This window comes from Hibiscus syriacus, unplaced genomic scaffold, assembly GCF_006381635.1.
Source record: "Hibiscus syriacus cultivar Baekdansim isolate YM2019G1 unplaced genomic scaffold, ASM638163v2 tig00111917_pilon, whole genome shotgun sequence".
NCBI classification, from domain to species: domain Eukaryota; kingdom Viridiplantae; phylum Streptophyta; class Magnoliopsida; order Malvales; family Malvaceae; genus Hibiscus; species Hibiscus syriacus.
In genome coordinates, this window is record NW_024063213.1 from 93,294 (window position 1) to 165,382 (window position 72,089).

At 33.3% G+C, this 72,089-nt stretch overlaps 2 protein-coding genes and 1 pseudogene across 2 annotated transcripts; 2 read left to right on the forward strand and 1 right to left on the reverse strand.

Moving 5' to 3' along the window:
• Positions 1-2,125: 2,125 nt before the first annotated feature.
• LOC120172929 (homeobox-DDT domain protein RLT1-like) lies at positions 2,126-3,572 on the reverse strand. The gene is made up of 5 exons (XM_039180253.1): positions 3,444-3,572; positions 2,834-2,980; positions 2,587-2,673; positions 2,350-2,502; positions 2,126-2,275 (listed from the first exon to the last, which is right to left on the reverse strand). Exons 1-5 carry the CDS (start codon positions 3,570-3,572, stop codon positions 2,240-2,242), a joined length of 552 nt encoding a protein of 183 aa, XP_039036184.1. The 3' UTR covers positions 2,126-2,239.
• Positions 3,573-19,491: 15,919 nt separating this feature from the next.
• Positions 19,492-20,727, forward strand: LOC120172905 (annotated as a pseudogene).
• Positions 20,728-26,992: 6,265 nt separating this feature from the next.
• Positions 26,993-28,054, forward strand: LOC120172930 (probable WRKY transcription factor 65). The gene is made up of 2 exons (XM_039180254.1): positions 26,993-27,072; positions 27,367-28,054. The coding sequence occupies exons 1-2, from the start codon at positions 26,993-26,995 to the stop codon at positions 27,968-27,970; spliced, it is 684 nt and encodes a 227-aa protein (XP_039036185.1). The 3' UTR covers positions 27,971-28,054.
• Positions 28,055-72,089: the final 44,035 nt, after the last annotated feature.

The window sequence follows — 72,089 nt, forward strand, 5'->3', positions numbered from 1 at the left end:
TCACCTAAATTTAATTAAAGGTTTTAAAGTTACAGATTGTTCCGTATGAATTCTATGATATGACTTTTGATGTTATAAAAATTGATGTTTGACAAGCATGGTTTAATTTGTACTATGATGTTATTGAATAAACTACGTCTTGATTTGGTACTATTGAAGTAGAGTGTCGGCGTATATTTGTTTCTATGTGCAGATTTAGATAATAGATAAATTATTTGATCTTAAATCATATCATACACCAAATATTTCACACATAATTCATAGAATGTAAATGTTGCTATTCTCAATTTAACAGTGACATGTTCATAGATTTCTACACATGTTGGTTGTGTTTTGAAATCTTGCAATGTGTTCGATAAGTTTCCGGAAAATTGTTTCATTGAAAACAATTTTCGAAAAATGAAATCTGAAAATGAATTACATTTCTTGAAAATATTTTTCAGAAAATGTTTTTCAATGTTTAAAATGTACATTGTAAAATGTTTTACATTATGTTTTTATTCTTTACCTTTTAATTTTATTAAATGTTCATTTTTTTTATGTAATTATATTTTATAAAAATTTGTATTTTTACAAGTACGTCAAATTAAATTTTTAGATAATATCAATAATTTATGTTGATTGCATTATAAATACACTATTTTAAGATTAAAATCTTTATGATGCTTATTTATTAATATTTTTATAAATGGATTTCAACGTATAATTAATATTATGTAGTTTATTTGATATAATATTAATAATTTATTAAAAATATATTATAAAAGTTTATAAATATTATGTAGATTTAATTAATAGTACACCACATTAAAACAACAATAATACATAACATTATAATAATAATAATAGTGTCAAAATATATAATTAAAGGGTTTATCACATTAAAACAACAATAACTTCTAACTGTAATAATACAAAATCTAATTCATAATTAGTGCTACAACACATAAAACCAACAATATTGTTGAAGTCTATAATTAGTACTACAACACGTTAGAGCTAAAATATTGTCTAATAAGTCATAAATAATATTACACCACATTAAAAGTTCACATCATAACCTTGGGTAAAGGTTTGAAGTCAAATTTTCCTTTGCTTTGTTTTTTTAGCCAAAAAAGCTTTGGCCTCTAGCTCATTATTCGCTAGAAAATCGAACATGTAATTAGGAAACATCCCTTTTTCCTATATACAGATCTTAGACAATAAATTGAAGGCGCTGCTCTTTCAAAAAGCTTAGCATCCCTCGTCAAAGCAACCGAAATACAAGCTTCAGGCCTTTTGCTAGTTGTCAGGTCCCGAAGTCCAGATTTCTTGTAGGAAACATGTAATTAGGAACAAGTGTGTAAACCATAAAAACCAATTTGACACCTTAAGGAACACAATCCAAACTCTCCTGAATCTTATCTGCAAGTTCAAACACTGTTAATCCTTTGCTTCCCTCAAGCGAAAGAACATGAAAAGCTGCAAATTTGACAGTTCCAGGTGTCAAACGATGTCTTGATTTTCTTGGAAGTAACAGACTTTTTTTTTTCGCATCAATGCAAAAGCATTCTCAGCTGCTGCACCATTGCGTAGAGTAGAAACTACATCTCAACAACCTTTTCTCTGAAGGTCCTGACGCAATAATAAACTCAGACAATAAGCCAATATCCATAAGCTGTTTAAAATCTGATGGTACAAATCACTGAAGCAAATAACTATTAAAGATGATACAAAATAAGCATGGAACTCTAACCTACTATGATTAAGAAATATCCCAACAGCAAGCTAATACAAAATACATTATTAAAAAAGCAATTCAAATTCATGTAAAAGAATTATTGCCACAAATACAATGACACAGGCCATCTAAGTTGCTTTCCTATTACATTACCTATTAAATATTTATCTCCATCTTAAACATCAGAAGTGATATCTGTAGGAATCGAGGATACAGGTATTCTTATGAGGAGAGTTCCAAGCAATATATCCAGCCTTTAAGCATTTCCATTGTGAAACACCACACAGACAGAGATGTGTGTGTGTGTGTGTATATACACATATATACAAGCACAGATAATACACACATACACGCAAACATGAACGCTGAATACGTTACAGTAGAAAGAGATGATTAAACCTCGTGGTTATCACCCGTGTACGTCCATGTAGCACTTTGTTTCTTCAACTGTGGTGCAAAGCCTGCAGATATTACTAATTGCCGGAAAATTTCAGGCCATGTCACTGAATTCAAGTGATGCTACCAACTGCGGATGTCAAAACCCCAGGAATATGCCTAGAATTTACCAAATGCGAAATGGCTCAGCAACAACAAAACTAAACACCATGACAAATCTTTACACCACTTACCCCTTCAACAATCTGAAGGTGTCCACCTTCAAGATGGGAAGCACTGTACTGATTCATCCATAATCCAGTCACAGTTGTTCTTGCAACATCCTCAATATCTTTTATTATTGATTTCAAAAGGGCAACATGAATCTCACCCAACAACCTTGACTCCTGATATCAAAATGGTAAGAATATCAAAATAGTGAGCGAAATAAAAATTAAGCTAGAGATCAAAATATTGCATTTGAAACTTACATAGTCGTGTAATGCTTGCACAAACTCATCAAGGGTAAATGGCCATAGTCTAAGAACATCAGCAAAAGTAATAAGAAATCTCCATGCCTGATGACAGAAACCGTAGCATCAGAAGTAGTACCTTAGAAACTTAGAATATGTATAATTTTAGTTTAAAACATTTATGAATCAAACTGCAATGAAGTGCATAAGAAAGAGCGTTAGGGTTGTAACTTAAAGCAGATGAAAACTGATAAGTATGTCCTACCATGAGAAGATTCCCAACATTCTCCTCTGAATCGATCCACGGATGAATTGCAAATGGTCTTTTCATTTGCACAGACTTGGGGGTGCCAGTGTCAGAAACATATGCATATCTAGTACTAACCCAAGTCTTGAGCAACATAGTGATGAACTGCAATAAACACTCTTTTGCTCAACAGCTTGCAACTGAATGACAAATTGTAAATTATGCACTGTAATTGTGATAGAAAATATTACTTTGCGCTAAACAATTACCCAAAAACATTTTTTTTCATTTGCACTAAATAATTAAATTCAAATCATAAGTTAAAACAGAACATACCCAACATAAAATAAAGCTCAAAGAACAATGATAACAGAAAAGGAAAAAAATTATCCCTGGATAAAAATAGAATCTTTCTACACAATGAAAGACAAAGAAACATCAAAGAAAATGAAATTAGACGGTAACCAAAAACTCTTTTGCTTCTTCTCCTAAACCCACCACCACCTAACTTAATTGGGAATCAAAGGCAATAGCCATTTGCAAGGGAAAACATAAACAATAAATCGAGGTTACAGATATATCTCAAAGACGAAGAACCGAGAAGATGAAAATGAAAAGAGAGATTTACCTGAGAAGATGACCGTCCGACTGAGTCAGTTTCGCCGGTGAGAAGGAGGCCACTGGATTGCGACTGATTTTGGGTGTGGAGAGAGGGAAGAGAAAATGTGAAGGAGCGTCTGGAAAATGACTTCAACATTTTTCAAAGGGTAAGTTGTTTTACGGAGTTTGGGGCTGCTTTTTACGTTGACTGGAAAATAATTTACGTTAACTCCCCTCTTTTACTTGAACCAAACATAGAAAAAACGTGGAAAATATTTAGACTCCTCTCTTTTACTTGAACCAAACATAGGAAAACGTTCCCCAAATAAACGAAGCCTAAGTTTTTTGTTAAATTTATTCAATAGGTTAAAATTTGTTTTAGGGTCGGTCCCTTTGATGTGAAGGGATTGCTTGTATTTCAATTTGATTTCGTGAAACTTGTCTAAGAAATTTTAAATTTTGGTCCATTAGAGAAGCATTTAAGCTGTGAATTGAATCAATTGTATTTTGATTACTTAGTATGTCAAATCCCCTCCATGAAATATATTTTTAAAGTTACGTATTTTTTTTATTAAATTGTGATGATTATAAGAAAGAATTTATTCTAAAAATTTTAAATTTGACAGTTAACGCATTTAAACACCTATATTTCACATAAATTTTTATAACAAAAAAGTTAAAATAAAATACTATATATTACAATTAAAAAGTTAAACCGAATCAAAATATTTTCTAAATGCCAAAATATAATAAAATTGAGTTGAACATAATTTCAACTCGGTAGGTAGTTCAACCTCTGACCATTCCCACAATATCAACAAATATCTTCAAAAAGTTTAAAATAATTTGACAAAGAACCAAAGCTGATGAAAGCTCAAAATATCAACACAATAGTGTTTATGTGCATCTTGACCGTCAAATATTACATTGACGTGACAGGAAAGATGGAAATTGTATGATCTCTAATGTTTATTACTATGGGATATGGGAGTACACAGTGTGTTAAGAGTTTGGTGCGTTCCATAAATGGTGGTCCACAACGGTGACGGATGAATGTATAACTTAAGGTGGATACATATTTATTTTAGAATTTGAATTTATTTATTATAATTGTTTATTTTATTAAAAGTATTTATCTTAAAATTTTATTTATATATGTTTTATATTTTTTTTATTGTTATTTATTTTAGAATTTGAATTTATTTATTATAATTGTTTATTTTATTAAAAGTATTTATCTTAAAATTTTATTTATATATGTTTTATATTTTTTTTAAAAAATATTTTTAAATCCATCGGAATTATTTATATCAAACTCATTAGTTGATGCTGTCGGTACTTACACTTACTCATATGTACAAAACGAAAGACAAAAGCTAAATATGGTTCCATCGCAATGGCAAACCAATAGTTTTCAGTTAACCAATAAGGTTTTTGCCTGTCCTAGAAACCTAGATATTGTCTCAACATTTTAAGTTGAATTTTTTTTAAGTTGGTCCTTAGGTTAGGTATAATGTTATCGTACGATGGTTGCGAGAGGTATTGTGTTTAAATACATTTTATAATTTGTGTTTAAAGTTGGTTCAGATTTAACAAAATTTAATTTCATCTAATTTTATAAGATTAAATTTTTTATTTTAAAATTTAAATTCAGATCCAAACGAATTTCAAGTCGGTTGAAATTCTTAAACCCGACTCATGTTGAGTTTTGTGGATGATGAGTAATATAATTATCTTTTATATTTTTAAAAATATTGCTATAATACTTCTCTATATACATTTCAATTAGCTTCGTATTTTTTTCAAATAAAAATAGGAATTGAGTAGAGTAGGGTTAAGTTCGGTGTTGATTTTACGCTAAAATTCATATCAAATTTTAAATCAAACTAATTTTCTTTAAACTCGAGTCAAATTAAGTCAAATTCGAAATCATAATGATATGGTTCGATCTATTATCGTCCATGATTATATTTGTGAAGTTTTTAAACTCTAATAACAATACATGAAATAATTTTGTTTTTAGATATATATATTTTTGTTGTTCTCCCGGTTATAATGCTTCATCCTGACTAATTCGAATTGACATGCGTCACACATTTGATTTTAGTAGATGGGTCTCCGAGCAGGGATTTTCTGCATACACAATGACTTAAACCGGAAACCTTGCTTAAGCGATATCAAGTTGCTTACCATTTGAATCAGCCGTTGGTTTTTATTTTAGATTTATTAATTTATAATTTTAGTCATCATTTTAATTATTATTGATATATTTTATAATCATAAGGAGTTTATTTTAGTTTAGGAATGGGGAAGTGTGTGATTTGCAACTTAATAAAAGCAAACTTTATCCAACTTGATCCAAGCCAATTTGTTTCCCACTTTACATGGATCTGAAAAAAAAAATCATTATTATTGGCCAATAATTAAACTGTTAATCTTACAATAATCTTGTTTGTTCAAAAGAAAAACATTATAATATTAGCCATATGTCAAACGAGTTCTACTAATATCTATATATATATATATATATATATATATATATATATTCATGTCAATAGTCGTCCATGTCATGCCTAACAAGTATATGAATGCTGGGTTTATGTAAGTTTTTTTCGACTTTTATTTTTATTTCATTAAAAAAATATGAGTACTCTTCGTCTATTCATTTAATGATTTTTTATAAGTATTAGTATTCGATCTATTGATCGACTAATTCGAATTGGATACTGTAAAGATAAGGGTAATCTTCCCAACCAAGTTTGCTCAATTCATAATCATCAAGATTCAAACCCCTGACATTATTTAAGGAATCTAGTGTTTCGTCTAACTAAACCAAATAATTATTGATATATTCATTTAATGGTTTAAATAAATATTAATTTTATTAAGTATTTTATACTTATCTTATGTAATCTATAAGTGTCTTTCACCTATCTATTTCATAAAATGAATAAAGATTAATTACGTTGATTTAGATATAATCACAATAATTTCTTTATTATAGAAGTCACTTGGTTCGTGCTTGTAACACGAAGACTTTTCAAGAGAATATCAATCCTAGTATCATTCTCATCCAAATACACTTAACTGCAGAATTCAGACGGGATCCGATACATTAGTGTCCGTATGTATTTTGACTCGCTTTGTCCTTAGATTATTACATTTGTTATATCTAATGATTTTTCTTATGCTAATTCAAGGTCCTAAGGTACTCTTTTCCCTTTATAAATCTTAGAAGGAATTTTTTTTAATGAGGTAGTTTTATTTTATATATATTATAAAGCTCCTTCATTAAATATTTCATAATTTTATTTTTAATTATGTAAACTTAAATTTTTTAATTAAATTAGAATAATCAAATATCATTGATCCAAACTTTTTTTTTCTTTTTATTGAGAGCTAGAGATGAGGTGGGGCATGAGAGATGCCGTTGGTGTGGGAAGTCAGAGATGGGAACAGTTTAATATAAAAATGTGGCGGCTAATCAATCAATATATTTATTTATTTATTTACCTGTCCAATGCTTAAAATAAAAAAATTATTTAGTTGAAGAAAAAAATATAATAAAATATTCACATTTTTAATATAAAATTTTTCGATAATATTTCAAGGTTAGAGTGTGACATAAGCTTGGATTTACATTTTTTCCAAAAAAAAGAAATAGTCAGAGTTCATGCATCAACTAAAATTTATCTTTAAGTTTCCGAATTGTATATTTATATGAAAATTGGGGACGGAGATTCGAAATAAAATATCATTTTTTATTAAATTAAAGCGACTACAGAGTAATAAATATTCTAAATTTTCTCAATCATATAATAATAAATACTCAATCATTTGTTACAGTCATCAGTGCTCGAACCGTGACGTACATAAAAAATAATAACATAAAAATCCTTTATTTAATTATGATTCCTTAGTTATAAAAGTTGAGAGTTTAATGGAATAAATTTATAATATATTAATAATGAATATTATCTCAGTTTTTTTTTCTACCTTCAGGTTTTAAAAATTTTGTCTTGACTAATTTGGATCGACTCGAGTCGTACACTTGATTTTAGTGGATGAATCTCCTAACAAGGATTTTTTACGTTCACAAAAACTCAAATTCAAAACCTTACTTGTGTGATATCAAGATGTAGACACTAATTTTCGTCGACATATTTTTTTCCTTTATATGTACCTACATATTTATATATATACATATTTTGAAACTACGTATATAATATATAGTTTTTAATAGTTTTTAAAAATATATAATATATAGTTTTAAAAAAAATATTTTAAAAAATATATATAATATATGATTTTTAAAATCATTTTGAAAACTTATATATATATAGTTTTTGAAAACATTTTTGAAAACATATATATTATAGTTTTGAAAACATTTTTTTGAAAACATATATATTATATAGTTTTTGAAGATATTTTTGAAACCATATATATTATATAGTTTTTAAAACCATTTTGAAAACTTATATAATAAATAGTTTTAAAATCATTTTGAAATTTATATAATATATAGTTGAAATTTTTTTTGAAACATATAATATAGTTTTAAAACGTTTTTGAAAACTATAACATATAGTTTTAAAACATTTTTAAAATTATATAGTATATGGTTTTGAAAATATTTTTGAAATGTATATAGTTTTAAAACATTTTTTTAAATATATATTATATAGTATTTTATTTTTTATTTATTTCTTGTTTATTATTATTTACTCGTTTATTTATTTATTTATTTATTTTTTAGGTCTATCATTAAGGTTCAATCAGTCCAGGATTAGGGCATGAACCAACCCAGTAAAGGTTTAGGGTTCTATCATTAAGTCCAGCACCGCATGAATCATAACCGTCAGATCGAGATGGGATCAATGGTCAGGATTGCAAAATAACAAGGGTTTGTCTAACCCTTAAATGCGCAGCCAGATCCAGACCGTTGGATCTGACCCAATCCAACGGTCGAGATCAAATCCGGGAAGGTACCAGAAGCCTCAACGCCACCACACACCGATCACCGAGATTTTCGGCCGAGGAGATCGGGACTGACCCATCCCGAAATCCCCGGCCAACCAACCACGATGAGCACCATGACAATCGGCACCAACAGGCCACCGGTGGGGTATAAATACTCCCACCAAGCCACTGCCAAAGGGGGGATGAAGGACCAACATCATCATCGAGAACCAAGATCCAAAACCACAGTACCCAAAACACCATCAACACAACAACATCGACCAACAGTAAGACCGAGGACATCACCAACAAAGTAAACAGAACCCATAGTAAAACAAGGAGCCAACGTCACCGAAACACAACCATCAACCATATACAGTAAACAAAACCGAGAGACTACAAAAGCATCGAAACCACACACACAAAAACACCAACAACCAAACGCTACAATAAAACCAAGAGAACAAGCAAAACAACGAAACACAAAGACCAAACGGCGAGAACAAAAGCGGAAAGGTAAAAGGCCGAGACTTTTAGTTTAGATCTACACAGGTGGGGGCATTTTTTGGGTGTTTGAACTTCGGTTTTGGGTTGAGGACGTTGAGAGGGAGTTTTGGGGGTGTTTTTGTTTTTTCTACCACCGTCGACGGTGGCCGACAGTGACGGCTAACGGCGGTCGACCGTGGAACGACGTCTTCCTGGTGGGGACTCTCTAGAGAGAGTTCAGAGAGATCTCTCTCTTAGAGAGAGAGTGCGAGGAAACAAATGAGGGGAAAAGGGTGGAGGAAGGCCATATTTTGGCCTTAAATAGCGAAATCAAAACGACGCAGTTTTGCTCCATATACACCCGTGTTTTTGAGACTTTAGGGGAAATGACGTTCTAGTCCCCGACCGTTTGTAACCTTTTATTTTAATCACTTCATTAAGTTCCAGTTTATTTCATTTTGATCATGCATATTTCAATATTTATATTGTAGTCACTAACGTGAATTAATTTTTTTTATTTTATTAAATTTTATATTTTCTTTCAAAATTTAACTTTTTATTTATCATTATTTTTCTTCATTTTTTTCATGTTTTTATTTTTTTTTATTTTTATCATATTTTTTACTAGCTTCGCTTTTTTATCTATGTTTTTTCTTTTTCCTTTTTATTTAATATTTTCTCTTTTATTTCTATTTTTATTTATTCATCTTCATTTTTTTTGTTTACCTTTTTTAATATTTGTTTACTATTTATTATCTAACATTTTTTACTTGTTTAGAAGAACTCCAATCGATCAAAGGTAAGTAATTCGAATCGAATATTTTAAATTTTAATTTAAATTTTTAGCTTTACGCAACTAAGACAACCGACCAATTAATTGGTACCGAAAGGGCGGTTCAAGGGTTCTAATCCTTCCTTGACCGTAACCGACTCCCGAACTCGACACGTTTCTGGTAAAGCGCAGATCAGGTAAGATGGTGTCCGATCTACCTAAATGTTTTTAAAAGGATCGGTGGCGACTCCAACTCATTTAATCCAAGTCGAAGCCTAATTCCGGGCCCAATCGAAAGACGGTTTCGACAGCTTGGCGACTCCCCTGGGGACAGGTAAGTGAGTCAGGCCGAAATTAATTTCTGGTTGTCTTTTTAGCGAAAATTACAAGTTTAAATTTTAATTTATTTATTCGATTCTTATTATTTATCTTTGATTATTTTTTTCAAATAAATAGTTGTACTAACTTTTTTTAATGATTTCAGATTTTTCAAAATTGTCATCTCTAGCTCTATTCCCGAGCTCCGAACCCTTTTAAGTGGGGGTGAAAGTGACGCCTTCGTGTGAATTTATTCACCGTATGGGCCTAGCAAGTAACCTTCGGGATTCATATACCTTATGCCTTCGTGTGAATTTATTCTCGTATGGGCATAAGGGAATGTTTCCTCTCGAGTTTAACTTAGTCCACATAAGCTTGTAATAGGCTTAGGACTAAGGGTCTGGCAAGCCCAAGGGGGCACCGGCAAGGAGAACTCGAGTACCTTTTTAGAACCTAAACCGGGAGAGTGCAGGGAATTGGAGCCCACCCCGAAACCTCATTCCAAACCCTAGGCTGTTTTATTTTCTGCTTTATTTTCTGTTCAAAGCATGCGAACTAAACAAACATGTGGTTAGGTTTTGTTTGAAATTAGCATGCGGGATAGAGATCATGTCCGGGTAGGAATAATAAGCATGTGGGGTAGATATCATGTGGGGTAGCATTTTTCATTTTTATTATTGTTTTGATTTACCTCACTAACTCTTTTTATTTTATTTTATTTTCATTTTGTTCTCATCATTCGCATCATTTAAAACGAGGTGTTGATCCACCAAAAATGTGTTTGTTAAACGTAAATAATCTGCATTAACAGACAAAGGGGTTATAATACAAAGAGATAAAAAACTCAGAAGTCCAACCGTAGTCAAAGAATACTCAAAGGCAAAGTTGCAGGGGCAATACGAGGAAAAGGTCACTGACCCGGTCGCTCCTTTCGAAAACTACAAGAACAAGATGGTGAAACACTAGCTGAGCTGGATGCCATTACTGACGAATTCAAGAAGCAAGCTTCGGATAGTTTCTCTCGATGGAGGGCTCCAATGACACTTTCGTTAGAAACAAGCTCGGTAGAAAGTGAAAGTCGGAGATGCAGTCCTTCGAGATCTTTTTTGGGGCAAGCATCTCATTATTTGCACATTTTAGCCAAAGGGGCCGGAATGGTTCGACAGGATATTCAACTAGTGAAAAAGACGAATCAACTTGTCAGAAGCTGTACAGGATTTGTACCATCAAAAAGAGTTTTTTGTCTCTTCAGACGTAACACTTTTGTCACCGATAAGGGTTATTCAGAATAACAGGCACATTTTTTGGATCAATGCCTCGGACATTTCATGCATCATATATTTAGACATTTTGCATTTCTTATTTTCTTTGCATTTTGTTATTTTCTTTGCATTCACATTAACTAACATAAACATGTCTCATCAAGGGGAACAAATACTGGATACACCGCCTCAAGCATTGGACACACCCCATTCCACATAACACTCGTTTGAAGAAGAAGAGGATGGAAGCCAGAATTACACAAATCGAGGAGAATATGTTAAAACTACAGAAAGAGCTAGAAGACAAGATAAACCAGAACAGTCGAAATACTCTAGAAACAATCACAAAGAACCAAGAGTCCTTGGTTGATCAGATCGTTGCCAAGTTAGTTGGCCTACAACAGACCAGTGTGCCTGGGGCAGGTTCATCGGAAGGGGTAACTATACAACCTACCCCACAAGTGGTTATCTCACCTGAAATCTTACCAGAACTTCGAGGGGACTCATCTGCGGCAAAAGCAAAGCCCTCGTCCTCTGTATTTAACCCTAAGAACAATCCGGGTTATTACCATGTACCGGATTTGGATGAAGAGGACAAAGCAAAGAAGATGGAGAAAAAAATCAAACAATTGGAGGACCAAATGAATATAGTTAAAGGAGACCGTGACTACCATGAAATCGATGCAACGGAACTTAGTCTAGTCCCGGACTTGGTTCTTCCCCCGAAATTTAAGTCCCCGGAGTTCGAGAAGTTTGACGGGAACAGTTGCCCATCCGCTCACATCACCATGTTTTGCCGAAAGATGACAGGATATGGAGGAAACGACCAACTCCTGATCCACTGTTTTCAGGATAGTCTGTCGGGCTCAGCCATTCGGTGGTATAACCAGCTCAGCCGATCAAATATCAAGACCTGGAAGGACCTGGCCAAGTCATTTCTGGAACAATACAAGCATAACAATGATATAAGGCCAGATCGAGTTATGCTACAAAACATGGAAAAGAAGCATAACGAGAGTTTCAGGCAGTACGCACAAAAATGGAGGGACTTGGCTGTGCAAGTTCATCCACCGTTAGATGAAAAGGAAACCCGAAAACTTTTCGTGCAGACCCTGAAGGCTCCATACTTCGGGCACCTGGTGGCGATCACATCAGGAAGCTTTTCAGACTTGGTTATGGCCGGAGAAATGATTGAGTCGGCCATAAAGCAAGGCAAGATTAAGGATGGGGAAGCCAGTAAGAAGCCTCCTATGAGGGAGAGGGATGGAGAGGTTAACAACATCAAACACTTCAGCAAATGTGTTACAATCTCCAGCCCAAAATCAACTGCAGCTGTACCGTCAGGTACTTCTAAACAAGATTCCAGGAGGGAAAGGGAACATTTCGACCCTATTCCCATGACCTACAAATAGCTTTACCAGCAACTTCTTGACACCCATGTGGTGTCACCATATCCAGTAGAACCCATGAAGCCCCCATACCCCAAGTGGTATGATGAGAATGCATATTGTGAATATCACGGCGGAGTCCCAGGGCACACAATTGAGAACTGTTACGCATTCAAGAGGGTCGTACAAAAGATGCGTAACCAGAACTGGATCGACTTCAACAACTTGGGGGCATCCAAGTGAGGAATATCATTTCATCATTTGAGGCATTCTGTTTGACTTTGTTTTTCTTCCATTTTTTCTCAAGTTTTTGTAAGAACATTTTTATGTTACTTTAAAAGATGTTAAGCAATGGATCATATTTGCAAATTTGCAATTCTTTGCATATCATTTGAATTAAGAAACTCTGTAAACGGTTTAAAGTTACGAATCTTTGACGAAGTAACACGATTTAAAACAAGGACTTTGACCTTATCCAGAATATACCCTCAAACACCATACCCCGCTCTTGGAATTAACCAATATACCCTTTTCCTTTCGTAGGATGCGGACAACACGGGGCATCATTTGCATATGACAATTACTATGTTTTTATTTAAGATGTTCAATGACGATGATGATCTTTACAAATGAAAGAGTCGAGTAGGTGAATCCAGTTTAGGTCAGTTGCTTGAAAATTGAACTCTAAAGATGAAATTTTTGACTTTCAACAAATACCTAGGCTATAACAGGTTCTTCTTGACAATCTTAAGAAATTAAATCTGTAAAAACTGAGCTATTCCGCTAAGGCAATTGGTTATAGAGGAAACTTGAAAGCCCTGGCCTTATGAGTAGATTACGTTCAAACCATGATATTGCTCGGACACTTGGCAATTCGGTGTTTGCTCCACTGCTCTTGTCAGGCTGAAGACTCTGTGATGAGATGAAACCTTCAGTTAACTTGATAAGAGTGATTATAATATTAAGTTGTCCCTCTAAGGCAATTGGTTAAATGCCCCGACTTTATGGATTCAGCTAGCCAGATAGTGACAAGTTAAATCAAATTTATCTAAGCAAAAAATTTTCGGTAAAATGGACTAAGGGAGTTAAGGAACACCTGTTATAGTCAACTACACACGAGCACCCAAGAATTTCATTTTTAGACCGATGTTTCTCTACTACCTTTGTTAGAGGAGCCTACAAAACTTGAACAAATGAAAGATTTCAGAGAACCGAAATAGAAGGCCTAGTAGTTGATAATGCTAGTTGCGTCATTTTGTCCGCATCCAATCAAAATGCCAAAACATGTTCAATGACCAAGAAAAATGACATTTTTTTCTTTTTGCCAGAACCTTAGAAAATAGGAGGCCAACCTAAAGCCAACTCATCCCTTTGAACATTTGTCAAAGAGCTGTAACTCTGAAATCATAAAAGAGCTATTGCTTCCTTTGATATACTTTGAACTCATGTTTACAATTTGATTCAATTACGAACAATATTTTACAGAATTTTCATCCTTTTCCCTCCTAAAACAAGAAAAAAGGAGAAAAACATTTTCAAACAGGACAGTCTCAGGTATGAAAGGTCTGTAAAGCCAAAGAGAATGGGGCACGATCGATTCCAAGGACCAGATTGGCAGACAAAGCACGAGACTCCATCCAAGAAATAACACATTCATGTTGCATGCATCTTAGACATACTTAGGTGCATCACATCCATCATTTTAGCATGCATAATTTTGCAGCTTTCAGAGTCAAGCTTCGACTTCAGGATGAAGGCTACTCGACTTGCAAGCACCTTTAAAAAACGATGGTGTAACTCAGCAGCAAGAAGCTACACCTCAACCGACTTTACATATCTACAGATCTTAGAACCAATTTCAGATGGGTTCGAGAACCAATTCAGATCAAATTCAGTTCAGCTCAACTCAACAATGAGCAACATGTTTCCAGTTTATGTCTTCAAGCCAGATTTCAATTCCACAACGGAAGATATTTGGCTATCAGAATTCATCAACGGGCTTTCCCATAAAATGGGAGTCATCCAAAGATTGTCTTACTTGATTCTCGCTCAGAGGAACCACTGAAGAATCATGACCGGCTTCGACCCGTTAAGGGAAGCCATTTTTTTAAACAAACTATTTGCAGCATAACTTAAGTCGAGAAGGGTTATCTGCCGACCAAAGACCCCCGAGTTCGATTACACTCAGCTTCGAGGGCACATCATTTGCAGCATAACTTAAGTCGAGAAGGGTTATCTGTCAACCAAAGACCTTTGAGTTCGACTACGCTCAGCTCCAAGGCACATCATTTGCAGCATAGCTTAAGTCGAGAAGGGCTATCTGCCAAGGACCCCGAGTTCGATTACACTCAGCTTCGAGGGCACATCATTTACAGCATAACTCAAGGCTAAAAGGGTTATCTGTGACCAAAAGACCTTTGAGTTCGACTACGCTCAGCTCCAAGGCACATCATTTGCATCATAACTTAAGTCGAGAAGGGTTATCTGCCAACCAAAGACCTTCGAGTTCGACTACGCTCAGCTCCAAGGCATATCATTTGCAACACAACTTAAGTCTAGAAGGGTTTCTGCCAAAAAAAGACCTTTGAGTTCGACTATGCTCAGCTCAACGACACATCATTTGCAGCATAGCTTAAGTCGAGAAGGGCTATCTGCCAAAGACCCCCGAGTTCGATCACACTCAGCTTCGAGGGCACATCATTTGCAGTATAACTTAAATCAAGAAGGGTTATCTGCTAACAAAAGACCTTTGAGTTCGACTACGCTCAGCTCCAAGGCACATCATTTGCAGTATAGCTTAAGTCGAGAAGGGCTATCTGCCAAAGACCCCCGAGTTCGATTACACTCAACTTCGAGGGCACATCATTTACAGCATAACTCAAGGATAGAAGGGTTATCTGTGACCAAAAGTCCTTTGAGTTCGACTACGCTCAGCTCAACGGCACATCATTTCCAGCATAGCTTAAGTCGAGAAGGGCTATCTGCCAAAGACCCCCGAGTTCGATTACACTCAGCTTCGAGGGCACAACATTTGCAGCATACCTGAAGTCGAGAAGGGTTGTCTGCCAACCAAAGACCTTCGAGTTTGACTACGCTCAGCTCCAAGGCATATCATTTGTAGCACAACTTAAGTCGAGAAGGGCTATCTGCCAAAGACCCCCGAGTTCGATTACACTCAACTTCGAGGTCATATCATTTACAACATAGCTCAAGGCAAGAAGGGCTATTTGTCAATAAAATTGTCGAGTTCGGTTCCATTCAGCTCGATGACACCCCAACCACACTACTGTTCGGCTACAATCAAGGTTTTCAAGTCGAGAAGAAGACCTGGGTTAACCGTGCCTTAGTGACAATAAATCGTTTTTCTGGCAGTATAGCTTAAGACGAGAAAAGCTATTTGTCAACGAAGACCTTCGGAGTTCGATTTTATTCAGCTCGAGGGCCTATCAACCACAGGGTGGAGTCAAGAAGCTACTTTCAAGTCGAATTTTCCAACCCAGATCTTTAAACCGAGAAAAAGACTGAGGCAGACTACAACGAGAAGCCACATCCCGATTCAAATCCCGAACTGCGACTTCAATTCTATATCATTTCGAGATGGACTCGACTTCGCGACGGAGGAGCCATCCGCAACCCAATTCGACAGGGAGTTATTTTTCAACTCCACATAACGAAAATTTGTGTCTTTTTATCTTTGTCCTATTTTTCGTTCCACGAAAAAAGGACAAAGAGGGGCAGCTGTAGACACTAATTTTCGTCGACATATTTTTTTCCTTTATATGTACCTACATATTTATATATATACATATTTTGAAACTACGTATATAATATATATTTTTTAATAGTTTTTAAAAATATATAATATATAGTTTAAAAAAAACATTTTAGAAAATATATATAATATATGATTTTTAAAATCATTTTGAAAACTTATATATATATAGTTTTTGAAAACATTTTTGAAAACATATATATTATAGTTTTGAAAACATTTTTTTGAAAACATATATATTATATAGTTTTTGAAGATATTTTTGAAACCATATATATTATATAGTTTTTAAAACCATTTTGAAAACTTATATAATAAATAGTTTTAAAATCATTTTGAAATTTATATAATATATAGTTGAAATTTTTTTTGAAACATATAATATAGTTTTAAAACGTTTTTGAAAACTATAACATATAGTTTTAAAACATTTTTAAAATTATATAGTATATGGTTTTGAAAATATTTTTGAAATGTATATAGTTTTAAAACATTTTTTTAAATATATATTATATAGTATTTTATTTTTTATTTATTTCTTGTTTATTATTATTTACTCGTTTATTTATTTATTTATTTATTTATTTATTTTTTAGGTCTATCCTTAAGGTCCAATCAGTCCAGGATTAGGGCCTGAACCAACCAGTAAAGGTTTAGGGTTCTATCATTAAGTCCAGCGCCGCATGAATCATAACCGTCAGATCGAGATAGGATCAATGGTCAGGATTGCAAAATAACAAGGGTTTGTCTAACCCTTAAATGCGCAGCCAGATCCAGACCGTTGGATCTGACCCAATCCAACGGTCGAGATCAAATTCGGGAAGGTACCAGAAGCCTCAACGCCACCACACACCGGTCATCGAGATTTTCGGCCGAGGAGATCGGGACTGACCCATCCCGAAATCCCCGGCCAACCAACAACGATGAGCACCGTGACAATCGGCACCAACAGGCCACCGGTGGGGTATAAATACTCCCACCAAGCCACTGCCAAAGGGGGGATGAAGGACCAACATCATCATCGAGAACCAAGATCCAAAACCACACAGTACCCAAAACACCATCAACACAACAAAATCGACCAACAGTAAGACCGAGGACATCACCAACAAAGTAAACAGAACCCATAGTAAAACAAGGAGCCAGCGTCACCGAAACACAACCATCAACCATATACAGTAAACAAAACCGAGAGACTACAAAAGCATCGAAACCACACACACAAAAACACCAACAACCAAACGCTACAATAAAACCAAGAGAACAAGCAAAACAACGAAACACAAAGACCAAACGGCGAGAACAAAAGCGGAAAGGTAAAAGGCCGAGACTTTTGGTTTAGATCTACGCAGGTGGGGGCATTTTTTGGGTGTTTGAACTTCGGTTTTGGGTTGAGGACGTTGAGAGGGAGTTTCGGGGGTGTTTTTGTTTTTTCTACCACCGTCGACGGTGGCTGACAGTGACGGCTAACGGTGGTCGATCGTGGAACGACGTCTTCCTGGTGGGGACTCTCTAGAGAGAGTTCAGAGAGATCTCTCTCTTAGAGAGAGAGTGCGAGGAAACAAATGAGGGGAAACGGGTGGAGGAAGGCCATATTTTGGCCTTAAATAGCGAAATCAAAACGACGCAGTTTTGCTCCATATACACCCGTGTTTTTGAGACTTTAGGGGAAATGACATTCTAGTCCCCGACCGTTTGTAACCTTTTATTTTAATCACTTCATTAAGTTCCAGTTTATTTCATTTTGATCATGCATATTTCAATATTTATATTGTAGTCACTAACGTGAATTAATTTTTTTTTATTTTATTAAATTTTATATTTTCTTTCAAAATTTAACTTTTTATTTATCATTATTTTTCTTCATTTTTTCATGTTTTTATTTTTTTTATTTTTATCATATTTTTTACTAGCTTCGCTTTTTTATCTATGTTTTTTTCTTTTTCCTTTTTATTTAATATTTTCTCTTTTATTTCTATTTTTATTTATTCATCTTCATTTTTTTTGTTTACCTTTTTTAATATTTGTTTACTATTTGTTATCTAACATTTTTTACTTGTTTAGAAGAACTCCAATCGATCAAAGGTAAGTAATTCGAATCGAATATTTTAAATTTTAATTTAAATTTTTAGCTTTACGCAACTAAGACAACCGACCAATTAATTGGTACGAAAGGGCGGTTCAAGGGTGCTAATCCTTCCTTGACCGTAACCGACTCCCGAACTCGACACGTTTCTGGTAAAGCACAGATCAGGTAAGATGGTGTCCGATCTACCTAAATGTTTTTAAAAGGATCGGTGGCGACTCCAACTCATTTAATCCAAGTCAAAGCCCAATTCCGGGCCCAATCGAAAGACGGTTTCGACACAAGACAAACATTATCATTTTAATTTTAATTAAAATTAAGTGTCTTTTATAAAAATAAAAATAATATTAATCATATAAATTAGTCTTCTATAAAGATCTCTTAATTGAAAAAAAGAGAGACTATAATAGTGAGGAAGTAGGGTGGTTAAGAAACACACTAAGCCGTGGGAAAACTCTAATAAGTGTGCTTTCATTCATTAATAATTATTAATTTTTAACAAATAATAATTAAGAGAAACCACAAAGCGGTCCAATAATAACAAAAATATTATTTTCTGTGCGAACTGAATTCCAACTTTGTATAAATTTATTTAAATTTAAATTTGGAACATAAATATTATCTTCTAACTATATCAAAATTTTATGATATTTTAGAGGTATTTACAATGTTCTACATATATTTCATTTCATATTTAAAGCGATATTAATTTTTAAATTAATAATTATATTAAAAATCTAATTAATAGGATAAAATTACTTGATAATAAACCTTATATTCGTTAGTAATAGGAAAACATCTTAAGAATGATTGCAGAAGAAAGAAATCCAGAGTTAAAAACCGGGTCATTTTCAAATAAAGCTTTGAATAAAGATAAGTTTTAGGATTTTATATCACATTTGCTTGCACGACCCGTATAAACAAATACTACAAAAAAAAAAAAAAAAAAAACTCCAATCGATCTGTCAACAACATGCCGCCCCTAGCTCATTTTTAAAAGGACCACCCTTTTTTGTTTCTTCTTCTTCCTCCTCCTCGACCTAGCTCGCTCTCTCTCTCTCTCTCTCTCTATCCTTTGCTTAATCAGTCAGCATCACCATAAAAACTCTTCTGAATCATCGGAACCATGGTTAACTCTTCTGTCAGCAAAAATAAACGACGATTAGAAGTAAACGACAGCGTTTCATCTGAACCGGAATCTCCTCCTTCTCCCAGTTTCAACCATATGAAACTCACTTCCCCTCGGAAAGGGTATGTTTGTTCTATCCCTGTAAAAAAGCATCAAAATTATGTAAAGTTCGGGTTTTTTTTTTTGGTGTTGAATTGATGGAGTTTTGTTAACTGTTTGCAGTACTAAAAGATCCATGCAGAAAAGGGTGGTGTCGATACCAATCAAGGACGTTGAAAATCGCCGTCTTAAAGGTGAGTAGTGCTCCGCCGTGGATTCTTGGGCATGGCGGAAGTACGGCCAAAAGCCCATCAAAGGCTCACCTTATCCCAGGTAATTAATAGTACATCATTTTAAGATATACAAACCAGGCCGGTACGTTGTTTAGGGTTATGTATTATAATCATCAATCATTTTGATTGATGTTTTCTATCATTGTGGCACCGGGTGGCAGGGGTTATTACCGGTGTAGTAGCTCAAAGGGATGTCCGGCGAGGAAACAAGTCGAGAGGAGCCGCTTAGATCCTACAATGTTAGTGATCACTTACTCTTGCGAACATAATCACCCTTGGCCCGCTTCTAGAAACAATAAGTCCGCTGCTAAACAAGCTGCAGCGGCGGCGACGGCAGAGGCTGCGGAAGCAGCAGAAACGCTAGCTAAATGTACGGCAGTTGTAAAGCAGGAGTCGTCTACGTCGCATCCGGATACTGAGCCGGAATCCGGGATGGAAGATAGCTTCCCTGGTTTGACGGACAATTCGATTCTTACGACGGGGGATGAATTCGCTTGGATTGGGGAGATGGAAACGACGTCGTCAACGGTTTTGGAGAGCACCTTATTTGCGGAAAGGTATAACGGAGAGGCGGATGACGCGGCAGTGATTTTCCCGATGAGAGAAGAGGACGAGTCGTTGTTCGCCGATCTGGGCGAGTTACCGGAGTGCTCGTTTGTGTTTCGGCACCAACGGAATGTGGGACCACAAGTTGGGATCTGCTGACACGTGGATAATTAACAACTAGCAAGTGGCGGAGTAGTTGGTTCCATCGTCGTCCGGTACCCTTTGGACGGCGAGACAGAAATTAAAAATATCTATTTTTATTTTATTTTTAAAGAATCTCTTACATTTGGAATTTCTTATTTCTTTTCACAGTAATTAATTTGCCTTGATTTCGGTGTAGTAAAAACAACATCCGTATTTTCAAAAAAAAAATACAATATCTGAAATTACAAACTCTATCCTTATCTTTCATGTTCACCAACATTTGTCGTCTGTTTTAGGGGGTTAATTGAAAATTTATCAATTTTAGCTCGCCTCAATCCAACTTTTCTTGATTCTTTTCTTAAATATTAATATATTACAATTATTTTTATATAAATTTGTTTTTTCAGCCGAGTTGATATTTAATAAAAAAATTAAAATTTTATAAATAGATAAATAAATTAACCAAAATTGATATTAACAAAGGATTAAAAATTTTAGTTGTTGGTTAATAATTACTATTAAATAAAGTTTTCGAATAAAATAATTTAAAGTTTTGTCAGCACTTAGCAGTGGTTGTTAGTTTTGAGATAATTTTAAACTAAAACGTCTCACACGTTTTATCAATGAAATTGAAAATTTTTATTTATTTAATTAATTAAGTTTCTTATGGATTATTGCATAGGGATGCTTAATTAAGACAAATGCCAGCTTAGAGAATTAAGGCCACCATTAATGACGTGTTGATAAGGATGAAGCTTTAGGATTTTAAGGGGCGTAATTATGCGTTTAGTATCTAAATGATATGTTATGGTCATTTTTAGTATCTAAACATTCAATTTTTTAAAATCATACATAAAGTTTAGTTTGTATTTTATTTAGTATCCGTTCAAAATTTGACGTTAGATTTTAAAGAAAAAAAAATAAAAGTTTAAGTACTAAAACAAACCAAAAATAAATGATCTGTTAGGTATGCTTTTGAAAAAATTGAAAGTTTAGATATTAAAATTAACTAAAACGAGGTATTAAATGCGTAATTTATCATAAATTTTATCATAGGTAAATATTATATATCGGCTGTCAGTTAAATATATTTAAAATATATATAATTAAGTAAAGCAAAACACCATTGGCATTTGTATATGATCCAAGATAGTCAAGTAGTCGTTTCTGATAACCCTAAAGATTTGGCACTCTTTGTAGTTGTCCCAATTTGAGTTTGAGGTTGTAAAAATGGAGAACACTTTTGAAGATAGAACCCCTTTTAGCCTTCAAAAATAACATAATGGAACCAAAGTAAAACAAAATGGAGGTGAAAAAAACAGTGCATCTTCTCATTATCGATAGATTTGGGGTTTGTGGGAATTTGCAGAAGGTGAAGCTTTCCGCGAGATGATGTTCTTCTTTCTAGCTTATTAGCAGCCATATATAGTTCTTTTGCATGTAAAATGTTATTTAGATTTTGAATTCAGTGTGTTTTGGAATCCAATATACCAGACTCCGGCAGTATTCGATCCTTTGGAGAATATATATATCCCCTACTTCCCTCAACAATCCTTCTGTTGATAAATACAACTCGATCATATAATCAACATCCATCTTAATTAACAGCACAAATTAACCTGAATAGCTCTAAGTTTGGTTGGGAAGTAGAACAACGGCAGCGTCAGGCCCATATCTTCATTTGGTGCGGGCAGTACAATCGGTTGACGATATTGCAAATATAATGTTCGTCAGCTAACTCCTCGACAGCATAGGAGACCAATAGAAGGACATAACACGTCCACTGATGCCGGAAGAAATGATAGGGCCCCTCCAGAATGTCGAACGCCATTGGGTCCAATGATAGGAATAACGGGTCATGTCAACCTTTTTTTAAAAAAAAATTCGGAAATAAATTTGAACTCCATTGATTGAGTTTGAGTAAACGAAGCAAAACTAATTATGACTCCCCATTCTTTTTGACAATCCTGAACTAGTGCAAACATTTTGCTCGCAGAAGCTCAAGAGTGCGATCTTGAAGAGCTCTCACACCATGTTTGAAAGTCAATGTAACTTCTAGAAATATCTATAAATATCATTTAAGATTATTTATCTTGATAATATTCTAAAATAATATAAAAATAGTAGATGTCTAAGTACCTATAAAATAATCTAGATATTTATAATATTTAATATTTTATCTAAAATTATTTATAAACAAATTTGAATATCTATAAGGTTAAATGGTTATGACGTTGATTCATGTCAATAATTCTACAATCTATAAATAGGGGTGTGATGAGAGAAAAAGGAAAAAGTGTGAGGTGAGGTAAAGAAAGAGAGTTTAGAGTGAGAGAAAGAGAGATTAGAGAAGAGAAAAATAATGAGATAAATGTGTAATATTGTAATTGTATTTTATATTAATAAAAAATCTTAGTGTATTTGTGTTAGTTTAATACATGGTCTGCTCTGTAGTGTGAATGATATATGACCGACCTTGCTGCCTAAATATTATTAAGCACCAAAAATTTATAAAATAAAAGATAAACAGTAGTATTTTTATTTAAAGTATTTATACTAGAAACAGCAAGGGTCAATAGTCATGATCTTCGTTTCGTGGGGAAAACTCCATCTAGAGTCAGTTGATAGGATTGTAAATATAATGTGTATCTGGTAAGTGGTAACTCCTTAGCAGCACAAGAGATCAACTGAAGAACATAACACCTCAACTGATGTGAGAAAAATGACAGAGACGCATCCGAAATACTGAATGTTGTTGGGTCTAATAACATGAATGACAGGTCATGTTGACTTTTGTAGAAAAAAAATCCGAAACAGATTTAATCTCTATTAATTGAGTTCAAGCAAATGAAGCAGAACTAATTATGGCTCCTCAATCTTTGTAGATTTTGTCGGTAAAAGCTCAAGAGTGCGATTTGAAGAGCTCTCGTAGCATCATAGTGTTATTTGGTCCTCTTGTTCTACAAGAAACTAAAAAAATGCATATAAAAAAATTAAATTTTACGAGAGAAAATAATCCCACTTAAGAGGAGAGATTATCGAATCTTCTATCTTTGCAAGATTAGTTGAAAATAAAAAAGAAAGCAAATGAAAAGCTTTATAGATGTAAATGGAAATGATAAGTAAATGATGCATTTCTCAAGTATTTATACAAGAAGTAGCAGCAGTTAATACTCTTACGAAAGTTATCCCATATAGTTGATCATTGAATTAACATTTGGGGTATACATAATATTGTTTTACACCACCAAAGTTGTTTACTATAGTATTTTCGAGTCTCATATCCATCAAACAACATAAAAGTATCATTGTAAAAAATTTGAATACTTAATATTTATTAAGAAGTTACGATCTGTTAATAAGATTTTTAAAGAGTATCAAATATGAATTTTGATTTGTTTTAGATGGAATCCACTTAAATTCGAATCGAATCAAATTCAGGTAGATTAAAAGTGTAGGACAATGAATTTAATTCACAAATCAAATTTAAGAAGTTACGATCTGTTAACAAGTTGCTCTATCACTCGGAAAATCTCATATAAACTTGTTAAATTGCATTCAAATTCACATAAATTCATAAAAATTTAATTTTACATTGAGTCGAAGCCCTTGGCTCATTCACTATCCTTGCCTTTGTTTCTTGGTTTATTTTTCTGATTTATATAATAGTATCCTATAATCAGCTTCTTCAAAACCAATGCATTCTTCAAAAAGTATTTCACAATTTCCATCTCCAAAAACCCCAGGCAATTGTATTTCACAATTTCCAATAATATATAAATCTTTGCCTTGACATTGAAGTAATGTTAGTTCATGGTAGTGTTGTATATCAAATGGACAGAAATTTAGCTTGCACTTGCGACACACTTAGAGTTAGTCACCGACTCTTATTGTTCACAAATTTCTCGCATAATTTTATCTGTTTACATAAGGTACGTGTGCATTGTCAATAAACTAAATAAACAAATATCTTCTAATCATTCTAGACCATTCGAAATAATAAGCAAATATAACTTATCCTGCATACGATTGAAAATCAAAGATGGAGACTCTCTTATAGTAAATGCAGAGGATCTTAAAACCTACATTCATAAAATTCAATTTTACACTGAGCAGAAGCACTTGGTTCATTCACAATCCTTGCCTCTGTTTCTTCATTTATTTCCTTAGTTTTATGATGGTGCCCTATGATCAACTTCTTCAAAACCAATGCATTTTTCAAGAAGTATTTCACAATTCCCGTCACTCTCCTTCCATCAAGTCCTCTTATTCTGTCTCAAGTTTGTTGTATAAAACACTTGGTAACAAATTCGGCTGTAAGCTATCATCATAATTTCCAAATCCCTATTATAAATAATAAGAATATTAGTTAGATTAATATAAAGTTTTCCTAACGCAAACCGAGCAACTTCGATGGTAAATAAATTATTATGATTCCTTCGGGTCTCAAGTTCGAGTATAAAAAATATCAGGGTTGTGAGTGTTCAAGGTTCAATGTCAAATAATATATCAAATAATTGAGAGTTATCTTCATATCTTTTCGAGAATCCAAGAAATCAAATTAGGTGAATGTGTCGATTGTTGGGACCGTCGACTCACCCCATGGCACAGTGGAAACAAAAATTCGACGATCTCACCAACGATCCAAGTATGATAAACCGAAATCGGGAGGAAAGAATGTGAATACTTAAAGCGAGTTCCTTGAAAAACAGCAAGGACAGCATCGACTAATGGTGGTGTCGATCGATTCGAATTGTAAGCCTCCACAAAACCACGTCTCGACCTCTATTCAGTTTACCCGATTGAGAGCAATATTTGCTTTTCCCAAAACTGTTTTGAGAAAAACGGCTGAAGATAATGTGTAAAAATGGTTGTTAGACCTTACATCTCCTTTTATATCCAAGTTACCCTAACATATTAGGGATTTTATTATTTCAAATTAATTAAATCTTTATTTATTTAATTTAAATTAAATATTCGGGATTATTAAAACATATGTATATTAAACATACATTAACTCTAGATATATTTTTAGTAACGTACAAAAAATTGTACATCTTTGCTCATTTCAATCCTAGGGTGTGACCATGTAGGTTCTTGTAATATTAACAATAATTATTAGAACAATTCTAATATTACATACAATGAGTGACATCTAGCAATATATCATTGTCATCTAAGTTACAAGAAAATATGATTCGACATATCATCTTCGTGATTAACTCTTTTATGTATTACATCCTTTTGTCCTTTATATCTAGATAGGCACAAGTCTTGGAATAATCACACTTGTATAGCCCATCTATTGTTTCTTGATATCTAGAGTAGACTTTAATTAACGAATAATTTGTGATATCTCATATCAACTTATTCGAGCATGGCCATGTGTTTCTAGTCTCATTCAATCAAGTGGCATGTGATATATTTCCTATTATGTAGGAAGGACAAATCCTATCTTAATCATACACACCCACTACATATATCGAGATATATTCAATAATAGTCTTTATAGGGCAATCAGTTACGGAGCTTGTTTAACTGCATCAAAACATACCACAATATATGTTGGGATAATATTGATCTCAAGTCTGAGGATCATACATATAGTCATCAACATGAGCAATGTTATGACTGTCACATAATAATCCAAGATATATGCTCATGGTGGGTCAATCCAATATATTGTTCTCTAACAATATAATCATGTATCAATTCTGACATATCTATGTCAATTACAATTCGTTGTCATCAACCAATAACATGTTAGTCTTAAGCGTATTATTATTGTTCATGCCCATAATAATACTTGACTAGGGATCTTTTAATAATAACAATTATGTTATTATATGGACTTTATTATCTTTCAGTTTATGTTAAACACATATATATAACTGAAAATAATAGCAGCAATGTCTTTATTCAATAAAATCGATAAATAAAATGTATCATTACAATCATCATATGATGATCTTTGGATGTATTCTAACACTGATAAGAGAGACAAAGCTTGATGATCATTCGAAGATATTCCGGCTTTAACCTCAAGATGCGTCAAATTAGGCCAAAGTAAGGTCCATTCACAGTTATTTTTGCAAACTTCATACTAAACATCATACATAAAATTAAAATCTGCAAAATTAATGTAAATATTATATCAAATTTGTGAGACTTACCTTGAACGTGAATAACGTCATCTTCTGTCTTATACCAGAGATTGACATTAAAAGATCGAAGGAGATTCAAGAACGGGATAATACATGATTTGAATCACCATGTTCATGTATCCTACTAGGTTTGATGTGATACTCTATGTATAGTGCCTTGATGATAACTGTGGGTGTGGATATGTCAGATAGAAGATAGCAACCATCAATTTGAAAATGTTCAAACCCAGGGCAGCCGGAGAGAAGCCTGTTCATCAAGTTACCGCCCGACGATGGAAACCGATTGGAACTGGAGGGTCTTAAGACACCGGAAGAACACTCGAGTATTGATCGGAATTTTGTCGACAACGATTCGACCTATCAATAATTAAGTTTTCGACACGAGAAGATAGTAGGAGTTAAATAAAAAAGAGACCTCTCGGATAGATAAATATCCAACTCTTCAAGATTAGAACAACCTGCTGCTGCTGTATCGATCCACTTAGAAATTAGAGAATTACTGCATAGAAGATGGATAGTCCAAAGACGAAATCTGCGGATGATTGACAGTTTTGATGGTTTTGAAGGCATTTTCAATGAGTTCTTCGAAGCTGTATTTTGCATATTGATTGCGGCAAAAATAAAGTTTTGATCATTGTGGCACCGGGCGGCAGGGGTTATTACCTGTGTAGTAGCTCAAACGGATGTCCGGCGAGGAAACAAGTCGAGAGGAGCCGCGTAGATCCTACAATGTTAGTGATCACTTACTCTTGCGATCATAATCACCCTTGGCCCGCTTCTAGAAACAATAAGTCCGCTGCTAAACAAGGTGCTGCGGCGGCGGCAGAGGCTGCGGAAGAAGCAGAGACGCCAGCTAAATGTACGGAAGTTGTAAAGCGGGAGCCATCTACGACGCATCCGGATACTGAGCCGGAATCCGGGATGGAAGATAGCTTCCCTGGTTTGACGGACGATTCAATTCTTACGACGGGGGATGAATTCGCTTGGTTTGGGGAGATGGAAACGACGTCGTCGACGGTTTTGGAGAGAACCTTATTTGCGGAAAGGGGTAACGGAGAGGCGGATGACGCGGCGGTGATTTTCCCGATGAGAGAAGAGGACGAGTCGTTGTTCGCCGATCTGCGAGAGTTACCAGAGTGCTCGTTTGTGTTTCGGCACCAACGGAATGTGGGACCACAAGTTGGGATCTGCTGACACGCGGATAATTAACAACTAGCAAGTGGCGGAGTAGTTGTTTCCATCGTCGTCCGGTACCCTTTGGACGGCGAGACAGAAATTAAAAATATATCCCAAATTACAAACTCTATCCTTATCTTTCATGTTCACCAACATTTGTCGTCTGTTTTAGGGGGTTAATTGAAAATTTATCAATTTTAGCTCGCCTCAAACCAGAACTTGTTTTTTTTCTTCTTCTTAAACTCGTTAATATATTCATTTTCTTTTATAAATTTAGTTTTTTTTCGCATTCGAGTTAATATTTAATCAAAAAATGTATTATAATATAAATAACTAAATAAAATTAACCAAAATTAATATATTTTTGTTACTTTAAAATTCGTAATATTTTTATAATATATTACAGAAAATAATAAAAAATAAAAGGAGTAGTTGAGAGATTGAAGGACTGAAGTTAATATTAACAAAGGATTAAAATATTTTAGTTTTTTGTATAATACTAATTGGTTAATAATTACTATTAAATAAAATAATATAAAAGTTTTATCAGCACTTAGCAGTGGTTGTTAGTTTTGAGATAATTTTAAACTAAAACTTTTCAGGGATTCGGGGAGTCTAAGGAACGACAGCGAAACATACACCTAAAAATTGGCATAACCAAAAAGTTTAAAAGAAACTTAATAAAATAGGTTTAGCATTATCGAAAATGTTGAATTAAGTATAATATATTAGGTTGCAAGGAATTTAAAATAATTTAAAAATGGTTTAATCAGGTAACTTATTTTGTTGTTAAGTATCGATACTAGTTTTCGAGAATATCGATATTTTCTAAATTTATAACATTTCATATTGCAACCTAATATTCAAATAGCAACGAACTTATTATGTCGTCTTGTGAATGAATAAGGCCAAATCAACTTAAAATCTGGTAACATTTTTTCGGCGCAGTCGTAAATGTTAATTATATTAATAACATTGACAATTTTTAACTTATTCTGTGACCGATAGAAGAGAAACATTTTTAATTTCAACCAATATTATTATATTAACAGATAACATTTTCGGTTTCTAGATAGGACATATTGTATTGAAAACTGATATCGATATTTTCGAATGTTATAAAGGAAGAAATCAAGAAGGCTTGAAAAGTATTGAACATTTCACATATTTCGATACAAAGGGGAAAATATCGAGTATATAAAACATATTCGGTTTAGGGAAGGTAAAGTCTAAAATCAGATAAGAGAAATAAGGGTATTAGTCTTTAGAATCCATTTTCCATCTGAGCAATAGGCATTATAGTGAAGAACATAACTGAAATCCCAATTCGAAGAACATATAGTTATGTTTGTGAAACCTTAGATTGAAATTTTTTAAATTAACCAATTATGATTTAGGGATTAAGGTATAATTTATAAGGGAAATATGTAATATAATTGATCGATTAATGGTATAAATTGAAGAAATGGAAAAGTAGCGGGGTTAGTAAAAACAAGTAGAATGTAACATTATAGGTTGAATGGAATAAAATAGGGTTGTAGATGATGGTTATTATAATGATCAGTTATGGATATAATTAGTTATGAAATGAGATGCAGATACATTTTACATAACTGTTTATTACAACAAATATTACTGAAATCTATATTGTAAAGAATGAAAAGGAATGAGAAGAAGAATATGGAATCAAAGGTAGAAAAACTATTGGAGGCAAAAATGAATGATATGGGAGGTTATGACATATCGCCTGTTCTTCGAGAAGAAGATGACTTGGAGGATTGAGAGACCAATGAGACAGAAGGAAGGCTGAAGCAACCAATGGCCCCATATATGCACATTTACTAAGTAACCATGTATTTGTCTAACACTTATTTAACTGGTGGTTATTGATTAAAAGTATTTTAGATGTTTACATTGATGACAATTTTTGAAATGTTTACAGTGTTAGTGAATATCGATGGTTGAAGGGATTTTTTTGATAAAAAGGTTGGTTATGTATGTATGTAAAATGAATTGAAAACGTATAGAGATGGAGTATTATAGACATTATTGATAAAGAAAAGTTGATTGCAGGTGAGGAAAGAAGCAGCGGGGAAATGGAAGTTGATGAATGAAGAGGAGAAAGATCCATATGTAAAATTGTCGGATAAAAATAAAGAAGTATAAAAGTTATGGAGGAGTGCACATGAAAAGAAGGTATGCGTCATACTTTTAGGATTATATAAAGTTGTAACTTGTTTTATAAAGGTTGTCTAGAACATAACATAACAATTTGTTTGTTTTTAAATAAACGTAGGAAGTGCCGACAAGTTGTAGCCTGATAAGAATGCATGAATTGATGGAAGAGTTGAAAGGAAAGTAAAAACTGGATGTTGTTAAAGAATTAAGATTTGAGTCTTTGATTAAAATAAAGGCACGACCAACTTGTATGGAGTTGTGTCGAGACTTGATAGAAAATTTTGATGTAGAAAACCGTAGAATCGAGTTTAGTGGATATTCATTTCTATTGGGGGTTTAGGAGGTTATAGTGGTTTTGGGGTTGAAAAATGAAGTGGTTTGTGTTAAAGAAGTAATTGAGGGGAGGATTTGAAAAACTTAGTTTGACGTATAATATAAAGACGAAGGTTACATTTAGTTGATCTCGAGAGAAAAATAAAAAGTGGTAAATATGATGGCGATCAACTAAAGGCGAGATTGTTGTTGTACATGGTTGGAATATTTCTTTGTCCAACGGGTGATACAAGCCCGAGCAAGAATAATTTAAAGTTTTTGTGTGAGGAAGGGATGAAATGTGAACTAAATTGGGTGAAATTTGTTGCGGACAAAATGATAGATGCAATAGTTAGCTTTCATAATCTCGGAAAGCACATACATCTAAAAGGTTACATTGCAATATTAGAGGTAAATGAGTAGTAAATATGTCTTTTGTTATAATACTTATTTAAATAAATTGAATTGTAGGGATAAAATGATTTAGTTCATATTGAATGCAGGTTGTGTTATTTGATTTCTGGTCGAATTCTGCAAGTGTGCCCACTGCAAAAAAGATCGGGATGCCACATATCCTTGTATGGTGCTAGGAAGATGTGGTGCTGATTATAACAAAGTTGAAATTGGAAAGACCAAAAAGGAAAGAAAATGTATGAAAAGTCAAATTTTGTTATTATGCATTGGAAATTTCATTTACGACAAAGTTGAAAAGTTTGATTAATATTATAATTTAATTTTGAAGGTTCCTCCCATGGACGAAGAGAATATTGAAGATAAAGATTCTGGTAAGGGGAGTTGTACGAATGAAATTGTGCTATAAAAACTTGAATTAGTTATGTATGAGTTGCTGCACAATAAATGAAATGTTTATGAGGTTCATGATAGACAAGTGAGGATGAAGGAAGCATTTAAGACCCTAAGGTATGATGGATTGGAGTTTGTAGAAAAAAGTAATGCAAAATTTGCTGGAGTGGTGGAAGAAGTTGATAAAATGAGGGGTGAAATTGGGGGAGATGAAGTGTTGTGTTGGTGATCTTGAAAAAATTTGTTAATGGATGGAGGAACTAAGAAAGGGTTTGGCGGTTAATGAAGTAAGTGAATTGAGGGTAGAAGTGAAAGAGTTGTTCGGATCGATTGAAAAGAAAATTGTTGATATGGAAAAAACAAAAAAAAATGATTTTTTGAAGGAGCGAATCTGATAGAAGAGAAAGATGAACCAACAAAATATCATAAGATTGGGAGGTGTCAGCTTATGAATTTAGGACACTTGATGTATGCATTGATGATGAAAATTGTTCTAATTGTGATGCACCGATGAAAAAGTAAAAATGTATGATGAGTAATAGTACGTTCAGTTGAAAATGTTTCTTGTAGTGTTTTGACTATTATAAATTCAATGTAGTGTTTTGACTATTATAAATTCAATATTGTAGGTTGGAGGATGTACGAAAAAGGTTAATGGAAAGTAAAGTGGAAGATGAAAAATTGGTTAGAAATTAAAATGATCAGTCCGAAAGTTATGTAGAGACATGATTTGGGAACCAATTGTGGATTAATATTTGTTTGGAATATAAATGGGAAGAATATTTGTGTGCTTCATTGTATGTATTGTTTGAAACGTTTTGTACTTGTTCTTTTTTATTTTAATTGTCGTAGGTTAAAATACCAATAAGGATTAGGAAAACGAAATATGTGTATTGTGATTTTATCTGGAATAGTGAATTGTAAAAGTGGTAAGTATAACCAAACATACTTTTTACCTAGCGATGTTGTTGTCAAGTTTGGCAATCAAAACATAGTAGTAGAGGACACTAACACATTAAAACCGGAAGCATGGGTTGGCTCAGGGAGTTAGAACAATTAAATTGAGCAGTTTGTATTTTGTGTAAATTGATATTGTTATGGAAATTAGTAATTAATTATATTTTGATTAACTTTGTTAGGTCATTGATATGGTCGGCTAGACTGTGGTGTTCGAATCTCATAGTGGGTCACATGCATCAAAGATTGTGTACTTTCCTTGCAACGTAACGGTGAGTTGAATTAGTAAATGTTTATGTACATTAATATAAAGTTATGGATGGTAAAGTAGTAACAAATTAGAAGAGGGATTGCAGTTCATGCTTTTAGGTAAGAAATTAGATTATAAGCATATTGCAGAGGTTTATGGTGTTGTGTTCAGAGACTATGCAAAAGTTACCAACTGTGATACAACAAGAGAGAACACCTTTTTATTTGTTCAATTTCATGATTTATAAATAAATATTGTATTATGATTAACAACCTATGACATGTAATTGTGCATATCATTTCACCAATGAATGACAGTGCTAACCTTTGGTTTTTAGTTGTTTTGGATTTGAATTTGAAGCAAGCAAGGGTGTATGATACTCTTACTTCGTCGAGGAAAAAAAATTAGACTGAAGGTAATGGAGGAAATGGTGATTAACTTGTTGGAAAATGTTATTTATTATGCATGTTCTATAATTGATTAAAAAAGGTGATCTGAGATTTTTTTTTTCAAATGCATTTGAAAATCATTACATAAAGGTTTTACTCTTCCGATTTTTAAGGAGGCATTTGGGATGCCTAAGGTACCAATAAATTTTTTGAAAGTTGTGGAGGAGATATCGAACGTAAAAACGAATGAGTATTCATTTTGACTATTTGAATTTTTATTTGTATGCTACTTATGATAGTTGTATGAATCATATTTGACAACATATTATGTTGTACAGAAATGATTATGGCATTCATGTCATAAGGAGGATGCAAGAGAAATTGACCGGGGGGAGAGAAAAAGTGGTAAGTCGTTACATAATTTGTATATTTCTAAAATTTAAGTATGATTTGAATATGAATAATGTGTAATGGAATAAAAATCAAATATAGATTGTTGGCGAATCAGATCGCTTGAGAATATTAATCGATCAAAAATTGAAAAAATGGATGAACTCACCTCACTTGTCCTAACTTGCTGAATAAGCGAGAGAAAGATAATTGTGAGCATGTGGGATTACATCAGTGATCTGAATAGAGAACTAATTTTGTAAGTCTATATTGAATGTTTAATATATATGTGAATGCCTATTTGAGGTTAGTTTAGAAAATGTACAACAATTTTTTTTCACATGTAATTGTAACATAACAGGTGTTATTATCGTTACGGTATATGTAGATCAATAGTTGCAGTACTCGAATCTCCCTCGTTGTCCTGAGAAGTAATGGTTAGATCATTAGAAAAGGAATTGAAGGTTGTAATACGTGATGGTCAAACATATATACAGACAGACTCACATGATTTTGATCATATCCGTTACTCCATGAATTTTGCATGTGCTCATCCGTAAAAAGACAATATGATGGATTAGTGGTGGACTCGTTGGAAAATTGAGTTGCAATCATGGACAAGTAACTTTGTTATGTCCCTCATTTCTGCATAACCCATATCACCTAATTTTTTTGAGTTAATCGATCGAAGAAATAGCCAAGAGGGGGTGAATTGACAATTAAAAGTTTGGTGGAAGCTTTTGTAGAAAATAGAAAATATTTCCACAGCGATTTAGAGTGGATCGACTCTCACAACCAAAGTTTACGTCCACTACCTTAGCTATCCACACTACGGATTTTCTAACAAATTCACTAATTTATTATTTCTTTTGAGGACAAAGAGTAACCTTACAACTCCCTCAAGAATTATACCCCAAATTCTTGAGAACACTCTCTCCCAAAGAGAAATACACAAATTTGCAAACTTACAGAAAAACCTCACAAGGCAATATGTTTGCACAATTCTAGAACAAATAAAGAACACTAAAAAATGAATACAATTGAGCACAATAAGTGTTCTTGAAAGCAAAATGAATATTGAATGAAAATTTGGCTTAAAATGCTCAAACTTGAGGTTTGATGCATTCTCTTTGATTCTCTAGCTTCTCTTCTTAATTGTTGTTGATCAATGGCTCCTAAGCTTGTTTAAATACACCTTGGATCACTTCTGAACGTTGGGGGATCATTGGTGAAGTCAATAGAGCCGTTATTGTGTAATTATCATTTAAAAATCTGGTGGGAGCGTGGGGTGCATCGATGCATATCCAAGGTGCATCGATACACTATGTGTAAAATTAAAATATTTCGACCGTTATAAGACTTAGTGCATTGGTACAGTAGGGGTACATCGGTACACTAATTACATTAGATATTTCAAAGAGCCAGGAGTGCATCGATGCATGGTCTGTGCATCGGTACACAAAATGCATTCGATGTTTCAAAATATTCAAGAGTGCATCGATGCATGGCTTGTGCATCGGTACACAAAATGCATTCGAAATGAGTGTGCATCGATGCATCATGTAGTGCATCGGTACATCACTTTGTAAATTTGATTTTTGGCTCGATTTTGATTCGAAATACTTTGTAAAATTGTTTCAAAAAATATTTTAAGTTTAAAACACAATTTTACACTTTAGTAAGGATTGAAATTGATCTTTGAAAAACTTGGAGTAATATTTTGATATTCGAGTAATTGAATCGAATATACTTTAAAAATGATTTATAAAATCTTAAAATTCATTTATACTTAATTTGTTATATCGAAACATCAAAATGTTTTCAACAATCTTCCTCTTTTTGATATAATAAAACATTTGAGTAATTTTTAAGATTTTCTTTGAAGAAAACATTTTGAAATCAATTTTGTAAAATTACTCCCCCTTACTATAACATTTATTCTCCCCCTTTTTGTTAAATCAAAAAGACTTTATAAGATATTTGTTAAAAACAAGACTTTTGAAATTTAGCCAGTTGATTTTAAATAAATATAGCTTAAGCTGCTAAGATCACAATCAAGAGAAATGTTAGCTATTAGTTTCCTAATTCAATATTCATAAACAATGTGTAATGGTAAGTTGGTTATATTCTAAATGATGTGAATGATGCAAAAACTAATTAACATTAAGCTCATATTGAAAATTCAAACCAACCCAAATATATATAAGCATTTAAGTTCAAATATCCAAACATCCATAACAAATTTAAATAATCAAACACCCAAATCATCCAATTCAAACATTAAAACATTACAATCCAAAAACATCAAAATGTTTTAACAATAGATTCTAAATCCAAGAAAACTAAGGCAAGGTTTAATCCATATGAGGATCGGTAGGAGGAGGATAACGTGCTCGCATCTCGAGTGTGAGCACATCTAAACGTTCTTCATCTCCCGTTATTGAGTCCCCAAAGTAGTTAGATGGGACTCTATGGATGCGAACCTTAGATCAAATGACTCCAAAAACGATCGAAGATATGGAGGCATTTGATCCTCTTACTGTGTCGGCTCATCCTCGGGTGCTTCATCGTCAATATCATCGATATCTTGCATAAGTTGCTGAAGCTCTGGATTATCGTATGCTGCCGGAGGAGGTGGAGGTGGAGTCCGTGAAGAACTTGCTCCTGGTGTTTTCTCAGAGGTTCGAACCCATTGATCAATTTCTTTATCCTTTTTCCATCCCGATTTCTTTAAGGATGTAAGATTGATTTGGTTCTAAAGAGGGATGAGAATATCAATCGAAACCTTAAGCCCTATTTTGATAAACAGATTATAAAGAAGACAACTGTAAACTAAAGTTTCTACATTTTTGGATGAGATAACGTTTACGGTACGCACTAGCTCACCAAAAATAATATGTGGCAGATTTATTTTCTTGTTATGTTGGATACAATGTATCCACCATAAATCTATAACCCTAAGAGATAAATACCTTCCTCCGGATGGTCTAAACCACCAAGAGAACATTAAATGAAGAAATCACTCGTGATGAGTTCGTAGGGTACTTACACTACCCTTAGATTGATAGGGTGCAGCCACAATGTCTCTTTCATTATCTATACCGTCATTTTCTAAACCAAAGGCATTAACTATTGTGTCTGAATTGATATAAATAACTTCACCTAATAGATAGGATCGAATACCTACGGTTTCGGTTCTACGCTCGTTTTGGACCGCATTGGAGTAGAAAATGCTGACTAATTGGTGATAGACAATTGGCTTAATTTGACACAATTTATCAAACTTCCAGGAATGAAGGATAGGAAGATATTCGAAGTTCATATCCACCATTTCTTGAATGGAGGCATACATTCTTCCCGAATTTTGTATGATTGGAAAGAATTAACGAACCTATGATATAATTCATCTCGACGATGACCGGGTTGGTTGAAGCAAGAGTTAAGAATGGTTAATTTAGGTTCGTTTGGATTTGGGTTTTGTGGTGGAGGAGGAATGAAAGGTCGGTTTTGACTCGAATGACTCGATGACGACCTAGGGCATTTAGGATTAGACATGGTATAAGAAATCAGAATAGGATGGATACCTATAATTTTAAAACACATGTATGCAATATAATCAATCCCAAAACTCAATTGAGTCCGCAATATTCAAGATTTTCTAAATCGAATCCTAATGGGCAAAGTTTTGAAAACTATTTGGAAAGCAATGTTTAAAAATCATAATACATATAGTTTTTATGAAAACAACATAATTGAATCAAACATATCAATTAAAATAATAATTTTTGAAAATATTTTTTTATTTTAAAATTCAAAGAAAATTTTGAAATATTGTGTGTTTTTGACAAAATTGGTTGTAAAATTTAGTTTAGAATCATCATATAATCAATGCTCGATGTATATTTCAACCTAGAACTAATCAAAACTAGTCCTAAGTTCAAAAATCAATAAAACAGGGGTTTTAGAAAATATTACCTTGAAATTTCAGATTGAGTGGAATATAGTGATGTTTTGCACAATTTAATGATTGCTAGCAGGTTTGTGAGATGAAAGCTTGTTGAATTCCAAATTAAAATGTTTGATTTGAGAGTTTTTTAGAGATAGGGTGAGAGAGGAGGGCGACGACGTGAGTGTGTAGGTTCGGGTTTTGGAGAAAAATGAAGAAATAAGGCATTTAAACCCAAAACCCCGATGGGTGTATCGATGCGCAACAAAGTGCATTGATGCACATTCAAGGAGTGCATCGGTGTATCTTCATGGTGTATCGATGCACATTCAAGGCATGCATCGGTACACTTTCTCGTGTATCGATGCACAAAGCACAAAAATGTCAAAATCCGTATTAAACACTTAAAATGCTAAATTAATTAGCTATAGTGGTATTGGCAACTCATAGATCGAAAATTAACTATGGTCAATCAATCAAATCTATCCTTAAACATTATTTGAACATATAATTAATTTTCACTAAGAATCAGAAACTCCCCTAACTAATAGCAAATAATGCAATCAAAAATATTATTTTTATAAGCATTTTTCATTTCTAATTAAAAGTGTTAAACTTATTTTAAACACTAAGTGAAGATAGGTCAGTTAAACCTAATTCTCTCCTAAGTGTCCAAAATCTTTCTTTATCTAAAGGTTTTGTAAAAATATCCGCTAATTGATGCAAAATATCAACAAATTCTAGAACTACATCTTCTTTAGCGACATGATCTCTAATAAAATGATATCTAATTTCAATGTGGTTAGTTCTAGAGTGTTCGATGGGATTTTTAGATAGACAAATAACACTAGTATTGTCACACTTGATAGGTATGGTACCTACTTCAATTCCATAATCTAAAAGTTGTTGTTTCATCCATAAAACTTGTGTACAATAGCTACCGACTGAAATATATTCCGCTTCAGTGGTAGATAATGCAACACAATTTTGTTTCTTTGAAAACCATGAAATCAACATATTTCTAGGAATTGAAAAGTACCGGAGGTGCTTTTCCTATCTATTTTGCATCCTCCATAATCTGCATCAGAGAAGGCATGCAAGCTAAAGCTAGAGTCTCTAGGATACCAAAGTCCTAAACTAGGATTGTCCTTAAGGTATCTAAAGATTCTCTTAACAATTAGTAAATGTGATTCCTTAGGGCATGATTGAAATCTAGTACATAAGAAAACAATAAACATTATGTCCGGTCTACTTCCTGTTAGATAAAGCAAAGAGCCAATCATTGACCTATATAATTTAACATCCACACATTTACCTCCTTCATCTTTGTCAAGCTTTGTTGATTGGAGTGGCATGAGGTTTCCCATTTTTCAGTCCAAACTTCTTGAGCATATCATTGATGTACTTAGCTTGATTGATGAAGATGTCATCTTTTCTTTGCTTGATTTGGAGTCCCAAGAAATATGAGAGCTCCCCCATCATACTCATCTCGAATTCACTCTACATTAGCTTAGAAAATTCTTGGCAAAGAACAACATTAGTAGAACCAAATATTATATCATGAACATAAATTTAAACTACTAATAAATCTTTACCGTTATGCTTTAAAAACAATGTAGTGTCAACCTTCCCTTTTGAAAAACCTTTTTCAATTAAAAAGTTTGACAATCTTTCATACCATGCTCTAGGAGCTTGTTTTAAACCATAAAGTATTTTTGTCAATTTAAAAACATGATCTGGAAATTTTGAATCTTCAAAACCAGGAGGTTGTTCCACATACATTTCTTCTTTTATAAAACATTTAAAAATGCACTTTTAACATCCATTTTATATAACTTAAATTCATTGAAACATGTAAATGCTAATAACATTCTAATTGATTCCATCCTAGCTACAGGAGCGTATGTTTCATTATAGTCTATGCCCTCTTCTTGAGTATAGCCTTAAGCAACAAGTCTAGCCTTGTTTATCACTATATTACCACTTTCATCAAGCTTATTCATAAATACCCATCTAGTACCTACAGTAGATTTATTACTATGCCTTTCAACTAATGTTTATAACTTAATTCTCTCAAATTGATTTAACTCTTCTTGCATAGCCATAATCCAATGTTCATATTTTAATACTTCTTTAATATTCTTAGGCTCTATGCATGAGATAAATGCAACATAATTACATATATATTTCTAAGAGAAGATCGAGTTGTTACCCCTTTGGATGGATCACCTATTATCTCACCATCCTTGACATAGTTGTATTCTCTTGGGTAAGATACTTCCGTTTCTTCAATGGTTGGATTCTCAAGAACATCATGAGTTTCCTCATCCTTCGTTTATTCCTTTGATGATGGTTCTCCAACGTAATGTCTAACGTTATTTATGTTTAAAATACCTACATCATCATTCACACAAGAATCATTCCTCGGAAGGGGATTATCATCGAAAACAACATGTATAGACTCTTCTACAACTAAATTTCTTTTATTAAATACCTGATAAGCTTTAGAATTTAAGGAATAACCCAAAAAAATTCGTTCATCACTTTTAGCATCAAATTTGCCAAGATTTTCTTTACCGTTGTTTAAAATAAAACATTTACATCCAAAAGGATGAAAATAACTAATGTTAGGCTTTTTATTTTTGAAAAGTTCATATAGAGTTTTCTTTAAAATAGGCCTTATCACTACTCGATTAATAACATAACAAGCGGTATTTGTGGCTTTCGCCCAAAACTATTTTGACAAATTGTTTTCACAAACCATGGTTCTAACCATTTCTTCTAAAGTTCGATTTTTCCTCTCAACAACTCCATTTTGTTGAAGGGTTCTTGTTGCTGAAAAATTATGGCTAATACATTAGAGTTACAAAAATCAGTAAATCCAAGATTTTTAAATTCCGTACCATGATCACTCCTAACACTAGTTAAGGAGTAACCTTTTTCATTTTGGATTACTTTTGAAAATGTGATAAATTGTTCTAATGCTTCATCTTTAGTACTTAAAAATAGAACCCAAGTATATCTAGAATAGTCATCTACTAATACAAAGCAATATTGTTTTCCACCCAATCTAATAGTTCTAATTGGCCCAAAAAGATCTATATGGATCAATTGTAATACTCTACTGGTTGATACATCATTAATGGACTTAAAGGAAGTTCTTTGATGTTTTCCTTTAGCACAAGCATCACAGATTTTTTCTCTATCAAATTTTAGCTTTGGAAACCCTCTTATTAAATCTCCTTGAATTAGTCTTTGTAAAACACTAATCCTAGTATGTCCTATTCTCCTATGCCATAACCAGCTATCATGCTCATCCTTAGCAACTAGACATAAATTAGTCATATTAATAGAATCTAAGTCCACCATGTAAATGTTTCCTATTCTATGACCAACAATCATAATCTGATTAGATGCAATGTCAATGACTTTACAGCCATTTGATTCAAATAAAACATTGTTGAAAACATTTTGAAGTTTCGATATAACAAATTATGATAAATAAATTTTAAGATTTTACAAATGATTTTCTAAGAATATTCGATACAATTATTCGAATATCAAAATTACTACTCCAAGTCTTTCAAAGTTCAAATTCAATCCTTACTAAAGTGTAAAATTGTGTTTTATACTTTAAATATTTTTGAAACAATTTTTCACAAAGTATTTCGAACAAAAAACGAGCAAAAAATCAATTTTATGAAGGGATGTACCGATGCACTCATTTAATGCATTGATGCACACCCATTTCGAATAAATTTATGCACCGATGCACAGCCATGCATCGATGCACTCTGGATTTTATAAAACATCGAATTGATTTTGTGCACCGATGCATAAGTCATGCATCGATGCACCCCGGCTATTTTTGAAACATCGAAGCAAATTTGTGCACCGATGCACACCCTAGTGTTCCAATGCACTAAGTCTTCCAACGGTCGAAATATTTGAATTTTACACATAGTGTACCGATGCACAAAGCCTATGCATCGATGCACCAAGCCTATGCATCGATGCACCATACGGTCCTAACTATTTTATTAATTGTTTTCACACACTAACGGCTCTATTAACTCCACTAATGATCCCCAACGTTCAGAAGTGATCCAAGGAGTATTTAAGCAAGCTTAGAAGCCATTGATCAACAACAATTATCAAGAATCAAGAGAGAATCAAAGAGAAAGCATCAAACCTCAAGTTTTAGCATTTTCAAGCCTATTTCATTTAATGTTTATTTTTGCTTTCAAGAACACTTATTGTGCTCAATTGTATTATTCTTGAGTGTTCTTTCTTTGTTCTATAATTGTACAAACATCTTTCCTTGTGAGGATTTTCTTGTATGTTTGCAAAATTTGTATTATTCTCTTTGGGAGAGAGTGTTCTCAAGAATTTGGGGTATAATTCTTGAGGGATTTGTAAGGTTACTCTTTGTCCTCAAAAGAAATACAAATTAGTGAATTTGTGAAAAATCCTTAGTGTGGATAGCTAAGATAGTGGACGTAGACATTGGTTGAGAAAGTCGAACCACTCTAAATCGTTGTGCAAATATTTTCAATTTTCTGCAAAAGCTTCGATCGAAATTTTTATTACCAATTCACCCCCTCTTGGCCTATTCCGTCGATTGGTTAACTCAACAATTGGTATCATAGTTTGACTCATTTGAAGGTTTTATCGACTCTTGAGTAGATCCAGGAAGATTTACATCGATAATCAAGTCATCAATGACTTCCACTTTAAACCATAACTTCGGTCTTGATTCATTGTCCGTCAACAAGCCTCATTTCTTCAATTGAGCTAATTATGCTTATTACAAGAATAAAATGATGTACTTCATTCAAGAAAGTGACATGGGAGCATGGAATATCATAGAAGATAGATATATCAAACCTTCTACTCATCCAAGATTGTGGAGTGAATGAGAGACAAGAATGTTCCAGCTCAACTCCAAAGCTATCCATATTATTTTTTGTGCTCTTGGACCGGATGAATACGGGAGAGTTTCATCTTGTACAACCTCCAAGGAGATATGAGATAAACTACAAGTCACTCATGAAGGCACAAACGAGGTAAAAGAATCTAAATTTAATCTTCTAACTCATAGCTATGAAAATTTCAGAATGAAACCAGATGAAGATATCAAAGCTATGACGGATAGATTTTCCACGATTGTCAATGGTCTTAAATCATTTGGAGAGATCATTCCAAATGAGAAACTTATGAGGAAGTTAGTTTACTCTCTTCCAAAATCTTGGCAATCAAAGAAGATAACGATCATCGAGGCTAAGAACTTAAAATCCTTAACTCTCGATGAGCTAATTGGTTCTCTCCTCACTCATGAAATGATGCTTCAAGATGAGGTAGACCTCGAAAAGACAGACAAGATAAAGAAAGAGATGGAGAAGAAGAAGAACGTGGTAGTTGCTCTTAAATCCATAAAAGACGAGAGTGATTCAGATGAAGATGACGAGGAGATGTCATTATTTGCCAAACGGTTCAAAAAATTGATGAGGCCCAACCGAGGAAGAAAATTCAAACGCAATGAAGGCTTCAAAAATGAACCGAATGAGAAAGACCTTATCATTTGCTATGAGTGCTAAAAGTCAGGGCATGTCAAATATGATTGCCCTCTATTGAGGAAAAAGGGCTAATCAAAGAAGAAGCACAAGGCTTATGTGGCTACATGGAGCGATCAAGAAGGTTCCGATGAAGAGGAACAAGAAGTGGCAAACTTGTGTTTGATGGCTATCGGGGAAAACTCTCAGGTAACCTCTAACTCATTTGATTTAGATGATTTATCTTATGATGAGTTATTAGAGGATTATAATGGGTTGGCTTCGTATTATAAGACTTTATTTTCAAAATATAAAAACGATATTTCAAAATTGAAAAATGGAAATAGTCTTATGTCCAAAACCAACAATGATCTTGAAAGTAAGATCAAAGAATTGCAAATCAAATTAGATGAATTTGAAAAGAAAAATACCAATTTGCATAACTTACTTTCAAGAGTAAATGACGATCATCAAAAGAAAATTGATGATCTTAAAGCTTCTTTTGATAAAGTTGGAACAAAACGTTTTGAAAATGGAGAAAGTTCAAAATCCAAATTTGTTAGAAAAAGTTTTAAAAAATACAATCATAGAAGTCTCTAAAGAACCTCAAATGGAAAAATCATTAAAAGTATATGGATTCCTAAAGGACTCATTACTACTAAAGATAAAGATATCCTACATAAATGGATACCCAAGGGGACTAGGATTTTGAATACTAATGAATATGGACCCAAAAGAATTTGGGTACCAAAAATAAAAAATTAATCTATGTTTGTAGAAAAAGGAGCATTGCTACAAGGAACGGGAAACAAATTCAAATTCATGGTACCTTGATAGTGGATGCTCAAGACATATGACCCAAGACAAAAGCCGGTTCATAGAGCTTAACGCCAAAAATGGAAGAGATGTGAGTTTTGATGATAATTCAAAAAGTCACATTGAAGGTATAAGTACTATAGATAATACCTCTTCCTTACAAATTAAAAATGTTTTATATGTGAATGAATTAAAGTATAATCTATTGAGTATTAGTCAATTATGCGATAAGGGATTTAATTTCATGTTTGAAACTAATGGTTGTAAAGTCATTGACATTGCATCTAATCGGATTATGCTTGTTGGTCATAGAATAGGAAACATATACATGGTGCATTTAGATTCTGTAGATATGACTAATTTATGCCTAGTTTCTAAGGATGAGCATGATAGTTGGTTATGGCATAGGAGACTAGGGCATGCTAGTATGAGTGTTTTGCAAAGGTTAATTCAAGTAGATTTAGTTTGAGGGTTGCCTAAACTAAAATTTAATAATGATAAAATCTGTGATGCTTGTGCTAAAGGAAAATAAAAACGAATTTGTTTTAAATCCATTAATGGCGTATCTACTAGTAGAGTGTTACAATTGATCCATTTAGATCTTTTTGGGCCATCTAGAACCTCTAGCTTGGGTGGAAAACAATATGCATTTGTATTGGTAGATGTCTATTCTAGATATACTTGGGTTCTATTCTTAAGTACTAAAGATGAAGCATTAGATAAATTCATCACGTTTTCAAAAGTAATCCAAAATGAAAAAGGTTACTCTATAACTAGTGTTAGGAGTGATCATGGAACTGAATTTGAAAATCTTGGATTTACTAAATTTTGTAATTCTAATGGTATTAGCCATAATTTTTCAGCACCTAGAACCCCTCAACAAAATGGAGTTGTTGAGAGGAAAAATCAAACTTTAGAAGAAATGGCTAGAACCATGCTTTGTGAAAACAATTTGCCAAAATATTTTTGGGCGGAAGCCACAAATACCGCTTGTTATGTTATTAATCGAGTAATGATTATGCCTATTTTGAAGAAAACTCCATATGAACTTTTTAAAAATAAAAAGCCTAACATTAGCTATTTTCATCCTTTTGGATGTAAATGTTTTGTTTTAAACAACTGTAAAGAAAATCTTGGCAAATTTGATGCTAAAAGTGATTAAGGAATTTTTCTGGGTTATTTCTTAAATTCTAAAGCTTATCGAGTATTTAATAAAAGAACTTTAGTTGTAGAAGAGTCTATACATGTTGTTTTCGATGATAATTTTCTTCCGAGGAAGAATTCTTATGTAAATGATGATGTAGGTATTGTAAACACAAATGACTTTAGACATGACGTGGGAGAACCATCATCAAATGAAGAAACAAAAGATGAGGAAACTCAAGATCCTCTCGAGAATTCAACCATTGAAGAAAGGGAAGTCTCTTACCCTAGAGAGTACAACTATGTCAAGGATGGTAAGATAATAGGTGATCTATCCAAAGGGGTAACAACTCGATATTCTCTTAGAAATATTTGTAATTATGTTGCATTTATCTCATGCATAGAGCCTAAGAATATTAAAGAAGCATTAAATGATGAACATTGGATTATGGCTATGCAAGAAGAGTTAAATCAATCTGAGAGAAGTAGAGTATGAACATTAGTTGAAAGGCCTAGTAATAAATCTGCTGTAGGTACTAGATGGGTATTTAGGAATAAGCTTGATTAAAGTGGTAATATAGTGAGAAACAAGGCTAGACTTATTGTTCAAGGGTATACTCAAGAAGAAGGCATAGACTATGATGAAACATACACTCCCGTAGCTAGGATGGAAGCAATTAGAATGTTATTAGCATTTGCATGTTTCAATGAATTTAAATTATATCAAATAGGTGTTAAAAGTGCATTTTTAAATGGTTTTATAAAGAAGAAGTGTATTTGAAACAACCTCCTGGTTTTGAAGATTCAAAATTTCCAAATCATGTTTTTAAATTGACAAAAGTGCTTTATGGTTTAAAACAAGCTCCTAGAGCTTGGTATGAAAGATTGTCAAACTTTTTAATTGAAAAAGGTTTCTCAAAAGGGAAGGTTGACACTACCTTGTTTTTAAAGCATAAAGGTAAAGATTTATTAGTAGTTCAAATTTATGTTGATGATATAATATTTGGTTCTACTAATGATGTTCTTTGCCAAGAATTTTCTAAGCTAATGCAAAGTGAATTCAAGATGAGCATGATGGGAGAGCTCTCATTTTTCTTAGACTCCAAATCAAGCAAAGAAAAGATGGCATCTTCATCAATCAAGCTAAGTACATCAAGGATATGCTCAAGAAGTTTGGGCTGGAAAATGGGAAACCTAACGCCACTCCAATGAGCTCTTCTACAAAGCTTGGCAAAGATGAAGGAGGTAAATGTGTGGATGTTAAATTGTATAGGTCAATGATTGGCTCTTTGCTCTATTTAACAACAAGTAGACCGGACATTTTGTTTAGTGTTTACTTATATGCTAGATTTCAATCATGCCCTAAGGAATCCCATTTACTAGCTGTTAAGAGGATCTTTAGATACCTTAAGGACACTCTTAGTTTAGGAATTTGGTATCTTAGAGACTCTAGCTTTTACTTGCATGCTTTCTCCGATGTGGATTATGGAAGATGCAAAATAGATAGGAAAAATACCTCCGGTACTTGCCAATTCCTAAGAAATATGTTGATTTCTTGGTTTTCAAAGAAACAAAATTGTGTTGCATTATCTACCACTGAAGCGGAATACATTTCAGCCGGTAGTTGTTGTGCACAAGTTTTATGATGAAACAATAACTTTTTGATTATGGAATTGGAGTAGGTACCATACCCATGAAGTGTAACAATACTAGTGCTATTTATCTCACTAAAAATCGCATCCAACACTCTAGAACTAAGCACATTGAAATTAGACATCATTTCATTAGAGATCATGTCACTAAAGAAGATATAGTTCTAGAATATATTGATACTTTGCACCAATTAGCAGATATCTTTACAAAACCTTTAGATAAAGAAAGATTTTGGACACTTAGGATAGAATTAGGTTTGACCAACCTACCTTGACTTATTGTTTAAAATAAGTTTAGCACTTTTAATTAGTTTTGGAAAACGCTTATAAAAATAACACTTTTGATTGCATTGTTTGCTATTAGTTAGGGGGTTTATGATTCTTAGTGAGAGTTAATCAAATATAGTTTAAGGATTTGATTTGATTGATTGAACATAGTTAATTTTCAATATATGAGTTATCAATACCACTAGATCTAAATAATTTAGCATTTTTAAGTGTTTAAAATGGATTTTTGACATTTTTATGCTTAATCATCGATACACTACCTAGTACATCGATGCATCCCTTGAATGTGCATCGATTCACCATGAAGGTGCACCTATGCACACCTTGAATGTGCATCGATGCACTCTGCTGTGAATCGATACACCCATCGTGTTTTTGGGTTTAAAACCCCATTTTCTTCATTCTTTCAAAACCTAAACACTCTCAACTATGCGCCGTTCGTCCCTCTCTCACCCTAATCTCATATTTGCTTCAAAAACAACGCTTTAAAGTCAAAATCCAACTGCTCTTTAATTCCTAATCCTGCTTCTATCATCAATCAAGAGCAAACAACATCTCATTCTCATAAAATCCAAAACTTTCAATGTAAATTTCAAAAACCCATGTTTTATTAATTTTTGAACTTAGGACTAGTCTTGATTAGTTCTAGGTTGAACAAATTATCGGGCATTCATTGTTTAGTGTTTAGAAATTAATTTTTACAATCAATTTTATCTAAAACACACAATCTTTCAAACATTTTCTGAATTTTTCGAAATAAAAAAATTAATTTTGAAATTCTATATTTTCATTAATGTTTTTAATTTAATTGTGTTGTCTTCATGAAAACTATACATATTATAATCTTCATACATTACTTTCCAAATAGTTTTCAAAACTTTGCCCATTAGGATTCGATTTAGAGAACCTTGAAATACTACGGACTCAATTAAGTTTTGGGATTTATTATATTGCATACATGTGTTTCAAATTTGTAGGTTATGTAACACCCCAACCCGTATCCGACCCGAATACGAGTCCGAGATGTCACATTAACGTTTCAAAACCTTTTTCTTACAAAATATCAATACATTTGAACTCATTTTAAGAAAATACCACAATATTCTATTAAATTGTGTTTTGTATAAAATTTCGAGTCAAAAACATATTTGTGAACAGTAAAATATGTATGAACAGTACCGTATGAACAGTGATGAACAATACCTGCTACAGTACCCAAATGTTAAAATTTTTCATATTCAAAAAGGGGAATCGATTCTCCTGCTACAGTACTGCTACAGTACTTCCGTAATATACGTATAAATTTATAAAAATTGAGGTTTCATTCGTATAAAATTTCTATTTACATATACACATTCAAAACATTATAAAATTCAATCATATGATTTTACAAAACCAATTAAAACATATCAGATTCAAATCTTTTATATTACATGCCAACTAAATTCTATATAACCAAATACATGTAATTCAACTATATTTCTTATATGATCTTCGGTAAGGAGAACTGGCCTGTCTTGTTCCTCTTTACTTCTCTTTTCGCTTTCCAAACCTACTTGTGAAACAGTCACACACTAAGTCGATGACTTAATGAGGCATATAAAACATATCTCTCATTGTATAACCAATGCACACATATACATTTATCAGTAATCATCTTATTATTACTAATTCCTTTTTAATCATATAAGCATATGTTGAACATTTCCATATACATCATGGAACACATATATCATTTCATAACAAAACATACATAATATCATATAATTCATATAATGCATTTCGTATCATAAAAATAAACATATATATCATAAATATATTATGTTTGATATTATTTCTTTATTAGCCCATGGTACACTGGTGAGAACGGAAGGTATGCGAGTATATTGAGGTTGTGCACTAATGTTGTCACCATAGCTCATATAAGTCCCACTGAGTGGGATATGAAATTTGTCCCGAAGGACCACTGTATTGTCCCGAAGGACCTATGAAACCCTCGACTCTTGGCATGCCAACTATACCTATAGCTCTCGTATCATATAACATGGGCATTGTTATTTATCATTTTATATATTCATATAAGCTCATAGCTTTGTTCACATATGCCTGTAATCATGTAATTCATGTCACTTTTCATATGAATTCATATTCATATGTCACATAGCTCGTAGCACTTTGCATGAATTCACATAATCATATATATCATTCGATTCATGTTTTATTCTTATATCATCATATATATATCATCTATGTTTCATCACTTAATCTCATATCACATATAACATGCTCTATCCTCTTATGTTCACATGACCTATAATGCATACAAATTATATTCACATATGCCTTTACTCATGAATTCATACAAATCATATTGTCTCTTGTTCTCATATGTTTCCAATACATCACATATATCACTAGTGTATTTTTACGTATACATGTAAATCATGTAACATATAAGAATATATATACGTTTCTATATACTAATATTCACATAATATTTTAAAAGTTACTTCAACCATAGTAACTCCATTATTGGCTCATCGCAAGCCAATGTTCGTTCTATAAGCACAAATTAAATTGCACTCACCTTAGCCTTGCTTTGATTCGATCCTAATCCTTTGATTATTCCAGAACTTGTTTAGGCTCAATATCTACATAAATAGAACATTTCAAAACAACGATCAGAAACCTAAACCTTAAACTTGATATTAATAACTTAAACAGATTTAATGAACTAAATCTCATTTTTTTTCATTTAGAGGGGAATCGATACCCCCCCAGGGGGAATCTGTACCCCCTGCGTATTCTGGAAAATCCAGAATTTGCTATTTAACCCCGAAAATCATAAACTCTTCACTCAATTCTTCTATTTTAAACCTCTATCATACCATTAAACTCAACTACCATCACTTAAACCAATTTATATCCATATAAACCATCTTTATCTTCTATATCTCATTATGATTCTTAAAATTAAGAATTATACCAAGTTTTCCACATGTTCTAAATTCAATTCTAATACTTCATACTTCTTTATTTCACCTATGACAAGTCAAATTTGGCTTCCACTTCTAATTATAAACTATATTCCAAGATTTCATTCAAAAACTCAAAATCTTTAATCTCTCCTATACCTTCCATCTTGTTGTTTTAGAACAAATTAAGCTTTACTTAAGCTTAATTATCATCTAATAATTATAACCCAACTTTTAATTCAACAAATAACCAAGAAATCAGAAACTTACCTTTGCCTTTGAGCTCTTACGGGAAGAGGAAGAACAAGATGAAATAATTTCATCTTTCCACGTTTTTATCTCCTATTAAAGGGGATAAAAATATCTTTAATGTCAAATGACCATTTTTCCCTTTAATTCATTTGATAATAAGTAACAAATTTCAGGAAATATCTTTAATTAAATCATTTAACTATTCATCTATTCTACTTTAATCACCAAATTCTGAAATTTTACAATTTGATCAATAACCCGTAGTTTGGGATGTTACAGGTTAACTATCATTTCTGATTTCCTTTACAATGTATAATCCCAAACGACCTAGGACATCGTCTAGTCGCTCAAAACAAAACCGACCTCCTATTCATCCACCTAATCCAAATCCAAATCCAAATGACCCAAATATGACCATTCTGAACTCATGTTTCAATGTACCTGGTCATAGACAGGATCTCTACCATGGGTACCACACTTGTTTTAAGTCATACAAAATTCGAGAAGAGTGTATCCCTTCGATCCAAGCTATGGAAGATATGGATTTCCAATATCTTCCTACTCTTAAATCCTTGAAGTTTGATAACCTCTTTAAACTAAAACCTATTGTTTATCAACAATTAGTCCGCATGTTCTATTCCAATGTGGTATGTGTCCAAAACGAGCGTTGATCCATAACCATAGGAATTCGATCATTTCTTTTAGGACAATTCATTTTTATTGACTCTGACACATTCGCTACTTATTTTGGACTAGATAACTTAGATTTATATAATGAAAAGGAAATTGTGGCATCACTTTATAAGTCTAACGATAGCGTTAGTACCTTACCATCTCATCACGATCGATTCCTACATTTGTTAATCTCTTGGTGGTTTCGACCATCCGGAGGTAGGTACTCATCCCTTAGGAAAATAGACATATGGTGGATACATTGTATCCAACATAACAAGAAAATCAATTTGCCACAGATCATTTTTAGTGAGTTAGTAGATACCGTAAACAATGTCCCTTCTAAGAATATAGAAACCTTAGTTTACGGCTATCTTCTCAGTAACTTGTTTATCAAACTCTGTCTTATGGTCAATCTTGCTATTCCTATCCCTCTTCAAAACCAAATCAATTTCACTTCCTTAAAGAAAGCGGGATGGAAACAGGATAAGGAAACTGGCCAATGGGTTTATCGTCCCACTGAGCAAACTCCGGGAGCTAGCTCTTAACGAGCTTCACCTCATCCGATACCGACAACTAATGACGATCCAGAGCTTCAACATCTTATGCAAGATATTGACGAGGTTGTACCTGATGATGATTCTCTGGCACTGGAACCGGCACAACAAGAGGAACAAATGCCTCCATATTTTTGAACATTTATGGAGTCATTTGATCTAAGGTTTGCTTCCATGGAGTCTCAGCTGACTGAGTTTCAACGGGAGATGAGTGAACGTATGGACGCTCTCACACTCGAAGTGCGAGCACATTATCCTCCTCCTCTCGATCCTCCTATGGACGACTAGACCTATATTGCCTTAGTTTGCTTAAAATTAAACCCCAAACTCAAAACTTTGAATTATGAAACATTTTGTTGTTTTTATTTTGGATGTTTAAATTTGTTGGATGACTGGATGTTTGAACTTATTTTATATATTTGGTTTGTTTGAATTTTCTCTTTGAGCCTAATGTTTATTTTTCATCATTTACATATTAGTTGCATTATGACCAATTTTTACCATTTCACATTATGAATATTGAATTATGAAACTATTGACTAATCTTTCTCTTGATTGTGATATTAGCAGCTTAAGCTATATCTATAAAAATTAGTTGGCTATTTTTTACAAACTTGTTTAAAATCATTTTAGAGTCTTTTTGATTTAACAAAAAGGGAGAGAATATATATTATATAGTAAGGGGAGTAATTTAAAAATTGATTTCAAAAATTATTTTCATAGAAAATCTTAAAATTACGCAAATGTTTTGTTATAGAAAAAATGGGGAGATTGTTGAAAACATTTTGTTGTTTCGATATAAAAAATTACGATAAATGAATTTTAAGATTTTAAAAATGATTTTCTAGGTATATTCGATACAATTATTCGAATATCAAAATTATTACTCCAAGTCTTTCAAAGTTCAAATTCAATCCTTACTAAAGTGTAAAATTGAATTTTATACTTAAAATATTTTTAAAACAATTTTCACAAAGTATTTCGAACCAAAAACGAGCCAAAAATCAATTTTATGAAGGGATGTACCGATGCACTCATTGAATGCATCGATGCACACCCATTTCAAATACAATTTATGCACCGATGCACAGGCATGCATCGATGCACTCTGGATTTTATTAAAACATCGAATTGATTTTGTGCACCGATGCACAAGCCATGCATCGATGCACCCCGACTATTTTTGAAACATCAAAGCAAATTTTTGCACCGATGCACACCCTAGTGTACCGATGCACTAAGTCTTCCAACGGTCAAAATATTTGAATTTTACACATAGTATACCGATGCACAAAACCTATGCATCGATGCACCATACGCTCCCAACTATTTTATTAATTGTTTTCACACACTAAGGACTCTATTAACTCCACTAATGATCCCCAACGTTAAGAAGTGATCCAAGAAGTATTTAAGCAAGCTTAGAAGCCATTGATCAACAACAATTATCAAGAATCAAGAAAGAATCAAAGAGAAAGCATCACACCTCAAGTTTGAGCATTTTCAAGCCTATTTCATTCAATATTTATTTTTGCTTTCAAGAACACTTATTGTGCTCAATTGTATTATTCTTGAGTGTTCTTTTTTATTCTAGAATTGTGCAAACATCTTTCCTTGTGAGGATTTTCTTGTAAGTTTGCAAAATTTGTATTGTTCTCTTTGGGAGAGAGTGTTCTCAAGAATTTGGGGTGTAATTCTTGAGGGATTTGTAAGGTTACTCTTTGTCCTCAAAAGAAAGAAAAATTAGTGAATTTGTGGAAAATCCTTAGTGTGGATAGCTAAGGTAGTGGACGTATACTTTGGTTGAGAAAGTCTAACCACTTTAAATCGTTGTGCAAATATTTTCAATTTTCTGCAAAAGCTTCCACCAAAATTTTTATTGCCAATTCACCCCCTCTTGGCCTATTCCGTCGATCGATTAACTCAACAGACATTGTATCCTTTATAACAAAATTGACTAATACTCAATAGATTATGCTTTAACCCATTCACATATAAAACATTTTGAATTTTTATGGAAGAGGTAATACCTATTGTACCTATACCTTCAATGTGACCTTTTGAATTATCACCAAAAGTCACATCTCCTCCATTTTTATCGTTAAGCTCTATGAACCAGCTCTTGTCTTTGATCACATGTCTTGAGCATCCACTATCAAGGTACCATGAGTTTGAATTTATTTCTCGTGCCATGTAGCAATGCTCCTTTCCCTACAAACATAGATTAATTTTTGATTTTTAGTACCCAAATTCTTTTGGGTCCATATTCATTAGTCTCCAAAATTCAAGTCCCCTTAGGTATCCATTTGTGTAGGATATCCTTATCTTTAGTAGTAATGAGTTCTTTAGGAACCCATATAATTCTATCGATTTTTTCATTAGAGGTTCTTCGGGGACCTCTATGATTAAAGTTTCTAAAACTTTTTCTAACAAAGTTGGATTTTGAACTTTCTCCATTTTCAAAATGTTTTTTTCCAACTTTATCAAAAGAAGCTTTAAGACCATCAATTTTCTTTTGATGATCATCATTTACTCTTGAAAGTAAATTATGCAAATTAGAAATTTTATTTTCAAACTCTTCTAGTTTGGTTTGCAAATCTTTAATTTTACTTTCAAGATCATTGTTGGTATTGGATATTAGATTATTTTCATTTTTCAATTTTGAAATATTATTTTTGTATTTTAAAAATAATTTCTCATAATCTGAAGTCAACCCAGTATATTCCTCAAATAGCTCATCAAAAGAATAATCAATAAAATTAAATGAGCTAGAGGTTACCTGAGAGCTTTCCCCGATGGCCATCAAGCACAAGTTTGCTACTTCTTGTTCCTCTTCATCGGAACCTTCATCGGAACCTTCATCATCGCTCCATGTAGCCACATGAACCTTGTACTTTTTCTTCGATTGATCATTCTTCTTCAATTGTGGGAAATCATATTAGACATGACCCTTCTTTTTGCATTCATAGCAAATAATCGAGTCTTTCTCGTTCGATTCAATTTTGAAAGCTTCATTTCATTTGAATATTCTTCCTCGGTTGGGCTTTATCAATTTTCTGAACCGTTTGGCAAATAACGCCATTTCCTCGTAATCATTATCTTCATCCGAATCACTCTAATCTTTTGTGGATTTGAGAGCAACTCCTACGTTCTTCTTTTTCTCCTTCTCCTTCTTTGTCTTATCAATCTTCTCAAGGTCTACCTCATCTTGAAGAATCATTTCATGAGTGAGGAGAGAACCAATTAACTCTTTGAGAGTTAAAGACTTTAAGTTTTTAGCCTCGATGATTGCCGTCTTCTTTGATTGCCAAGATTTTGGAAGAGAGTAAACTAACTTCCTTACAAACTTTTCATTTGGAATGATCTCTCCATATGATTTGAGACCATTGATAATCATGGAAAATCTATCTGTCATAGCTTCGATATCTTCATCTGGTTTCATCCTAAAATTTTCATAGCTATGAGTTAGAAGACTAATTTTAGATTCTTTTACCTCAGTTGTGCCTTCATGAGTGACTTGAAGTTTATCCCATATCTCCTTGGTGGTTGTATAATATGAAACTCTTTCGTATTCATCCGGTCCAAGAGCACAAAAAATAATATGGATAGCCTTTGAGTTGAGCTGGAACATTCTTGTCTCTGCTTCACTCCACAATCTTAAATGAGTGGAAGGAATGAAGTATCCGTCTTCTATGATATTTCATGCTCCCATGTCACTTCCTTGAATTAAGTACCTAATTCTATTCTTCCAATAAGCATAATTAGCCCCATTGAAGAAATGAGGCTTGTTGACGGGCATTGAATCAAGACCAAGGTCAGAGTTTGAAGTGAAGGCCATTGATAACTTGAATATCGATATAACTCTTCCCGAATTGACTCAAGAGACGATTAAACCTTCAAATGAGTGAGGCTCTGATACCAATTATTGAGTTAATCGATCGACAAAATAGCCAAGAGGGGGTGAATTGGTAATTAAAATTTTGGTGGAAGCTTTTGCAGAAAATAGAAAATATTTGCACAGCGATTTAGAGTGTTTCGACTTTCTCAACCAAAGTTTACGTCCACTACCTTATCTATCAACACTAAGGATTTTCTAACAAATTCACTAATTTTTTCTTTCTTTTGAGGACAAAGAGTAACCTTACAACTCCCTCAAGAATTATACCCCAAATTCTTGAGAACACTCTCTCCTAAAGAGAAATACACAAATTTGCAAACTTACAGAAAAACCTCTTAAGGAAATATGTTTGCACAATTCTAGAACAAATAAAGAAAACTAAAAAATGAATACAATTGAGCACAATAAGTGTTCTTGAAAGCAAAAGGAATATTAAATGAAAATTTGGCTTGAAATGCTCAAACTTGAGGTTTGATGCTTTATCTTTGATTCTCTGGCTTCTCTTCTTAATTTTTGTAGATCAAGGGCTCCTAAGCTTGTTTAAATACACCTTGGATCACTTCTGAATGTTGGGGGATCATTGGTGAAGTTAATAGAGCTGTTATTGTGTAATTATCATTTAAAAATCTGGTGGAGAGTGGGTTGCATCGATGCATATCCAAGGTGCATCGATACACTATGTGTAAAATTCAAATATTTGACCGTTATAAGATTTAGTGCATTGGTACAGTAGGGGTACATCAGTACACTAATTACATTAGATGTTTCAAAGAGCCAGGAGTGCATCGATGCATGGTATGTGCATCGGTACACAAAATACATTCAATGTTTCAAAATATTCAAGAGTGCATCGATGCATGGCTTGTGCATCGGTACACAAAATGCATTCGAAATGGCCGTGCATCGATGCATCATGTAGTGCATCGGTACATCACTTTGTAAATTTGATTTTTGGTTCGAAATACTTTGTAAAATTGTTTCAAAAAATATTTTAAGTTTAAAACACAATTTTACACTTTAGTAAGGATTGAAATTGATCTTTGAAAAACTTGGAGTAATATTTTGATATTCGAGTAATTGAATCGAATATACTTTAAAAATGATTTATAAAATCTTAAAATTCATTTATACTTAATTTGTTATATCGAAACATCAAATGTTTTCAATAATCTCCCCTTTTTGATATAACAAAACATTTGAGTAATTTTTAAGATTTTCTTTGAAGAAAACATTTTGAAATCAATTTTGTAAAATTACTCCCCCTTACTATAACATTTCTTCTCCCCCTTTTTGTTAAATCAAAAAGACTCTATAAAATATTTGTTCAAAACAAAACTTTTGAAATTTAGCAATTAATTTTAAATAAATATAGCTTAAGCTGCTAAGATCACAATCAAGAGAAAGGTTAACTATTAGTTTCCTAATTCAATATTCATAAACAATGTGTAATGATAAATTGGTCATATTCAAAATGATGTGAATGATGCAAAAACTAATAAACATTAAGCTCATATTGAAAATTCAAACCAAACCAAATATATATAAGCATTTAAGTTCAAATATCCAAACACCCATAATAAATTTAAACATTCAAACATCCAAATCATCCAATTCAAACATTCAAACATAACAATCCAAAAACATCAAAATGTTTTAACAATAGATTCTAAATCCAAGAAAACTAAAGCAAGGCAAGGTTTAATCCATAGGAGGATCGGGAGGAGGATGATAACGAGCTCGCATCTCGAGTGTGAGCACATCTAAACGTTCGTTCATCTCCCGTTATTAAGTCCCCAAAGCAGTTAGATGAGACTCAATAGATGCGAACCTTAGATCAAATGACTCCAAAAATGATCGAAGATATAGAGGCATTTGATCCTCTTGTTGTGCCGACTCGTCCTCGGGTGCTTCATCGTCAATATCGTCGATATCTTGCATAAGTTGATGAAGCTCTGGATCATCGTCCGCTGCCGGAGGAGGTAGAGGTGGATCCCGTGAAGAACTTGCTCCCGTTGTTTTCTCAGAGGTTCGAACCCATTGATCAGTTTCCTTATCCTTTTTCCATCCCGATTTCTTTAAGGATGTGAGATTGATTTGGTTCTGAAGAGGGATAGGAATATCAACTGAAACCTTAAGCCCTAGTTTGATAAACATATTAGAAAGAAGACAAAAGTAAACTAAAGTTTCTACATTTTTGGGTGGGATAATGTTTACGGTATCTACTAGCTCACCAAAAATAGTATGTGGCAGATTTATTTTCTTGTTATGTTGGATACAATGTATCCACCATAAATCTATGACCCTAAGAGAGGAGTACATTCCTCCGGATGGTCTAAACCACCAAGAGATCATTAAATGAAGAAATCGCTCTTGATGAGTTCGTAGGGTACTTACACTACCCTTAGATTGATAGGGTGTAGCCACAATGTCTCTTTCATTATCTATACCATTATTGTCTAAACCAAAGGCACTAACTATTGTGTATGAATTGATATAAATAACTTCACCTAAAAGATAGGATCGAATACCTAAGGTTTCGGTTCTATGCTCGTTTTGGACACATACCGCATTGGAGTAGAAAATGCAGACTAATTGGTGATAGACAATGGGCTTAATTTGACATAATTTATCAAACTTCAAGGAACGAAGGATGGGAAGATATTCGAAGTTCATATCCACCATTGCTTGAATGGAGGGATACGTTCTTCCCAAATTTTGTATGATTGGAAAGAATTAACAAACCTATGATATAATTCATCTTGACGACGACCGGGTTGGTTGAAGTAAGAGTTAAGAATGGTTCATTCGGGTTCGTTTGGATTTGGATTTTATGGTTGAGGAGGAATGGGAGGTCGATTTTGACTCGAACGACTCAATAAAGACCTAAGGCGTTTAGGATTAGACATGGTATAAGAAATCGGAATAGGATGAATACCTACAATTCTGAAACACATGTATGCAATATAAACAATCCCAAAACGCAATTGAGTCCACAATATTCAAGGTTCTCTAAATCGAATCCTAATGGGAAAAGTTTTGAAAAATATTTGGAAAGCAATGTTTGAAAATCATAATACGTATAGTTTTTATGAAAACAACATAATTGAATCAAAAACATCAATTAAAATAATAATTTTCGAAAATAATTTTTTTTATTTTGAAATTCAAAGGAAATTTTGAAATATTGTGTGTTTTTGACGAAATTGGTTGTAAAAGTTAGTTTAGAATCATCATATAATCAATGCCCGATGTATATTTCAACCTAGAACTGGTTAAAACTAGTCATATGTTCAAAAATCAATAAAACAGGGGTTTTAGAAAATATTACCTTGAAATTTTGGATTGAGTGGAATGTAGTGATGTTTTGCACAATTTAATGATTGCTAGCATGTTTGAGAGATGAAAGCTTGTTGAATTCCAACTTAAAATGTTTGATTTGAGCGTTTTTTGAGAGAGAGGGTGAGAAAGGAGGGCGACAGCGTGAGTGTGTAGGTTTGGGTTTTGGAGAAAAATGAAGAAATAAGGCATTTAAACCCAAAACCCCGATGGGTGTATCGATGCACAACAAAGTGCATCGATGAACATTCAAGGAGTGAATCGGTGCATCTTCATGGTGTATCGATACACATTCAAGGGATGCATCGGTACACTAACTAGTGTATCGATGCACAAATAACAAAATGTCAAAAATCTGTATTAAACACTTAAAATGCTAAATTAATTAGCTCTAGTGGTATTGGCAACTCATAGATCAAAAATTAACTATGTTCAATCAATCAAATCTATCCTTAAACATTATTTGAACATATAATTAATTTTCACTAAGAATCATAAACTACCCCTAACTAATAGCAAAGAATGCAATCAAAAATATTATTTTAATAAGCATTTTTCATTTCTAATTAAAAGTGCTAAACTTATTTTAAACACTAAGTGAAGATAGGTCAGTTAAACCTAATTCTCTTTTAAGTGTCCAAAATCTTTCTTTATCTAAAGGTTTTGTAAAAATATCCGCTAATTGATGCAAAATATCAACAAATTCTAGAACTACATCTTCTTTAGCGAAATGATCTCTAATAAAATGATGTCTAATTTCAATGTGCTTAGTTCTAGAGTGTTGGATGGTATTTTTAGTGAGACAAATAGCACTAGTATTGTCACACTTGATAGGTATGGTACCTACTTCAATTCCATAATCTAAATGTTGTTGTTTCATTCATAAAACTTGTGCACAACAGCTACCGGCTGAAATATATTCCGCTTCAGTGGTAAATAATGCAACACAATTTTGTTTCTTTGAAAACCATGAAATCAACATATTTCCTAGGAATTGACAAGTACTGGAGGTGCTTTTCCTATCTATTTTTGCATCCTCCATAATCTGGATCAGAGAAGGCATGCAAGCTAAAGCTAGAGTCTCTAGGATACCAAAGTCCTAAACTAGGAGTGTCCTTAAGGTATATAAAGATTCTCTTAACAGCTCGTAAATGTGATTCCTTAGGGCATGATTGAAATATAACACATAAGCAAACACTAAACATTATGTTCGGTCTACTTGTTGTTAGATAAAGCAAAGAACCAATCATTTACCTATATAATTTAACATCAATACATTTACCTCCTTCATCTTTGTCAAGCTTTGTTGATGAGCTCATTGGAGTGGCATGAGGCTTCCCATTTTCCAGTCCAAACTTCTTGAGCATATCCTTGACGTACTTAGCTTGATTGATGAAGATGCCATCTTTTCTTTGCTTGATTTGGAGTCCCAAGATTAGTAGAACCAAATATTATATCATGAACATAAATTTGAACTACTAATAAATCTTTACCTTTATGCTTTAAAAACAATGTAGTGTCAACCTTCCCTTTTGAAAAACCTTTTTCAATTAAAAATTTTGACAATCTTTCATATCATGCTCTAGGAGCTTGTTTTAAACCATAAAACACTTTTGTCAATTTAAAAACATGATCTGGAAATTTTGAATCTTCAAAACCAGGAGGTTGTTCCACATAAACTTCTTCTTTTATAAAACCATTTAAAAATTCACTTTTAACATCCATTTGATATAACTTAAATTCATTGAAACATGCAAATGCTAAAAACATTCTAATTACTTCCATCCTAGCTACAGGAGCGTATGTTTCATCATAGTCTATGCCCTCTTCTTGAGTATAGCCTTGAGCAACAAGTCTAGCCTTGTTTCTCACTATATTACCACTTTCCTCAAGCTTATTCCTAAATACCCATTTCTTACCTACAATATATTTATTACTAGGCCTTTCAACTAATGTTCATACCTTACTTCTCTCAAATTGATTTAACTCTTCTTGCATAGCCATAATCCAATGTTCATCTTTTAATGCTTCTTTAATATTCTTAGGCTCTATGCATGAGATAAATGCAACATAATTACGTATATTTCTAAGAGAAGATCGAGTTGTTACCCCTTTGGATGGATCACCTATTATCTCACCATCCTTGACATAGTTGTATTCTCTTGGGTAAGATACTTCCCTTTCTTCAATGGTTGGATTCTCAAGAACATCATGAGTTTCCTCATCCTTCGTTTCTTCCTTTGATGATGGTTCTCCAACGTAATGTCTAACGTCATTTGTGTTTAAAATACCTACATCATCATTCACACAAGAATCCTTCCTCCGAAGGGGATTATCATTGAAAACAACATGTATAGACTCTTCTACAACTAAAGTTCTTTTATTAAATACCCGATAAGCTTTAGAATTTAAGGAATAACCCAAAAAAATTCCTTCATCACTTTTAGCATTAAATTTGCCAAGATTTTCTTTACCGTTGTTTAAAATAAAACATTTACATCCAAAAGGATGAAAATAACTATTGTTAGGATTTTTATTTTTAAAAAGTTCATATGGAGTTTTCTTTAAAATAGGCCTAATCATTACTCGATTAATAACATAACAATAGGTATTTGTGGCTTCCGCCCAAAAATATTTTGGCAAATTGTTTTCACAAAGCATGGTTCTAACCATTTCTTCTAAAGTTTGATTTTTCCTCTCAACAACTCCATTTTATTGAGGGGTTCTTGGTGCTGAAAAGTTATGTCTAATACATTAGAGTTACAAAAATTAGTAAATCCAAGATTTTCAAATTCCGTACCATGATCACTCCTAACACTATTTATGGAGTAACCTTTTTCATTTTGGATTACTTTTGAAAATGTGATGATTTTTTCTAATGCTTCATCTTTAGTACTTAAAAATAGAACCCAAGTATATCTAGAATAGTCATCTACCAATACAAAGCAATATTGTTTTCCACCCAAGCTAATAGTTCTAATTGGCCCAAAAAGATCTATATAGATCAATTGTAATACTCTACTACTTGATACATCATTAACGGACTTAAAGGAAGCTCTTTGACGTTTTCCTTTAGCACAAGCATCACAGATTTTATCTCTATCAAATTTTAGCTTTGGCAACCCTCTTCCTAAATATCCTTGAATTAGTCTTTGTAAAACACTCATGCTAGTATGTTCTAGTCTCTATGCCATAACCAACTATCATGCTCATCCTTAGAAACTAGGAATAAATTAGTCATATTAATAGAATCTAAGTGCACTATGTAAATGTTTCCTATTCTATGACCAACAAGCATAATCTGATTAGATGCAATGTCAATGACTTTACAACCATTTGTTTTAAATAAGACATTGCATCCTTTATTACAAAATTAACTAATACTCAATAGATTATGCTTTAACCCATTCACAAATAAAACATTTTGAATTTGTATGGAAGAGGCAATACCTATTGTACCTATACCTTCTATGTGACCTTTTGAATTATCACCAAAAGTCACATCTCCTCCATTTTTATCGTTAAGCTCTATGAACCAGCTCTTGTATTCAATCACATGTCTTGAGCATTCACTATCAAGGTACCATGAGTTTGAATTTTTTCTCGTGTTTGTAGCAATGCTCCTTTCCCTACAAATATAGATTAATTTTTTATTTTTGGTACCCAAATTCTTTTGGGACCATATTCATTAGTCTCCAAAATTCTAGTCCCCTTAGGTATCCATTTGTGTAGGATATCCTTATCTTTAGTAGTAATGAGTTCTTTAGGAACCCATATAATTCTAACGATTTTTCCATTAGAGGTTCTTCGGGGACCTCTATGATTATAGTTTCTAAAACCTTTTCAAACAAAGTTGGCTTTTGAACTTTCTCCATTTTCAAAACGTTTTGTTCCAACTTTATCAAAAGAAGCTTTAAGATCATCAATTTTCTTTTGATGATCATCATTTACTCTTGAAAGTAAATTATGCAAATAAGAATTTTTCTTTTCAAACTCTTATAGTTTGATTTGCAAATCTTTAATTTTAATTTCAAGATCATTGTTGATCTTGGATATGAGATTATTTTCATTTTTCAATTTTGAAATATCATTTTTCTATTTTAAAAATAATTTCTCAGAATCCGAAGCCAACCCAGTATATTCCTCTAATAGCTCATCAAAAGAATAATCATCAAAATTAAATGAGCTAGAGGTTACCTGAGAGCTTTCCCTGATGGCCATCAAGCACAAGTTTGCTATTTCTTGTTCCTCTTCATCGGAAGCTTCATCATCGCCCCATGTAGCCACATAAGCCTTGTACTTTTTCTTCGATTGACCCTTCTTCTTCAATTGTAGGCAATCGTATTAGACATGACCCGACTTTTTGCATTCATAGCAAATGATCGGGTCTTTCTCATTTGATTCAATTTTGAAACCTTCATTTTGTTTGAATTTTCTTCTCGGTTGGGCTTCATTAATTCTCTGAAGCGTTTGGAAAATAATGTCATTTCCTCGTCATCATCATCTTCATCGAATCACTCTCATCTTTTGTGGATTTGAGAGAAACTCCCACGTTCTTCTTTTTCTCCTTCTCCTTCTTTGTCTCGTCAATCTTCTCGAGGTCTACCTCATCTTGAAGCATTATTTCATGAGTGAGGAGAGAACCAATTAACTCTTCGAGAGTGAAAGACTTTAAGTTTTTAGCTTCGATGATTACCGTCTTCTTTGATTGTTGTTCATTACTGTTCAAGGTATTGTTCATACTATATTTTACTGTTCATAAAATGTATATTTTCTTAAATTGGTTATAACGAACATAATTCAATAATATATTATCATATTTTCTTAATATGAGTTTAAATGTTTTGTTATTTTGTAAGAAAATTGTTTTAAAAAGACAATGTGACATCTCGGACTCGTATTCGGGTCGGGTACGGGTTGGGGTGTTACATTTAATGGTATCAGAGCTACAGTTTAGTCGATTCTCGGCATAAATCAAAGTCTAGAGTGTCTTATAATGTATACATGCCAACAAAATAGTGAAAACTTCTCATCTGGTGTAGTACGGAGTATGATGTTTTGCTAATAGAATGATATGTTTATTCTTATTAGATGTCGAACATGGTAGTTCTAGAAGTGAAGCGGGAGATGATCGACCCACTAAAAGTAGTAATTCACCTGCCCTGGCCAGGCAATGTGAAGAACAAGCACCTTCTAGAGTGTCTGTAGCTGATCAAGATGTATTCTTTAGAACGTTAAATGCGGTATTGACGCATTTTCAACCTCTTGCTCCATCAACTCCAGATTAAATGTAGGAAAGGAGTTGAGAGGATTAGTAGCTTCCGAATTTAAGGGAGAAGCTGAAGAAGGTCGGTTACTGCGGATCTTTGGCTAAATGATTTGAAAATCACGCTATATGGTTTCCACCGTTCTGAAATGGAAAAGCTGGATGGAGTTGTGTCTTTACTTAGAGGACAAGCTAGAATATGGTGGACGAATATCACCATGAGGGTGTCAAGTGATCATGTAACTTGGTCTCTGTTTTTGGAAGAGTTTAAGCATAAATACATTGGGATCAATTCATCAGGCAAATGAAGCAGGAGTTTATGAATTTGAAGTAGATGAATCACTCCGTATACGAATATGAATGTGAATTTAATAAGTTGAGTCGGTTTGCTTCGAAGCTTGTGACTATAGAAAAATATGCTTGTGAATGGTTTGTGGAGGGCTTGCACCCTAGATTGAAAGAGATGCTGGTAGTATTGAACTTGTCCTCATTTCAAGAGGTGATTAATCGTGTTAAAGCTCTTGAAAGAGCTAGAATGAGAGATTTGGGGACTCAAGAGTTCATACATCTAAGAGGACGAGTGCTTCTTCAAGCACAACACCACCAAAAAGATGAAGAGATTCAAGATTCCAACCTCAAGCTAGATCAGAATCAATTACATTCTCTGCTAGAGGAGCAAGTCAGATGAGAGCTCGACAGACTCAATCTGTGGGATCTGGTACTGGGAGAGCCACTCAAGGTCAAGTAAGATAATGTCAGCATTGTGGGAAAAATCATTTTGGGACATGTCGAATGACTTTCAGAGTCTGTTTTCGATGCGGAGATGCCGGACATTTTATTTGGGATTGTCCATTAATGGTTGGTGAGTCTGCACCATCTGAAAGAAATTTTCTACCTCACAGAGAGGACGAGGAAAAGGTAGAGGGAGAAATCAATCTGAATCCTCTATACAATCTGAAATTTGCTCTACTGCACGTGTCTACAATTTAAAAACAAGTGAGGACCATGATGATCCCGATGTTATAGCATGTACTTTCTAGTTGTATGATAAATTAGTATTGGTGTTGAATGATTCGGGTTCTAATTATTCTTATATTAACAGTAAATTAGTGAATGAATTGAGAATCCCATTAAAAACTATGAGTAATGTGGTGATAGTAACTAACCCTTTAGGCACAGTGCTTGGGTAAATAAGGTCTGTAAGGGATGTCCCATAAGGATTCAGGAAATTGAATTTCCTGCTAATCTGATGGAACTACCCTTTGATGAATTCAAAGTGATTCTGGGAATGGATTGGTTATTTCGTTATTATGGGAATGTTGATTGTAGATTGAAAAATATAACCCTGAAGAGTCCAGAGGGGATAGAAGTAAATGTGATTAGTGAAGAACTAATCCTTTAGCAAATGTAATATCAGCAATGGCAACAAATAAGTTGATGATACAAGGATGTCAAGGTTTTCTTGCTAATATAGTAGATACAAGAGTTAAAGAAAAATGTTAGATGAGATTCTGATAGTCAGAGAATTCCCTGATGTGTTCCCTGCTGAGTTACCAGGGTTACCTCTAGATAGAGAGGTAGAGTTTCAAATTGAAGTCATGCCGGGAATAGCTCCTATTGCAATGGCACCTTATCGTATGGCTCCAAAAGAGTTGCAAGAATTAAAGAAGCAATTGCAAGAGTTATTAGAGAAATTATTTATTTAACCAAGTGTGTCGCCTTGGGGAGCTCCAGTGTTATTTGTTAAGAAGAAAGATGGTTCAATGCGTCTCTGCATTGACTATAGACAGCTTAATAAGGTGACAATCAAGAACAAGTATCCCCTTCCCCTAATCGATGACTTGTTTGATCAGCTAAAAGGAGCTTCGATATTTTCGAAGATTGATTTACGCTCTGGATATCATCAATTCAAGATTCAGGAAAAAGACATTCTGAAGATAGCTTTTAGAACAAGATATGGTCACTATGAATTTATCGTGATGCCATTTGAAGTGACAAATGCACCTGCTGCTTTCATGGACCTCATGAACAGGATTTTTCAGCCCTATTAGGACGAGTTTGTTGTTGTCTTTATTGATGACATATTGGTGTACTCGAAATCCATGAAGAGCATAGCGCGCATATGAAGATCGTTTTGAAAATTCTAAGAGATAAGAAGCTATATGCCAAATTATCCAAATGTGAATTTTGGCTAAATGAAGTAATTTTCTTGGGCCACGTATCTCTGTAGATGGGATTAGGGTGGAGCCTCAAAAATAAAAGTTATAAAGGATTGGGAAGTTTCAAAGAATGTATCAGAAGTTCGGAGTTTCCTTGGACTTGTAGGTTATAATCGGAGATTTGTTAAGAATTTTTAGATGATAGTGTTACCATTAACAAAGCTGATGAGAAAGAACGTACTATTTGTCTGGACTTCGGAATGCCAATAAAGTTTTGAAACTTTAAAGAGAATTTTGACAGAAGCTCCTGTATTAGTTCAACCTGAGTCCGATAAGAATTTTGTGGTGTATAGTGATGCGTCCATAATGGGTTGGGATGTGTATTAATGCAAGAGGGGAAAGTAGTAGCGTATGTATCTAGACAGTTGAAACCAATGAAAAAAATTATCCAACTCATGATTTGGAAATAGCTGATGTAGTGTTTGCTCTCAAGATTTGGCGTCACTACCTTTACGGAGAACGTTGTTACTTGTATACGAATCATAAGAGCTTGAAGTATCTGATGACTCAAAAAGAAATTAATTTGAGGCAAATGAGATGGGTTGAGTTCTTAAAAGATTATGATGTGATAATTGACTACCATCCCGGAAAAGCTAACGTGGTAGCAGATGCTTTAAGTAGGAAAACGTTTGCATCTTTACGAGTTATGGATGCAAGATTATCTTTAACTGGAGACGGTGGTCTATGTGCAAAGTTAAAGCTTAAACCGACGTAGTTGGATCAAATTGGATAATTACAAAGTAAATATGAAATGTGTTTAAAAATAATAGAGTAAGTAAAGAGTAAAGAAAGTAAGGATTTTAAGGTTAAGTTGGATGGGAATTTGTATTATAAAGGAAGAATTGTGATACCAGATGATGATGAATTAAAGAAAGATTTATTAACAGAGGCTCATTACAGTCCATTGACGATGCATCCAGGTGGAACCAAGATGTATATGGATTTAAAGGATCGGTATTGGTGGCCAGGGATGAAACAAAGTATCACCGAATTTGTGTCTAAGTGTTTGATATGTCAACAAGTCAAAGTCGAATTTTTTCAGGATTATTGCAACCGCTTTCCATTCCACAATGGAAGTGGAAAAATATGATGATGGATTTTGTTTCGGGGTTACCCTTGACTCCTAACAAAAGAGATTCAATATGGGTAATTTCGATCGATTGACTAAGTCAGCATTTCATTCTGGTTAGAACAGATTTCTCTATAGTTTCAGATCAAGACCCTCGATTTACTTCGAGATTCTGGAAATCCCTACATTGAGCATTGGGAACTCACCTAAATTTTAGTATGGCCTTTCACCCTCAGACTGATGGACAATCGGAAAGGACTATTCAAATCTTGGAACATATGTTCAGAGCATGCGTAATTGAGTTCAAAGGGTCGTGGGAGAAATATTTATCACTGGTAGAATTTGCTTACAATAATAATTACCAGTCCAGTATCAAGATGGCACCCTATGAGGCTTTATATGGAAGAAAATGCCGTATGCCATTAAACTGGTATGAACTCAAAGTTCAAAGTGTTCTTGGTCCAGATTTGATTCAATATGTGGAAGAGAAAGTTGGGAAATTCAACATAATCTCAAAGTGGCATTTGATCGACAAAAGTCCTATTTGATCTCAAAAGAAAAGAAATTGAATTTGAAGTTGGAGAAAAAGTTTTCTTAAAAGTATCTCTTGTAAGAAAGTATTATGATTTGGTCGAAAAGAAAAGTTGAGTCCTAGATTTATTGGACCTTATGAGATTGTAAAGAGAGTATGACTGTGGCATATAAACTAGCTTTGCCACCTGAGATGGAAAAGATACATGATGTCTTTCAAATGCTTTGAAGATATAGATCTGATCCCTCTCATAACGTAACACCTGAAAAGATTGAGGTTCAACCTGACCTGACTTATGAAGAAGAACCGGTACAAATATTAGCTCACGATGTGAAACAACTGAGGAACAAGACTATTCCTTTGGTCAAAGTTCTATGGAGAAATCACAATATAGAGGAAGCAACGTGGGAGCGTGAAGAGGATATGCGGCATAGTACCCCCATTTGTTCGCGCAATGAAAATTTGAGGACGAATTTTCTTAAGGGGGAGATTTATAACATCCTCAATATCGGGTTAGTGACCAAAGTGTGAAATTTTAAGATTCAATGACCATATTAAATAAATTAAAAAGTGAAGGAATTAATTAAAAGATGTTGGTGTAGGATGAATTAATAAATGAAGGAGAAGTAAAACAATAAATGAGTCTTTGAACAAGGAAATAATTAAATAATAATTAATGGGTATTATAATACCCATATGAATCATAATTGGGGAAACATAGTTTCCAGACAATTCATCTTCTTCTCTTCTCCAATGTGAAGACCCAAGCCAAGATAATTTAATTTCTTTTGGTTAATTCTCAAAATGTAAGAGTGGTTTTGATCCTTAGGTGATACTTAAGCTTAAGGAAAGCTTAAGTTATTTTATAATCAAAAGATGAAGAAGTTATGAAAGAATAAAGAGAATGAGTTTCAAAGTAAATTTCTGAAAAAGAGTTAATAAATGAACTTTGAGATGGAATTTGACTTGTCATAGGTGTAAATAATAAGTTATAAGTGTTAGAAATAAGTTTCGATTACATGGAAAATTTGGTATGATTCTTAGCTTTAAGAATTTAGATGAAACATGGGAGATTATAAAGTGTTGAAATGGTAGGAATTAGTAAAAGTTGTTATAGTTGAGTTTGGTGGTATGATGGGAGCTTTGTATGAGGAAATTTAGTGAAGAGTTGATGAATTTTCGGGTGAAAAGCCTGTTTTGAGCAGAGTGTATTGGTACCCTATATGTGTATCGATTCCCTCTTGAACGAAAAATTCCAGAATGTAATATGGGTACCGATACCCTAATGAGGGTATCGGTACCCTCTAAAGGAAAAGTTGAAGTTTAGTTCATTAAGTCGTTTAAGCTATTAGTATCAAATTATAAGGTTTAGGCTTTTGATAATTGTCTCGAAAATTATGTTTATGTAGATATCGAGCCTAAACGAGTTCCGGAACAAGGGACAAGTAAGATTGATCGAGGGAAAGGCAAAGAGATCTAGGTGAGTACATATGCATAGCATGAATATAGTATTATAATCAGTTCTAGACTCGTGATAAGTCTAGATTCAATATTTTGATACATGATCACATTCCATATTATGATACATGACATGAATTCATATCATATGAATTATGTGACATGAATATGCAGAAAAAGTTATATGATCTATGTGATAAAGGTATGGAAATCATATGTCTATGTGATAAAGGTATGGAAATAATATGTCTATGAGATACACTATGTGAATTGTGAAAGCCCATGTTATGTAGATGAGAACTATAGGTATAGTTGGCATGCCAAGAGTAGAGGGTCTACGCGGTCCTTTGGGATAAATTCTACGTGGTCCTTCGGGACATATATGTATTCTTTGGAATATGTATGAGGTCTTTTGAGACACCTACTTGATCATTGGTATATGTATATGATTCTTAAGGAATTTCTATTTGGTCCTTATGGACAAATCTTATATGGCATTACGATACTTTTCTAAACGGTCCTTCGGGACAAATTCTACGTAGCACTTCGATGCAATTCATATGAGCTATGGTGACAACATAGTGCACAACCTCACAGTACTCATATATCTGGGTTCTCAGTATTGTATCATGGGCTATTGAATCTACTGAACTTATTAATATGAATTAATGATGGTTAATTTGATGAGATTATTGGTAAGATACATTATTATGCAGCTTACATGGATTGTATAGATGATTTCATTACATTTCATCTTATTATGGCATCATCATTATATTTCATTGTTATTATTATTATGCCTCACTAAGTCGATGACTTAGAGTGTGAGTGTTTCACACGTAGGATCAGAGAAGATAGACAAGCAAGGTTAGACAGCTGGGCAACATTACTCCTACAACTATCAGATCAGAAAAAACTTAAAATATTATTATTATGTAATAAATAAGTTGGCATGTAAACAAAGTCGTTAAATTAAATGTGTGCTCTGATCGAGTTTTGGAATGTTTTAAACGTATTTATGTAAATGGTAAATGTATAGCGATGAAAGGTTAAATTTAAGAGTTTATGTATGTTTTACGGAAGTATTGTAGCAGTACTATAGCAGGGCATCGGTACCTATAGCAGGGTATCGGTACCTATAGCAGGGGTATCGATACCCCTCTAACATTTTGGAAATTTTAGCATTTGGTACTATAGCAGGGTACTGTTCACGGTATTGTTCATTATTGTTCAAGGTACTGTTCATATCGTATTTACTGTTCATGAAATGTATATTTTCTTAAATTGGTTATAACGAACATAATTCAATAATATATTATCATATTTTCTTAATATGAGTTCAAATGTTTTGTTATTTTGTAAGAAAATTGTTTTAAAAAGTCAATGTGACATCTCAGACTCGTATCCGAGTCGGATACGGGTTGGGGGTGTTATAGGTACACTAGGGGTGCATCAATACACTAGGGGTGCATCGATACACTAATTACATTCGATGTTTCAAAGAGCCAGTAGTGTATCGATGCATGGTATGTGCATCGGTACACAAAATGCATTCGATGTTTCAAAATATTCAAGAGTGCATCGATGCATGGCTTGTGCATCGGTACACAAAATGCATTCGAAATACTTTGTAAATTTGATTTTTGGCTCGATTTTGGTTCGAAATACTTTGTAAAATTGTTTCAAAAAATATTTTAAGTTTAAAACACAATTTTACACTTTAGTAAGGATTGAAATTGATCTTTGAAAAACTTGGAGTAATATTTTGATATTTGAGTAATTGAATCAAATATACTTTAGAAATGATTTATAAAATCTTAAAATTCATTTATACTTAATTTGTTGTATCGAAACATCAAAATGTTTTTAACAATTTTGGTTTGTGACCTTTTCTTTGGTACTTCTTTTCATTGTGATTGTTTACGTGGTGGGTCGTAAACCCCATGAACGTCTTTTTTATGCATAAATAACGCTTTCATATTAAACATGTCTTCGAATTCTATCGTTAGTCTTTTCATATAATCTCTTGCTTTTTTTGAAAGACTCATCGGTCTTTGATTGCTTTGTCTATCAAATTCTTCTATTGTTCACCAAAGAGACGTACATTTTGAAAATGCCACCGTAAATTTCTTGTAACTGATGTTAGCTTATGCATTGCGAGAAATATGCCATGAACATAATCTATGCTTAACAAAAGGGATAACAAATTTGGTCACCCTCTGCATAGCCCTATCTCCATCAGTGATAACTGAAATCGATGTTTTATTCATCATGGTCTACAAGAAATTATGTAGAACTCATTCAAAAGTTTAAATGGTTTCATTAGTGGTGATACCAGTAGCAAATACTATTGTGGCATGATGATGATTTACACCAACAATAGCTTATTATTGGTTGACCATATAAATTATCTTTGTAAGTTGTGTCGAAAGAAATTACATCAGCGAAGTAGGTGTAGTATGATTTTGATGTTTTTATCGAACCATATAAGATTTTACAAAGCTCATGATCTATCAATTGAGTAGGTCATAAGAAACCCGAGATCATCTTGTTTCTTCAAATTGAAGTAGGAGATCACTGCATTGGCATCGCCATTAATAATTTCTTTCGCTTTACCCCTTTCAAGTGCATTGTAGAGGTGTTTTTGTGTGAAGCCCATATTATGATAACCCCTACCTAGTGCGTTAAATAATTCATGAGTTGTGATGTCCCAACACCAACGTCTTTCAAAGTCGTTGCTTCCTCCATATCAGCGGCAGTGACAACTCTATTTGAACGTGAAAATGGTGTTATAACAGGTGTGCACAATTCATGATTATGGTATGTAGTAGCTTTATTAACAACCCATTGATCTTCAGTTTCTGTTGCAAAAACTACTATTCTAGCATTACATTTGGTTATCGTCACTTTCTAAGTGAGCACATTGACGATCAACATTATTTACTTTGAATTTTCGAAACCCTTGTTTTGAACAACAAAATTATTGTGACTTCATGTTGCCTTTCTTATCCAGTCGTGTTGTTCCCCGTCATAAACTAAAACCATGATTCTTTGTGTATGCTCTATAAAATTTTAAGCTTGATCACGAGAGGAAAATAGTACCCCACCAACTTGGTAGAAACATATACACAAAATGGTTCTTCAGAAATTTCTATTTTCTTTGCGTATGCAATATGTTCCATAGTTAATATACATTGGTCCTCAAAGGAGTAAATAAATTTATGTT

Bases quoted from the DNA above. Each gene is read 5' to 3' on its own strand.
- LOC120172929 (XM_039180253.1), bottom strand. From the start codon at position 3,572: ATGTTGAAGTCATTTTCCAGACGCTCCTTCACATTTTCTCTTCCCTCT. The intron at 2,981-3,443 runs GTAAATCTCTCT...TGTTTATTGCAG, and splicing joins TCGGACGGTCATCTTCTCAG to TTCATCACTATGTTGCTCAA. The intron at 2,503-2,586 runs GTAAGTTTCAAA...TTTTGATATCAG, and splicing joins TGCAAGCATTACACGACTAT to GAGTCAAGGTTGTTGGGTGA.
- LOC120172930 (XM_039180254.1), top strand. From the start codon at position 26,993: ATGTTCAAACCCAGGGCAGCCGGAGAGAAGCCTGTTCATCAAGTTACC. The intron at 27,073-27,366 runs GTCTTAAGACAC...AGTTCTTCGAAG, and splicing joins AAACCGATTGGAACTGGAGG to CTGTATTTTGCATATTGATT.